This window comes from Myxocyprinus asiaticus, chromosome 3, assembly GCF_019703515.2.
Source record: "Myxocyprinus asiaticus isolate MX2 ecotype Aquarium Trade chromosome 3, UBuf_Myxa_2, whole genome shotgun sequence".
NCBI lineage: Eukaryota > Metazoa > Chordata > Actinopteri > Cypriniformes > Catostomidae > Myxocyprinus > Myxocyprinus asiaticus.
The window spans coordinates 22,386,937-22,459,025 of NC_059346.1; the positions used below are offsets into that span (position 1 = coordinate 22,386,937).

The 72,089-nt window shown below is 38.5% G+C and overlaps 1 protein-coding gene across 1 annotated transcript; it reads left to right on the plus strand.

Annotated features, from left to right (window-relative positions):
* The first annotated feature begins 1,733 nt into the window (after nt 1-1,733).
* On the plus strand, nt 1,734-50,091 carry tacr1a (tachykinin receptor 1a). Its single transcript, XM_051677908.1, has 5 exons — nt 1,734-2,376; nt 14,592-14,786; nt 36,162-36,312; nt 42,586-42,782; nt 42,980-50,091. Exons 1-5 carry the CDS (start codon nt 1,970-1,972, stop codon nt 43,308-43,310), a joined length of 1,281 nt encoding a protein of 426 aa, XP_051533868.1. The 5' UTR covers nt 1,734-1,969; the 3' UTR covers nt 43,311-50,091.
* Nucleotides 50,092-72,089: the final 21,998 nt, after the last annotated feature.

The window sequence follows — 72,089 nt, forward strand, 5'->3', positions numbered from 1 at the left end:
GGTCTGAGAGTCCTTCAGGTGCCTTTTGGCAAACTCCAGGCGGGCTGTCATGTGCCTTTTACTGAGGAATGGCTTCCGTCTGGCCACTCTACCATACAGGCCTGATTGGTGGAGTGCTGCAGAGATGGTTGTTCTTCTGGAAGGTTCTCCTCTCTCCACAGAGAAATACTGGAGCTCTGTCAGAGTGACCATTGGGTTCTTGGTCACATCCCTGAATAAGGCCCTTCTCCCCCGATCACTCAGTGTGGCCGGGCGGCCAGCTCTAGGAAGAGTCCTGGTGATTCCAAACTTCTTCCATTTATGGATGATGGAGGCCACTGTGCTCATTGGGACCTTCAATGCTGCAGAAACTTTTCTGTACCCTTCCCCAGATCTGTGCCTTGATACAATCCTGTCTCAGAGGTCTACAGACAATTCCTTGGACTTCATGGCTTGGTTTGTGCTCTGACATGCACTGTTAACTGTGGGACCTTATATAGACAGTTGTGTGCCTTTCCAAATCATGTCCAATCAACTGAATTTACCACAGGTGTACTCCAATCAAGTTGTAGAAACATCTCAAGGATGATCAGTGGAAACAGGATGTACCTGAGCTCAATTTTGAGTGTCATGGCAAAGGCTGTGAATACTTATGTACATGTGATTTTTTTTCGTTTTTTATTTGTAATAAATTTGCAAAGATTTCAAACAAACTACTTTCACGTTGTCATTATGGGGTATTGTTTGTAGAATTTTGAGGAAAATAATGAATTTAATCCATTTTGGAATAAGGCTGTAACATAACAAAATGTGGAAGAAGTGAAGCGCTGTGAATATTTTCCGGATGCACTGTAATTATGAGCCAAGTGACGAGCCTTACCGCTCTCCCTCTCCGACACATGACCACGCCCCCCATGCCACAACTATACTAAGACCAATCATTTCTAAAACAGGAAGAAACAAGGCAATTAACAACACAATATGCCACAGAGACAATCACAAATCTCAAGCAACCATCTGTTTTTATTTATTTATTTATTTTTTTTGAAATCCGAAAAACATACCCATAGCCATTGGTTGGGGGAATGATTCACCAAAATGCTGAAAATTTGCTCTGAAAAGGGCAGTTCCCTTTGCTCGCTCTGAGTCAGTGAGTATCAAAACATTTCTTGTTATGTGGACTCATACATGAATAATGTATGCTGATAGAACAATGACAGGGAACATCAAATGCTGTGCTTTTACATTCAGGTTTTCGCAGAATTACTTTTTCAGTTTTTTTTTTAATTTTATTTTTTATATATAACTCAACATCTACATTAATAATCTGGCCCCTTTATTTGGATTTTTTTTTTTTTTTTTAGAGCACTTTAAAGCATATTTTCATCATGCATCCTGTATTGACAATTACAATAAAACTGACGTGACTAAAGATTGGGTTGATCTGTATTCATGTGGAACCACCGGGTGGAGACCGAGAGCTTTTATTTAACGACTCCTGTCTGACTCCAAGTTTAGCGCATATGCTGCCCTCTTAATCATATATGGAGATTAACCAAATGCCGCATTTAAAAGAGAGAAATGTATTCCCGATAATCTATTCCTTCATTTTCTTTCAGAACCCCATGTTCACAGCCCCTGCGCGTGTGCGCGCGCGACTTCTCTTAAGGCACGCGCTGCGCTCTTGGCAGGGACGCTCAGAGGAGTGAGGTGTGTGTAACCAAGAGCTAAAATTGGTTTCGTGATGAGAAAAGTGAAGGAGCAAGCTGTTGCGGTCTGTTCTCCTGCTTTCTTTAAAGGAACACAGGACACTGCCCTCCTTATCACAGAATACAACTTCGGAATACAAATCGGAACTCTTTTTTTGTGCTAAAACCCATTTTTTTTTTTCCATAAGAAAATATCGTAGATAGAACATTAATGCCACATCCTACCAAATAGCCTTAAACATTTAAATATATATATATATATTTATTTAATTATCAGTAGAATGGATCCGCTCATCACTTCCACTGAGTTTCCAAGTAATTGGACAAACGACTCCACCGCACAGAATAAAACCGAGATATACTGGAACCAGTTTGTGCAACCAGTTTGGAGGATAGTGCTCTGGGCAGTAGCTTACAGCACAATTGTCATCGTGTCCGTGGTGGGCAACATCACAGTGATATGGATCATTTTGGCGCACAAACGCATGCGAACAGTGACGAACTATTTCCTCGTGAACTTGGCTTTCGCTGAAGCGTCGATGTCCGCATTTAACACGGTTATAAATTTTGTGTACGCCGTGCATAATGAGTGGTATTTTGGGCTCTATTACTGCCGATTTCACAACTTCTTTCCCATAGCAGCTGTCTTCGCGAGTATATGTTCCATGACTGCGATTGCACTAGACAGGTAAGTTCCTTCGTCACCTCTCACCTGCAACATGCACGCGGTATGCGCGAGAATTTCACTAGTGCGCGCGAGAACTGTCTCAGCTGATTGTTTGGGCTTGTACCTTTATGAGTGTCAAAATGTTAAGCGCAGAACTGGTACTGACTGGTACCAACAATTTCTGGTAGAATTTAATTTCAGAAGAGAAAGTAGCCTAAACGTTATTTTACACGATATTTTCCTTGACGTTCATCAATAAAAAAAACTAAACATAATTGTCGCCTTTAGATTAACTTTATATTTGCCAAGTCTGAGAGCAAGTGGTAGCCTGCAATGGCCTTCCCTTTAACGTTCTAGGCTACTACATAATTTCCACACAGTTTAAATTAGTTATTCTAGCAAAACATTTGTTATACACAAAAATGTACTGTAGGCTACTGTGGTAACCAGTTCGCGCCAAAATACCATAGGCTACTGCAGGGACTGTTAATACAATAAAACTGTTCATTTGGTATAGCCACCACTACCATAAAAAAGAAAGAAAAAAATAAATTACACTCTGTTTACCATAGGACGTTTTGTTTAGTGTTAGGCCTACATGTTTAGTCATAGTAGCCTAATGTTAATTGTTGCTAATAAAGATAGTATTAATAATAGTAAAGTTTAGTAATGTTTAGTACCAGCAGTGTTATTACAAATCATCTCCACAATGCAAACACAATGACATAGCTCTTGTTATTGCCATATTAGGAATTATTGAAGTATAGATGGCAGAGGTTATACTGTATCTGACCATATATAATGGATGGTTGTTATTTTTCATCCCACACACAGCCTAGCAAATTCATTGCTCAGAAATCTTAATTTCTTGAGGGGGTGGGGGGGTGATGAGGTAATTGTGAGAGAGCTGGGTCTGCTTTGGTCTGGATCTGTTTCTTCATTCATCAAGTATATCTAGAGTAATGGATTATTCATAAGAGGGCTCAGATGTTCTAATTCTAAGATTTCCTGCCTTTTTGACACAGCAGCTAATATTTAAAAACTACTTGTCTGCCATCCATTTATCTACTCTTTGCTTTTTAAAATTCTGTTACCTGAGAGAGTTGTTGGAGAAAGTGCAAGGGTTCTGGCAAAAGCTTCACTGTGTGCTCGGGCCATTATAGAGGAAATACCTGTCAGAACACTAATGGGTCCTTTATTTATCTTTAGTAAAACACTTTTGAGCAAAGCTAGCCAAGATTACATTATCTCAATCATTGGTTTACAAACAAATAACCAAGAGCAAATGCCTTGGTGTATCTGATAAAGAAGAGTTTAACGGAGCCGAGCGTTTTCCACCAAGTGCTACATTAACAGTAGTTCTGATGGTGCAATTAGTTAAATTTGAGCATGTTTTATCAGACTTCCCTCAAGCAATTTCCATTAAGCACTGATTTGATTACTATCAAGTGAAGGGCAATGTGAGGTTGGAAAACTAAATTAAACCCATAGATGTAACATAAAATGTACATTTAATTAACAGAATGCTCTATTTCTAAACCTCAAATTGATTTGTATTAGGTTGTATTAACTGTGAAGCGCGAATGTCTAAACAGGGGCAAAAGACAGCATAGAAAATCAGGTCACATAAATAAAGTTTCTAGGGATTGTTCACCCAAAAATGATATAACAAACAGGAGAAAGACTGTCACCTCTGTAGACAGATCACTTGCGTTGAGCTTCAGTGTTCACTCTGCGAAATGATTTTTTAAGCTCAGTCGATAGCATTTGTGGCATAATGTTATTTACCACAAAAATCTATTTTTTCTTTAAGCAAAAATAATGTGTTACAGTGAGGCATTTACAATGGGGGCCAATCCATAAACGTTAAAAATACTGTTTCACTGTTTCAAAATTATATTCACAAGACATAAACAATATGCATGTTAACATGATTTTAGTGTGATAAAATCGCTTCCTAACCTTTTCTGTGTAAAGTTATAGCCAATTACACAACTTTGTTGTAATGTCAACAAACCGTAAAATGACTGTAAAAATTACAATTTAAACATTTTACAGCTCAAATAATATGTGTTTTAACAGAAGAATTAATGTAAGTGCTTTTATAAAATTATAAGCTTCAAATTTCTGCCTTTAAACCCTCCAGAAATTGGCCCCATTCACTTCCATTGTAAGTGCCTCAGTGTAACCACGGTTTTTGCTTTTTTTTAAAGAAAAGGAAGGACGAGTCAACATTATGCCACAAATGCTGTCGACTGAACTTAACTTGTATTGAATCCGGAATATTCCTTTAAATATCGTCAAATTTGTGAAATGGAGCTGAGAATACTGCATTTTTATTGGTAGCTTACTGTATAATCATTGTCAGATTAGCATTGCTAGGGGCAGAGTATGTGTAAAACTTTGTTAATGATGGATGTTTTAATTCAAACTGTTATGGAAGACAGGAACTGAGATAGCCACTGAATCCTGAAAACAATCTATCAATCAACATTTATTTAGCCTTGTCCTGTCACCATCAGGGCCTTCCGCATCCCTTTAGCTAAACTGTATTTCATGTCATCCCTGTAAAAACAAATAGCATGGCTTGAAGACACAGACCCTCTCCAACCAAAAAATAAGATTCCTAATCAAATAACAGTGCACAAGCTCAATTTGAAAGAAGAGCACTGCAAGCATCAAACTGTACAACCACACTGTCCGTCTCCGCTCCCTCTGGCTTGTTGTCCTTATTGGTTTAGCCCTGATGCAGCTCAGACCGGTGAATGAAAATGATATGTTGCCTATAGCTCCCCTCATGTCAGATCTGTTGCCTTGAGCTCCACTCATGTCAGACAGATGTGCTTGAATGTACCTCTGTGCTGTGCCTGACCTCTTCAGCTGCAGGAGAGTGTGCCATGAGCCCATTGTCATTTCCTCATTACTCACCAGTCTTCTGGCACTGTATGTAATCATGTTGTCCTTCAGTAAATCACTTTAACTGAGCATGATTGGAGAGGCTGAAAACACATTCATGCAAAAGACAATGTGATTGTCTATCATATGTAAGTGTACATGTGTGCGCCTGTTGGTGGTTTAGCCAGTAATGGAATTGGACCTTTAAAGTTGCACTATGTAAAAGTTTTTGGTTAAAAATTAACAAATTGTCATTATTGATTGAGTACATAAACAATCAGTGTTCAAAACAATGTCCTTACCTTACCCCCATTCACTACAGTAAACATATAAAAAAATTTGTATTTTGAGCTGTCGGGTAGGATTTGGCGCGAAATCGCTTGCTTATGACGTACATCCTTGCATCAATACGTCATGTCCTTTAACACAAGAAAGAAGTGCCGGCTGTCTGGTGTTCTGACTGAACACCGTTCAGTTCAGTCACATTCATGCAGTTCAGGACAGCATCGCTGCAATCTGGATGGATGTTTATCTGTTATCCATTTCGCGAAGTTGTTTATCTGCTATAATGCTTGGATTTGTTGTCTGGTAGGGTTGTTGAAGCTTATATTGCTTGTCATTTGTATGAATCGAACATTACTCGTGTTAACCGATCATGATGTATCTACGTTGTCAGGGGAAGTTACAGTGACATGTTTACTAATATTTATAACTTCTGAAATTGACTTCTTGTAATTGTTATATTGCGTATTAGCATATTATTTTAATGTTTAATAAAGTATATTTTATCCCCATTATTATTGAATCCTCTTTTTATGTTTTTAGTTTATGGTGTTATTGTGTGAATTGCATAGACATAATATTGTAGTATTATGGATTACTTGCATTATTAACTGAGGCTGTACAATATAATATAAAAATAATAAAGTATTGAATTGAACTTATATCAGCCATATCACGAGTATCACCTCTAAAATTGACATTTGTAGAACAATACAAACATAATAGAAGATAAAACACTTGAATAATCATATTAAAATATAGTGGTATTGGTATACCCTGTTCTCTATGTAAAAGTGCCTTGATTGTCGTGTCAGAAAGCGCTATAAGTGTTAAATTCATTCATTCAAAATATGTAAATAGGAGTGTTTTTTTTTAATCTTCATCAAAGCAAGTAATATTTCAGTTTTAAATGTTTAATTGTATAACATAATATCAACATGAAAATAGCACATTATGACTCCGGCTCTGAATATCTCCCAGTCATGATCACACACAGGCAATGTCCAGGTAAGCTGAAATCATGAGATTCATCTGCCAGAAGAGCAGTGCCAAAACACCATTCACATAATGTGTTCTTCCGCAAATTGCTTTCAGTTTTAACTTTCAAACACAGATGTCGCTAGAGAGCACAAAGTTACGTATTGCAGCTTTAAAAAAAAATTATCTCATTTTACTGTATTACACAAATCATACATTGATATTTTGTTCTCTTTAATATTTTACTTTGATACTTTGAGGCATTGAATTCCATGTTTACTATTTTAATGTTACATTGGTTAATAGTTTGAGAATATTCTAAACAAAAATGAAAAACTTCAATATTCTGTGTGCATAAATATTCAATTCCTGCAGTCTCTAAATGTACACAGTTGAAAATGTATTGTTCTAACAAGGACACAGTTGCCTTACAATTGGCCTCAACCTATGAATTATTAAAACAACATTTTCTGCATAACCCCCCCCCCCCCCACACACACACACATTTAATTGATCATTATTCTGGATGTGAATCTGAAGGATAGATGTGACTATTAAGAGCAGAGTATTCCAGGAAATTAGAGACAAATTAAAACAAACATAAAAAAAGAAAAGGAAATACAAGTGCAAAACAATATCCAAATGTTTGGATGTCCCTGTGGGTACAATTATCAGGTCAAAAAAGTGTATTCCTCAAAACTCTGCACAAACTATAAAGAAGACTTATTAATGAAGTCACAGAGAGGCAAATGGTGACTTTTGAAGGAGCTACAAGGACTCAATTTTCTTAAAAAGGAATAAAGTCATGTCAAAAACTCAATTTTGAACAAGTGAACCATACCAAGGGCTTTACAGATCACTGACCTGTATGGGAGGGTATCATAAAAAAAGACACCATTAGCCAACAAGAACAATGTGAAGCCATGCCTGGAGTTTGTCAAAAAGAATAACAGTGTAGGATTTTCTGATCAGATGAGACCACACATTTGAATGTAGGACTTTTATTAAATGAGGTCTGAATATTTACAAGGTGCTGTACAGAAAGCGGGCCTCTGTATGCCAACAAAAAACACAGATACAGCATAAGTTTCTAAGGCCTTGTTTATACCTAGTATCAACATCCGTCTTGGGTAATCCGATCACAAGTGGTTAGAGGAGACAGATTACTGTTTACACCTGGTATTAACATCCATCTCAAATGCGTCTCCTGTGACCACTTGTGATCAAATTTTGTCAAGGGGAGGGTCTCTGAATTCATGACTTCATACATCACGCACTAAATCAGTGTATCGCTGCATGTTTGTAAAGCAAAGAAAGGTTCTGTTGCTCCCAAATATACTTGAATTGTAATCTTGCCACAAACAACATTTCGAGTGGAATGCTCTTGCTATATTAGTTGAGTTAGTACCTGTATACACTGAGCAAATTGTAAACAAAGTGAATTATTTGTGTCTGCATATGAAAGACGTTCTATAAAGTCTGTGTGGGGGAATTCACTTATACTGAATAAAAGTGTTGGTTATTTACACACACCCATTTAGCGCCTGATTCACTAAAGTAATTATGCATATCAAGCAACGGTGCAAAAGCACCCACAAAATCTGTGCTGAACGCAATCTGTACAGCGCAATTCAGATCTTGTGGGTCGGTTCTAAGCACTTTATAGGATGCAACAGACCACTGCGATCTGACACACTGCCAGGACTGTACAGCCAGTGTTGGGAAGGAACGGAATACATGTAACGGGATTATGTATTTAAAATACAAAATATAAGTAACTGTATTCCACTACAGTTACAATTTAAATCATTGGTAATTAGAATACAGTTACATTCAAAAAGTATTTTGATTACTGAAGAGATTACTTTGCATTTTATTGTCATTTGTTTCATTTAATATTTAGTTCTTTCAGATGGAAAACATTTATACATATAAATGATGCGATCCAAAGTGCATTTGAACAACGGTGAAACACTTTCTTATGATGTGTTACACTCATACGAGCAGACAGAGAAGTTTGAAGTAAGTTTGGAGCAGAAGAAATAGAAATAAACCTTGTGTAAATTGTCAGCTTTATGCTAAGTTAAAATGCTATTTCTAGCCATTTTACATGCACATGTTACCAGTCACGATCATATTTTATTATTTTTAAAGAAAATTCATGTTGGATCATAATTTATTTTTTTCTAGTAAAACCTTTGATATTAGGGCAAAAATCATATTCTTGCTAATAATTTGTGTATTGTTTTCCTGTAAAAATATCTAAAAATCCTTAAATCAAGATCAATTTGATTTGTCTTGTTTTAGAAACAACACTGCATAAGATATTTAGGTTTTTCAGAGAATGTATTTTTAACGTGTATTTTGTCTTACTGTACTGGCAGAGTTTTTACAGTCAAAACAAGTGAAAAAATCTACCAGTGCTTAAGAAGTAATCTAAAGTATTTAGAATACGTTACTGGCCTTAAGTAATCTAACAGAATACGTTACAAATGACATTTTACAACATGTATTCTGTAATCTGTAGTGGAATACATTTCAAAAGTAACCCTCCCAACACTGTGTACAGCATCACTCCACTACTATGATCCAGACACCTGAATTATCTTTTTCAAATGCCAAAAGTGTACTTGACTACATAAATAATTTTTGCCTTTTTGGAGCAAAAAAATAAAATAATGGAAAGATGACAGGAAAAAAGCCCCCGTCATATTTTCCTCCCCCTTAATAGTGACATTAAAACAGCTTGCTTTTCTACTGTTTTGCATTTACATCTCTATACTGTTTGTAAACTTTCACTTAATGGGCCTCATTCATGACACACCAGCAGAACAAATTTTTGTGTAAATTGTTCGTAAAGCCATTCTGACGTAAATTTTGGGATTCATGAAAATGTTGGTATTTTCAAAATGTTAGTTGCTACAAACAATATTTTACACCTGCTCTGGACCACGCGTAAATCGTGTTTAAAACATCCGAAGGCTTTGTGTTTCTTTCAGACAAACTGCCATGACTAAATTTTGACAGAAGTGAAATCATTAAAAGTCATTATATACTACTATATATACATTTTATATATTTTTTATTTTATTGAATAATGTGTATCTATATTGTGCGTATTGTATACTGTACAGTGTATATTGTTGTGTGTAATTATGTGTATATCAGATGTTTAAATTGTGCTGTGTTAATTTGATGTTATTGTAAATTGGTACTGTCTCATCACTGTCACGACTACTATGTTGATCGGAACTGCACCCAAGAATTTCACACACCATTGCACTTGTGTATATGGCTGTGTGACAATAAAGTGATTTGATTTGATTTGATAAAAGTAAAAGAAAAAGTAAACTAAGAATTAAATAAGTAAAACTAATCTTTAAAATAACATAAATAAAAAAAAAAGCAGTTTGTCGTTTTCTTTTTTAAACCATATACTTAATTAAAAACATTTATTTGATGCTTGTATTTATTTCTTGAAAGTTTATTCCCAACTCTGCTTGCCATGGGGTGAAAAGTTCTTGGAAAGTCAAAGTTTTTGTTTGATTATCTCTAAAAAATGAATGCCCTTGTCATGTTTATGTGTTTTGTTCTTGTTTTCATGTCTTTTTTTTTTCAAGTTTAGTTCCTGTTCCTGTCATGTGATTCCCTGTTCCCTCATGTGATCTTGTCATATGTTTCCCCTGTTCATGTGTCTTGTTTTCATTGGTTCATTGTTTGATTACTTTGTTATTAGTCTTGTCTTTTCATTGGTTTAAGTTCAATTAGTCTTGTTATCTTGTTTATAGTTTAGTCTTGTGATTGGTTGTCTTGTTTACCTGTTACCCATGTCCATGTATTTAAGCCCTCATGTTTGCCATTGTCTAGTGTCCGGTATTGTGAATGTAACTCTACATCGAGTCAAATCAAGTTCATGTTTAGTTCATGTTTAGTTCATGTTTAGTTCATGTTTAGTTCATGTTTAGTTCATGTTTAGTTCATGTTTAGTTCATGTTTAGTTCATGTTTAGTTCATGTTTAGTTCATGTTTAGTTCATGTTTAGTTCATGTTTAGTTCATGTTTAGTTCATGTTTGTAGTCAGGGTTTTGGGATTCCACATTTGAAAAATAAACTGCACTTGGTTCGTCACTTCTTCATCATTGCCAGCACCAGCCACTCGTTACAGCTCTCTAATGCAACTGGTTAATTGGATAGTTTGTTCTTTTGACATGAGCTCTACACTGTACAAAATAAAACCAGCTGAAAAGCATTTGAGTTTACTCAACTTTAGGCAAATTAGTTTTACCAATTTAACAATTCAAGTTGGATTGTATGGTCCAAGAACTTAATACTGTAAGTTCAGCAAACTCAAAAATATAAATGATTAAGTTCAATAAACTTGCATTTTTAACCAGCTGACCATAATTCTTGATAACTGTGTAAAAACATTCTTTTTTTTTTTTTAAGCAAATCTATATTTCAACATAAGATCATGTATCAACCCCACCAAAAGACCAAATTATTGGTCTAATTTAAAAGCTGGTGTAGATTACAGGTACTTCAAACTTTTAGAAATTAAGTCAACTCCATAAAGAAACTTCATCAAGGCAAACACTAATCACCCTGATGGTGACTTTAAACAAAACAACTTTTAACAGCAAAACATAATTAAAAACACATAGTGCTAAAACATCTATTAATTAAAAACAGATTATTCACAAATGATTTACATGTCCTCATAAGTCGGCACACTTAAATTCAAGTGCAGGGGATTGTGGGTAGTGTCTTCTGCCATAATGCTTCTCTGGTGGGCATGCTCAGTAGCAGACGCAACAATGTTAAGTTCATAGTGCTCAGCCTTACAAGGTTCCCACAGATTTTGACCCATGAATTTTCAAGACCTTTTCATGACTTTAACAAATGGATAACCTCCTTAAAGATATGAGTCGAAATCAAAGATTTAAATTCCCTCATATTTCATGATTTTCCGTGGTAGAGCCTGTCTTTATAGACTTACAACAGTAAAATGTAGACTTCCATTTCACAGAGGTGCACTAAATGGACCATCATATGCAGTCATTTTGCAAAAAACATTTTGTCAACTATGGTAAGGGCAATATAAAATAATATAAAATCCAACATCTGATAAAAATATTACTTATATAATGCATTTATGATATGTAAATATTGACATTTAATAAGAAATTATTCCTTGTCAAAGAAACGGTGGAGGGCGGGTTTTGGAGGGTCAGCGATCAAACTGAGCATGCTCAAAAGCCTGAATGTTCTACCTTCACCACCAGACTTGTTATTGCATGGGCTCACTGCTTAAAAATGTAAGTTGCTCTGACTTAAATGGCATAAAAGTTGACGTAATTGATTGTTTTGAGTAAACTCACTTTTTCGACATATATTTGAGATAGTGCAATCAACTTTTGAAATTGAGCTTATCTGACAAAATTGAAGTTGGATATTTTACAGTGTATAATTTAGGTTTCATAATTCAGTATAGGCATCGATAAATCGCATTCAGTTGATAATGTATTGTCAATGCCAATGCTGTTAAATAAACACATGTTGCGGGCAGGTGCGTACACAATACAACAGAAAAAAAAAGCCCTGCACACTGTCAGTTTGCAAATCATTATTAGCATGCAGCATTTCAATCAAAGACCTTATTCAGTCATTCTGTTAATTTCTCTGAAGATTCTTCCTGTTGCAAGTATATCACTGTTACAATCAGAATTTTCCCAACAAGTTTCACCAATGATGCTGGCAATGTGCTCGACTGAACCAGATAGGCAAATGTTAATGGTGGTGGACATCCTCCTGCCGGCATGAACTGAACATTTTTGACACTAAAGCTTCATGTCAAACCATTTTTATTGACCTCTTGGACTGTTTGATTCACAAAAGAACCTCCGGCAGCCAAAACATGCTATGTCAGTAAGTTCCTCACTTTCTTTATGAACACACCAGTGTGTTTGCTAAATCAAAACTGTGTGAATTGAATGCACTTCATTTTTAAACACTTTCATTACTGTTCCACATATCCCTGTTCTCATTTACTAGCGAGTCTGGTGCCTTCCATATATGGCATTTCCATGGGTGTGGATTATGATAATTGTGAATGAAAGTGCACACACATCCTGTTTACAAAATGTTTGGAATTCACTAACATACACATGTCTAACTAACAAATCGGGGGGTACAACATTCGGGAATCCAGAAGAAACTTTTCATGAAGGTCCATTTTATGCACAAATGAATCCAAATTTACTCATATATTTACAAAAGTTTAATGAATGAGGCCCAGTATTAACATTTACATTCGAAACATTTTGATAAAAACAGAATTTCTATCATTTTCGGGACACATTGTATGTCTCACGCTGGTGTTAGCATTTCATGTTGTTGTAGCACTTGTAATTGATACTTCTCTTGTAGACCTTCGCCGATTATTAAATTCCACCATTTAAATAATGAAAATGACATGTTAAACGTCCTGTGAGCGAGAGAGAGAGAGAGACAGAGAGAGAGAGAGGGAAGGTGCAGCGATGCTCTGAACAGAATTAAACATTTTGATGTCAAATTGTATATATGCATTACTAGAGTATTAAAAATAACTAGGTTAAACATCGTATTGGATTAATTGCATGATTTTAAATGAGACCCCTTTGAGAATGCACAAATTAGCTTTCCAGGGGGTCTCCTGTAGCATTCAGGGGTCTGAACCCCCCCCCCAGACCCCTGTAATTTGCACCATCTTTGAGTGATTGGATCACAAAGCATTTTGGACACTGTTTACACCTGTATATAGAGCTTTCCACTTGTGATCGGTTCACCCAAGATGGATGTTAATACCATTAAATGGAGTCTAAGGAAAACCAAAAAAGCAATGTCTCACTCTTCAGATGCCAAAATGGAAAATGGAGTGGTACATGGTTTCTTCAAGCTATAATTTCAACCACACATGTATATTCTTTCTTTTGTCTATTGTCTGTTCATTGTCCACATAACTGATTACTGGAACAGATGTGTCCGCTCTATTTTTTGTGGAGCTCATATTGTCTGAGAAAAGCCAAAAATACACTTGTCAGTTATTATTTAGTATATTACAGCGCAAACCCAAGACTAATAATCACACAAATCCACTATTAAGGCACTCAGTGGATTTGTAAGCTTTGTATGGGATTTACTGGCTAGGCTTACTCATTTTTATAAGGATACAGCTCCATATTGGGGCAAATGATTTAAGAGGATTTAACTTAGATTACACTGAGATCTTTGTGCGCTGAAACGAGACGTGTGTGTGTGTGTGTGTGTGTGTGTGTGTATGCCTGATGAAGTCAATGATGTGTTGACAGTTTAAATTGTCAAGTCTGCAGGATGAAATTTTATGCTTTCCAGCACAGCATGGGCTGCAAAGTATGAAATAAGATCACATTGGAGAAAATAAAAGTGTTTGTAAATGGACTGAAATGTGTGCTGATAGCTAAATCCACACGCAGACAGTTTATCTTAATTTCTACCAGCAAGGTTTTCAAAGGAAACAAAAGAAACTCTTCTCTCTTTGAAAAGATGGAATTGTTGAGATTAGGCTTTTCTTTGTAGTAAGAAATAAAACAACCCTTAAAAAGAAGCATACTTTCTTTTATAAGTCCCATTTAATAAAACTCGTAATCATTTAATAGGACTTTAAAGAGCTAAATTAACATTTTTAGTTAATGCATTCATTGCTCTTAACAAATGTTTGCTAATTTGATTACAGAAAACCTGTTTGTGTGGCACAACTGATAAAGCATGGTGATATTAATGCCAAAATCATGCGTTTGATTACCAGCAAACACACATACTGATCAAATGTAAACTTTGAATGCACTGTTAGCCAAATGCACAAATGAAATATAAAAAACATTTTTCCTTAAAGAAAGCAACCAAAAACACAAATATTTGCTTATGTATATGCAATGAATTTATTTTTTATAATCATTCAACAGTAAGTAATACTTTATAAATTGCGTTCAACATGAGTCAACTGAAAATATAAGCTAAAATTAATGTAAAAATGCTTTCAACAGAATTGTCCTGCTCTCCCACAGATATATGGCCATTATCCATCCTCTGCAGCAGAGGATGTCTGCGACTCAGACGAAAGTGGTCATCGGGGTGATCTGGGTGCTGGCTCTTCTGCTGGCTTTTCCCCAGTACTACTACTCCAACACAGACCAACTGCCTGGAAGGGTTATTTGCTACATCGACTGGCCTGAGTACACTCTCCTGAACTTCAGTAAGATGTAAATATCTCCCTTTTAACTACTGAACAGGCATGATTATAGCCCATGGTACCATGAACAGATATTTGAGAATATTCAAGTTCACCATTTTAACAGCCAGGTAGATTTATGGTTGTAGGTTCCTTTGCAGCTGCTCGAAGAATTTCGCCAGTGGCATCAGATATTGTTGGAAATATTAGCTTTTTAACTCATTTGGAGTAATCACAAATCATAGCAGCTTTCCCCCAAAGTGTTTACTTGCTGTATATAACAAAAGAGATAAGCTTCATTACAATGAAAATATTAAACACAGGACAGTCATGGCCCCAAGAGAGAGAAAAGAAAAGAGTGAAAGACTATTAAAGCAAACATAATTTAAAATGTTGCCCATGGGTAAATAAAATGACTAATGATTATTACTCTTTAGTGTAGGGATATACTCTCAAAAAGTTGGCTTGTACGCAGATTAAAAGGTAATTATTTTATAATGATTTTTACTCATGTTAAAAAACTCCTGCTAATAGGTTGTGTGTGAACAAAAAAATCTGAGGTTTCTCAGATTTGGAATAAACCCAAAAACTCGAAACAGCAGTGTGCACTGTAAAAAACTGTAACCTGCAAATGTAACCATAAAGGGATAGTTAACCCAAAAATAAAAAGTATCTCATCATTTTCTCACCCTCAAGCCATCTAAGATGTGTATGACTTTCTTTCTTCTGCTGAACAAAAATAAAGATTTTTAGAAGAAAATCTCATCTTTGTAGATCCATATAATGCAAGTGAATGGTGACCAGAGCTCCACAAAGGAGATAAAGACAGCATAAAAGTAATCCATACAACTCCAGTGGTTTAATCAATCTCTGCTGAAGCTATCTAGTTGGTTTTGGGTGAGAACAGACCTAAATATAACTCCTTGTTCACTGAACATCCTGCCATTGCAGTCTCTTGTAATCATGCTTGAAATCATGATTGTGCCTAGAGACTGCAATGGCAGGATGTAGAGTGAAAAAGTTTTCATCCTTTATTTTGGTCACCCAAAACCAACTTGACTGCTTCTCTAGACATTGATTAAACCACTGGAGTCATATGGACTATGTTTATGCTGACTTTATCTGCTTCTTGGAGCTTCAAATGCCTGATCACCATTCACTTGCATTGTATGGATCTAGAGAGCTGAGATGTTCTTCTAAAAATCTTCGTTTGTGTTCTGCAGAACAAAGAAATTTGCAGAACACAAATTTAACCCATAAAAAGTACTAAATTGTCAGGTAAATTTAGTCAGATTAAAAACATTTTTGAATTGAACCAAACCAGTTCATTTGGATATCACATGAAGCATATTTTTAGGTTACCTCAAATTTTGTTTTACAGTGTATCTTTGTACAGAAATACAAGAGAGGCTTGAGAAGGACAAGATGGAGAAAACCAGAAAGAAGTGGTGTTACTGTCGTTTACCACCCCCTGTCTAAAACACTTTTCTCTCTCAAAGCACATTTCTCTTTTTCTTCCTCTTCCCCTCTGTCTCTTTCCTTTTCTCACTTCATTTAATCCCTTCATTGGGTCTTCTCCATACATTTCAATCACCTGTTTCTTAACAGTACCTGAACCTCGCCCACATTCTGTTTCGCGCAACATTCATAAATTTATAGTGTGCTTGTTATATTCCTCCTTCTGTCTTCCTTTTCCACTGTGAGTGAGAACTGCTAGTCCTTTTCTATTAGTTAGTAAAGAAGAAGACAGCTTTTTTAGGGACCCGAGATGTTCCCCTTAAGCACCCCACCTTCTCTCTATCTCTCTCTCTGACTCACTAAAAACTCATTTCACATTTTCCCAAAACTTCCCTCTTCCATTCCTGTGTCTTTCACACCACAGCTGAGCTGTGATATCAGACCTTTTTGCTAATATTTCTAACAGGGGGTATGGAAGATAACACATGCATTTTTGTGATTTATATATATTTTTATAATTTACTATAATTCACACTGTACCTGTAAGTTCCAACAACATCACAATTCTCACAACCACGCAGCAAGTACAAACCGGGCATATGCAGCCACAGAACCACATGAGGCTGAATGGACTCAGTAGGAGATCATTTAAGCACAATGAGTTGTTTGTGCTGTAATCCAGATACCATCCAAACCCTCTTAAGCACCGTAAGCAGTGTCATTCCACAACACCAGCTTAAAAATTGGACTCATTATTCTGCAGTCATCTGTTTACCCTACAGTATATGAATAAAAAACAGTTTAGTGTAGCTCATCTGCTTATCTTCTTAACCCTTAAATGCAAGGGTTTTTCACCAAACATTTTTACACACTCACGTCTTTAGAGACCCGGAACGTATATCTATCACAAACAGATCTACAAAATGCCCAGATAGTGTCAAATGTTCAAAACATTTTCAAAAGAATAATAGAATAGAATAGATTCTGATATATTTTGATGTTTTATTTTTCACATATCAAAGAGATGATGCAACAGTGTTCATTAATTCCACACTGAAATTTTCATGATATGCAACTTTCAAACACATATTGGGCTACACATAACACATAATCTACACATAATCTACACATAAACTACACATATGCATTTTCTCAGGAACATTTTGAGTCCGAATAGATGAACGATTTTCATAATTTCAATAGTACACAGAAATAACAATAGCCAAATCATACTGTTCATGTGTTACACTTGCTATAGTTTGCTATTTGACGAAGAAGCAACGTGGAAGTAATGTCAAGTGTAAATCAAGTCAATCACTGACATATTAGCACCACCTTGAGTAAGAAATAGCATGTATATTATGTACAGAATGTGAACACGCATATTGAATACTGATAATTCACCATTGCCACACAGAAAATCAATGTGATATTGTAGTCATTTGTATGAATATAGTACTAATTTTTCTTGTAATAATAAAGAAATATAAATATACAGGTGCATCTCAATAAATTAGAATGTCGTGGAAAAGTTCATTTATTTCAGTAATTCAACTCAAATTGTGAAACTTGTGTATTAAATAAATTCAGTGCACACAGACTGAAGTAGTTTAAGTCTTTGGTTATTTTAATTGTGATGATTTTGGCTCACATTTAACAAAAACCCACCAATTCACTATCTCAAAAAATTAGAATACATCATAAGACCAATAAAAAAAACATTTTTAGTGAATTGTTGGCCTTCTGGAAAGTATGTTCATTTACTGTATATGAACTCAATACTTGGTAGGGGCTCCTTTTGCTTTAATTACTGCCTCAATTCGGCGTGGCATGAAGGTGATCAGTTTGTGGCACTGCTGAGGTGGTATGGAAGCCCAGGTTTCTTTGACAGTGGCCTTCAGCTCATCTGCATTTTTTGGTCTCTTGTTTCTCATTTTCCTCTTGACAATACCCCATAGATTCTCTATGGGGTTCAGGTCTGGTGAGTTTGCTGGCCAGTCAAGCACACCAACACCATGGTCATTTAACCAACTTTTGGTGCTTTTGGCAGTGTGGGCAGGTGCCAAATCCTGCTGGAAAATGAAATCAGCATCTTTAAAAAGCTGGTCAGCAGAAGGAAGCATGAAGTGCTCCAAAATGTCTTGGTAAACGGGTGCAGTGACTTTGGTTTTCAAAAAACACAATGGACCAACACCAGCAGATGACATTGCACCCCAAATCATCACAGACTGTGGAAACTTAACACTGGACTTCAAGCAACTTGGGCTATGAGCTTCTCCACCCTTCCTCCAGACTCTAGGACCTTGGTTTCCAAATGAAATACAAAACTTGCTCTCATCTGAAAAGAGGACTTTGGACCACTGGGCAACAGTCCAGTTCTTCTTCTCCTTAGCCCAGGTAAGACGCCTCTGACGTTGTCTGTGGTTCAGGAGTGGCTTAACAAGAGGAATACGACAACTGTAGCCAAATTCCTTGACATGTCTGTGTGTGGTGGCTCTTGATGCCTTGACCCCAGCCTCAGTCCATTCCTTGTGAAGTTCACCCAAATTCTTGAATCGATTTTGCTTGACAATCATAAGGCTGCGGTTCTCTCGGTTGGTTGTGCATCTTTTTCTTCCACACTTTTTCCTTCCACTCAACTTTCTGTTAACATGCTTGGATACAGCACTCTGTGAACAGCCAGCTTCTTTGGCAATGAATGTTTGTGGCTTACCCTCCTTGTGAAGGGTGTCAATGATTGTCTTCTGGACAACTGTCAGATCAGCAGTCTTCCCCATGATTGTGTAGCCTAGTGAACCAAACTGAGAGACCATTTTGAAGGCTCAGGAAACCTTTGCAGGTGTTTTGAGTTGATTAGCTGATTGGCATGTCACCGTATTCTAATTTTTTGAGATAGTGAATTGGTGGGTTTTTGTTAAATGTGAGCCAAAATCATCACAATTAAAAGAACCAAAGACTTAAACTACTTCAGTCTGTGTGCATTGAATTTATTTAATACACGAGTTTCACAATTTGAGTTGAATTACTGAAATAAATGAACTTTTCCACGACATTCTAATTTATTGAGATGCACCTGTATATCCTGTGATTGTAAACTTATGTAGATATGAAAAAAAGTGAAAAAAAAAAAAAAAAAATACATGACACTATTACATATCTAGGGTCATCATTGACCGTATACACTTTTGGTAATTAAGCAGTTATAAAAATATGTTTTGCCATTTTTGTTGTTACACTATTCAGAAGTGAAAGGTTGAGGAATAGTAAAGAGGTGTGGGCATAACTGCAAAAAATGGATGAGGTGCAGGGGGTGGAATGAGGTCCCGGGTCACTAAAGACCTGAGATATGCATTAAATGGTTAAATATATATTCAATCACCCTCATGTTGTTCCAAAACTGAATAGCCTTTTTTCTTACATGGAACACAAAAGGAAATGTCAGGCAGAATGCTAGCATCACTCACCATTCACTTACATTGCATATTTTTTTCATACAATAAAAATAAATGGTGACTGAGGCTAACATCTTTTGTGTTTCACAGAGGAAACAAGGTCATATTGGTATGGAACCACATGAGGGTGAATAAATGATGACAGAATTTATGGATGAACTATCCCTTTAATAGTTACAAGCAGATTTCACACAGAGATAATAGGGAAGCCAAACCATCCAGTGTTGATTGCTTTAAGACTACATTGGAAGCACGGGTTCCACTAAATGTTTTTCTACATGAATATGTCCATAGAAGTCAGTGGGTGCACAGCTCATAGAGCCCCATTGAATTTAGTCTGGGGCAGATACTTGTACAATTCAAATCAATTGTGCAAAAGATCGATGTTGATTGAATGAGAGACTCTAAACACATCATTTTTAGTCCCGCCCGTACGTCGTGCTTCTCTGGGTGTCTACAGGAGCTTTTTGAGCTCTGTCTGCATTAAATCTGCATCTTACTGCCTATTGGACATTGGGCTTTCAGTCAATGTGCAGTATATTTGTCCTGTTATTTTTGCGACTCAGAGATACCCTTTCTGTAATGTAACTTTTCTGTAATGTAACTTTAATGTAACCTTTCTGTAATTTGTAATTTTAGCTTTCGTAGTCTGATATTTTATTAAATTTGTTGCAAATAAATAAATAAATAAATAAACAGTGTATAATTTTTGTAAAGAAATTTTACTGTTCAAGTATTAGTCTGAGCAGCTTTTGGGGGCAACAAAAATAACAAAAAATAATGCTTTCCCACTTTTGATAAACACTATTCACCACAGAAACCATACTACACAAGTGAAAATGTGCAGTTGTTAGTTTTAGGAGCTATTTCTGACCCTTAATATTACTTTCGTTGGTGGAACCTAATTGAGTCAGGTTGAGTCAGTCATTTTATATATTTTGTCCTTGAATAAAACCACTGAGATGCTACAACACGAAGCACATATTTTCAAATTAGCAGATAAAACATTTTGTACATACACAGTATGTGTGATACTCCTAGCTGCTCAGAGTATTCATAATACTGTATATAATTACTTCACTCATTGAGAATTGACTATTCAAACACTCCTCACATTCAAACATCAAACATACACTTGTTGAGTGTATTTGTCTGTCAGTCAGCAATGAATAGCATGATTAACAATTGCACTGTCCATGTCTGAATGGATGTAGCACATATTATTTTTTATAATTAAGTTATAATGACTGGGACAGATGGGTTAAGTGGGGCAAGCCGAGATGAGACTTATCTTGTGTTAAAATTATAGATGAGTTTGATTACAACTGAAAACAGGTCTGTTGTACAGCCCACAAACTGTAGGGTTTGAAGCATTGTGCAGCAGACAGTCTAGCTCTTTTTCAAGGCTTTGCCTGGGTAGGTGTTATAATAGGCTGCAGACACATGCCAGAGTATTAATAGACCACTGTGTCATGAAAGCTCACATGAGACATACCTGACAAGTGCGTGCACACTTGTGTTTAAGTGCCAACACATTATTTGTATGTTGCTCACATAACATTCATACACTTACATACTGACATTTAGGCATATATTTGCTCTGTCACTCTCTCTCTCAAACACATATAAACCACCCTGACACTCATGTGGACTCTAAAATCACTTGAACAGGAGGCTTTGAGGAGTGCTAGCATTGTGCTGCGTGTCACCTTACCCCTGTTGACCCATTCATCCTCTGGGTAAACAGTCAAGCTGCATACTGCATGAGCACACAAAGGCATTTTACACACTCAGACTTACAGATATACCTTCTTACACACTACTGTACATCAGACAGCACCCAGCTAGGGCAGCAATTGCATTGTTTTAGCAAGGAATAATGCAAACACACCCAAAAATCTGTGCTGAACTTAGTTTGTATGATGCGGTTTCTCAGCTTGCAGGCTGGTTCTGAGTGTTAGGTTGTGGGGGATGCAGCAGACCTGACAGCTTTGCTTCACAACTTAGGGTGTGTTCACACTTGGCAGATTTGGTTAGATTAAAATGAACTCTGGTGCAAATAGTGGGTCTCGGTCTGCTTCCAAACGAACTCTGGTGCAGTTCGATTTATATATGAATGCAACATGGACCAAAGATGTCTAAACGGACCAAAAACAGGAAGTAATTTGCCTAATACTGACCTCAAGCATACCTGGTTCTTCTCATCATAGGAGCTATGTTGCCCATTACAGTTCGGTACAGGTGTCGGAACCGCCGTTAGCCATCTTTGCAGCATATCTTCATCTGTGTGTGCAACGGAGGAATTCCTGGCGCTGTTTTGACTCCTTTACACATTTTATTAGCTCTTTGTTTGTTCTCAGCTAGTAAAAATACCACCATATATACATATATAAATATAACGAGCACATTTAGCCCAGCAGCCAGCATTGTTTTGGATGTTCGGAAAGTTCCGTCGCAAAATATACGTCATAAAAGCTGTCCAATCAGGTTGTGACTTTTTCCTGATGCCTTTTGTTTTGAATCTTTAGGTTCGGTGTTAAAAATGCCAGTGTGAACGCTAAGCGAACCAGGTCTAAATGTATCATTTTCTTTTTTGGTCCAGACCAAGAGGACCAAGAGAACTGATCTACAAGTGTGAACACACCCTTAGACACCTGAATTGGCTGTTTAAAATGTTGCAAGTGCGCTTATCTACACAGCGCATCTGGATGTATGCTTTGTTAAAATGCTCTTCTCTATCATTTGGTTATCATTTGATGAATTACTGCTGCCATGAAAATGTACACAAACATCCCATTAAAATGAAAATCTCCAGCTTTCCCCAGGAGGTGATTGTGTAAAACATTTACAAATACTTTATATTATAAATACACTCACTGAGATCTTTATTAGGAAGACACATCAGAATGGGGAAAAAATTTGATCTCAGTGATTGACTGTGGCATGACTGTTAGTGCCAGATGGGCTGGTTTGAGTATTTCTGTAACTGCTGATCTCCTGAGATTTTCATGCACATCAGTCTCTAGAGTTTACTCAGAATGGTGCCAAAAACCAAAAACATTCAGTGAGCGGCAGTTCTGCGGACGGAAAAACCTTGTTGATACAAGAGGTCAACAGAAAATGGCCAGACTGGTTTGAGCTGACAGAAAGGCTATGGTAACTCAGATAACCACTCTGTACAATTGTATTAAGCAGAATAGCATCTCAGAATGCACAACACATCAAACCTTGAGGCGGATGAGCAACAACAGCAGAAGACCACGTCTGGCACTGTATTAGGACCATAGTGTTCATAATAAAGTGCTCAGTGAGTGTATATTTGTATAGTTACATCTTTACTATTTTATAGATATTTTAGATCCCTTGATCTAAGCATGACAGATTTTTAACAATAAAAAAAGTTACAGTCAGAGAAATAAATGTACAGTGACATTAATTTTAGTTATAATATACTATTATAACAAATATATAAATATGTATAATATTTTTGAAATCCCACTACCCCTAACCATATCTTAACCTTACAAAAAAGGCATATAAATTTAATAACAATAATTTATTGCAAAAAATGGCATAAAGCAGTACAAAGGTAGTCCAAATGACAATGTGCTGATGGCATATGTGATGAGGAGGAGGGCATGGCTGGGCCGTGAGGATGCACACCTGGCGCTGAATTGTCCTAATCAGCCTGGAGGGGGATAAAGAAGAGCCAGAGGTGCCAGTTCACGAGAGACACACACAGCCGCTATACGAATTATTAGGTATTAAATCGATTTGCACCAGTGTTTACCACCCATAAAACAATGGGTTGGTGGAACGATGTAATAAAACCCTGAAAAACATGATCCGTAAGTTCGTACATGAGGATGCTAGAAATTGGGATAAGTGGCTCGAGCCCCTGTTATTGTGTGAGAGGTCCGGCAAGCCTCCACAGGGTTTTCCCCATTTGAGCTACTGTATGGCCGTTGGCCGCGCGCCGTGCTCGACGTCATACGGGAAGCTTAGGAGGAGGCACCTTCAATCAGTAAAAATGAAATTCAGTACATTCTTGATCTTAAAGCAAAACTCCACACTTTGGGTCAGTTAACACAGAGGAATTTGCTCCAAGCTCAGGAATGTCAAAGCCGGCTGTATGACTGGGGCACTCGACTATGGGAATTCGCACCAGGAGATAAAGTGCTTGTATTACTACCCACCTCAAGCTCTAAATTACTCGCCAAGTGGCAAGGGCCCTTTGAGGTCACATGGCGAGATGGAGATAGGGAACGGTTAGGGGCGGAGCACGTTTACCATCTCAACTTCCTAAAATCATTAAGGGAGGCGGTCCCTATGGCCTTGGCGACGGTAGTTCCCGAGAGGGCGGAGCTCGGGCCAGAGGTGACCCTCAAACCTAATCAGTTCACCCCGGTCCCATGTGGAGACCACTTCTCACTGTCACAGCTCACAGAGGTAGCCAAGTTGCAAGCTGAATTCGTGGAAGTGTTCTCGCCTCTCCCCAGTCGCACGAACCTCATAGAGCACCACATCGAAACCAACCCGGGGGTTTTGGTTCGTAGCCGCCCCATCGTCTTCCTGAACACAAAAAAAGGTAGTTAGATGCAATGCTCGAGATGGCCGTAATAGAAGAGTCACACAGTGATTGGGCCAGCCCCATGGTTTTGGTACCTATAAGAACAACGGGATGGTCCGAAAAGTGAACGCGGTGTCTAAATTTGACGCGTACACAATGCCCCGGATTGACGAATTGCTCGATCTGTTGGGCGCAGTTCAATTTTATTTGACACTGGATTTAACAAAGGGTTATTGGAAAATTCCCTTAACTCCAATCTCCCAAGAAAAAACTGCTTTTTGTACACCGTTTGGTTTACACCAATTCATGACCCTTCCGTTCGGTTTGTTCGGGGCCCCCTCCATGTTCCAGCGTCTCATGGACAAAATTCTCAGGCCACATACAGCATATGCCGCTGCTTATTTAGATGATGTCATAATTTACAATTGGCAGTGGCACATGCAACATATGAGAGCCATCCTGAGATTGCTGCGGTGGGCGGGGCTCACTGCCAACCCAAAGAAGTGCGCAATTGGGTGGGTGGAAGTTCGGTATCTGGGGTTCCACTTGGGCCATGAGCAGGTGCGTCCCCAAATTAACAAAACCGCAGTGATCACGGCCTGCCCAGCGCCCAAGACCAAAAAGGAGGTGAGACAGTTTCTGGGGCTGGCTGGTTACTACCGAAGGTTTGTGCCTAGTTTCTCTGACGTCACCAGCCCACTGACTGATCTCACTCGAAAGGGGGCTCCCGATCCGGTCCAGTGGACGGAGACATGCCAACAGGCTTTTCTAAAAGTAAAATCTGCACTCTGTGGGGGACCGCTCTTACATGCTCCAAACTTCTCTCTCCCCTTTATTTTGCAGATGGATGCATTTGACAGAGGGCTGGGGGCAGTGCTCTCTCAGGAGGTGGAGGGGGAGGAGTGACCGGTGCTGTACATTAGTCGTAAACTCTCGCTGAGGGAAACTAAGTACAGCACCATTGCAAAGGAGTGTTTGGCGATCATTTGGGCGGTCCTCACCCTCCACTTCTACCTGCTGGGGCAGGCCTTCACCCTCTGTTCAGATCACGCCCAACTCCAGTGGATCCACTACATGAAGGATACCAGTGCACAGATCACCCGTTGGTACCTGGCACTTCAGCCTTTCAAATTTGAGGTGATCCACAGACCAGGGGCGCAGATGGCTGTGGCTGATTTTCTCTCTAGAAATGGGGGGGAGTTGGCAGGCCAGATGTTGCCCCGGCCTGAGTCGGGTGGTGGGGGTATGTGGTGATGGGGACGTGGTCGTGTGTCTGTCTGCAGGAGAGAGGGAGTGGTGTGGCTCGTCAAGCTGGTAGAGCTGGTTTCTAACAGCTGTTTCTCATTACAGTGATAGCGGAGAAACGCCTTAAAACCACTGAACACACCAGAAGAGAGAGAGAGAGAGAACAAGTGTGTAGCGTTGCCAACTGCTGACATTGCGTGCCGAAGCAACTGAGTGTTTGTGAAGAAGTTTGTTTATTTTTGAGAGTGAATTATTAAACTGAGTGAAAGAACCTGAAAAGACTACATCTGCTGCACAGAAAGAGAAGAGAAATAAAAGCGTTACCTAAAGCGTGTCACTGCTTCCCATCTCCTCCTTCCCATACCCAAACCTCGAGTTATGTTACAAATGGATTACTTTTATGATTGTTTTATGGTGCTTTTGTGGTGCATTTTATGCTTTTGTGTGTTTTTTTGAGCTGCAGTATATTCTTAAAACTCCTTTTTTTGTCCCACAGCAAACAAAATAAAAATGTAATAATTAATGATTAAACGATTACAAATTTTTAATTTAACATTTAAAAGTATAGTCTTGGTGGAAATTATGAAATCCTTCTAAACAAATTTAATATGGCATTGAACATTTAATTAATCTCATTGATTATAAATACAATAAAATAAACTTAAATTCAATATTCATGGATTCAATAAGGATTCGTAAATGATCTCTAAAGTTATAAGTAAAATTATTACATTACATTATTTCATTTTAGATGCGTACATCAGTTATTTACAGTACGTTTCAGTGTCTATGCAGACGTAAGCAAATGTTTGTATGCTAGAACCATACTTTACATAAGAATACATATGAATACTCATGAGATCACATTGAAATACTCAAGGTACAGTGCTGATGCAGCGCATTTAGCACCTGGTTAAACAGGGTTTGTGTGGTTGGTTAATTAGGTTTTTGCTCTAAAATACTACATAAAGCGGTTTCACTGTTTAATGAATTCACCCCAGAGGGGTTCTGTAGCAGTAATTTGAAATATTAGATCTAATGAGGGGTCTCACAATGGAACAATGCTTATAGCCGTCTAATACACATAATTTGTATTACAAAGTAACATGAGCAATGTGGTGGAGTTTGCATGTTCTCCCCGTGTTTGCGTGAGTTTTCTCCGGGTGCTCCGGTTTCCCCCACAGTGCAAAAACATGCAGGTTAAGTGACTTGGAAATTCTAAAATTGTCCATAGGTGAGAGTGAGAGTGAGAGTGTGAATGTGTATGTCTGTCTGTGTTTGCCGTGTGATGGACTGGCCACCTGTCCAGGTTGTTTCCCGCCTTTGGCCCGAGACAGCTGGGATAGGCTTCAGCACTACCCGCGACCCTACATAGGACAAGTGGATTTAGAAGATGGATGGATGGACGGATGAGCAATGTGCTGTAATACGTAAAACATTTGCCAGCAGTGGCAAGTTCTGATCTGAAGTATCGCTAAATATGGTATAATCACCCTGTTCAACACATGTGAGCTGTATCAGATGTAATAATTCCAGTCTCTCTCTCTCTCTTCTTATTTTTCCAGACATTTGACTTCAAGTCTAAATCCACAAAAAGTCAAAACAAACCATAGTGCTCAAATTCTGAAATAATAAATACAAAGATGGCTTTTGCAAATGTTCCCTTCGAAGTTTAGAGATCCAGGAGAGTTTTAGTGGACAAGCTGGAGGACATGGGGAGGTGAGAATGAGAAAACACAGCCTTTCTTTGTTTTGTAATTAGGTTTCCACCTGGTAGTCTGCATACAGTACTTTTATAGATTCATGGGCTTCATTTAAATAAAATAATTGCAAATTTCTCTCTATTACAAATGTCTTCTATCAGATGTGATGGTGTCTTCGATGGCTGAGATAGCAAGAGTCACAAAAATTTGTATTTGTGCCTAAAAGTGCATTTTTAATCAGTTCTCCAAGCTATTCAGAAAGCAAACATTCTGCTAGCATGTGCATCAGTTACTCTCATTATCCTTTTTTTTAATTACCACTGAAGCGTTACAATGTACTTTCTCTCATTTTCCCTAAACATGGTGCTGGGACTATAACTCTTATTTTAAATATCATCATCTACTGCTGTGTGACATTCCCTCCCACTGTTTGCTCATGGTAACAAGCAAACAATGACATATTTTGACCCCAAATCTGAAAGATGGTAACCAAATGGGAAGTGTGAAGTTGAGACATACCTCCTAATTGGCAGCCTTTTGCTTCAGCACCATTCTGTCAGTCACTTTGTTATAAGCAGACAGACTTGGTTTTGGTCCTGAAAGGAATCAGTCTAGCTGGCATAGTGCTGCATCTCATCATTACCTGTGATGATGAATTGACCCATTGTTCTGACATATGGCACTCTGCCACTTAAGTGCTATGATATTACATAAAGGAAGTGCTCAATTAATGTTGATTAAGTTTCCACATCCACAGATGTAAAATCACTTGGCTTTCTCCCTTAGCTAGTCTGAGCTCTGAGCACTTAATACATCTCTTCAACCACATGCCCTCTCTCCTCATATTTATACGTTGCTTGCTAAAAAATATTATTTTTCTAAAATACAGTTTTTCACACTCAAATTTAAAAGCTCACACATACTGTGGACTAATTGCAAAAAATTGGTCTCATTTTTCTTCATATAATCTTATGATAAACAGAAAGGTTTAAAAAAAAAAAAAAGATATATATTTTTTGGTTTTGTTGTCCTAGATTTGAAAACATGTAATTCTGTTTCTGTTCACTCTACCTCACTTTGAAAAGTCTAATTTCATTATATATTTACAATAACATTTCAATATACAGATCTGAAATGTAGGTGTGGCGCTCTAATGCATTTTAGCCCTCAAAGATAGTTTAAGCACCACCCTCATGGAATATCTTAGCCTCTGAGTTGACAAGAAGCTCAATCTAGGTGTCATTAAGAAGCTGAGATCCTCCCTTTTGCGCTGATATATAACGTTTTATCATCAGTATACAGTATATCAAACATATTTTTCTGATGATTTGTTTAACATGCTTTTCCTGCTGGATGGCATATTTTGTTCTAGACATCTAAAATATAACATTGGATTATTCAGCCAAGCAAGCTGACACACAAGTAAAAAATGGCATTTTTATTTTGAAAACTGCCTGAGATAAAAGCAGATCTAAAGTTTTTGGCTTCTTGGGGCTTACAGCAATAGTGATCGGCACATAAAATAAACGTTTGTATTTAATGACTTACACAAATCATATTTCACTTTGGGATTCTTTTAAACATCTTTTGAACTGTGGTATTAGGGCAATACAATATACTGTACATTTGCATTCCTGAGAATGGGAGCTTTCATTTGATATATGACTTGTTCATTTAGGTGCTATGTGAAGGACTTTTATTTTCATATAAATGTTTCTACACTATCACCTCTAGGGGGCGCTAATTTGCCTTATTTTGTTATTTTAGGTAACATAAATGCAGAAGTGGTTATCTCTGAAAAGTTCAGATTCTAAGCATTCAAATGATACCTCATGACTTACTGTATGTATAATGACTTGTATACTAGGACTTTTTTCATGACAATATTATATATATATATATATATATATATATATATATATATATATATATATATATATATATATATATAATGTACATATAACTCAAAATACCATTGTATGTAGTATACACTTGACATACCGTATTAATACACTGAATGGACCATTGTGATAATAATTGCATTGATATTAATAAAATAAGTAATATATAATTAGAATCAAGTACATATAATATCACATTTAACATTATATAGCAAATATAAATCAATTGTATCTCCTCTGTGAAGATATACACGCATGTATTAAGGCACAAACTCTATATTCACATTGTATATTGCACTGGAATGGACTACATTCCTTTTATACATTTTTCTGTACTTGTAAACTCATAAAACAGAACATACCTGCAAAAACATGGGACACTTCATCAACAGGAATGATCGGTGCATGTCTGCTTCTCCCCATCCACTGTGCACAGAGCACAAAATGCTAATTAGTTAGTGCCACGTGTCTCTAGTGAAAAATCATGCAACTGTGAAAATTCAGAGCAATCAGAACATACAAGTACTCTGAACATATTTCTCTAGCTCATTATTGAACTTTAAACCAATTAACATTGTTAAACATACCAATACCTACAGGGGAGAAAAAGAGAGAAAAACATGCATCTTGCCTCATCAGCATTCACCAGTGAACTGAGGCTGATGTAACTCCCGCACCAATAGGAATCTAGAGTGCACCACTGATTAGTGCCCCACCTTAACCCTTTCATATATACTGAGCCCCACCGAGTAGTGTCACACATACAGTATGTGTTTCTGCAACAGCCAGTTAGTTGTCAGATTCAAATCGGCTTTCGCGGTGACATAGCATGGTCTGGTCAAGCATCTGTGATTTATATTCGCTCAAACAGTTACTCATACAGTCTTTTAAACCACAGAATAAGTTTATTTTATATACATACATCCAACTCATCACCAAAGTACCACAATAAAAAGTTTACAGTTCTTATATGCACAGTCAATACATCAAATGTGATCTTCCTCCGATGCGTGCTGCCATTTGTTTACATTAGTAACGGTTGTCATTCGTCAAACAAACAGCTACTCAAAGAGTCTTTTCAAGCACAAAATATGTTTATTTTATGTTACAAACAGCCAAATTGTCACCAAAGTACCACGATAACAGTTCACAGCTTGTATATGCATGTGAACAGCCATTATATCTAAACGTGATCTTCCCATGCAAGCAGCCACATCTGCTGATTAGGTGCAGATACGGTTTTCATTCACACAAACAGCAACTCAAACAGTCTTTTCAGGCATATAATACGTTTGTTTTCTGAAACAGAGAGCCAAACTATCTTAAAAGCACCACGATAACAGTTTAAAACTTGTATAATCATGGTGAAAACATGATCGAGCGCGATTATCCGATGCACGCAGCCAAGTCTGTTTACATTAGCGCTTGTCACACACACACACACACACACACACACGTTGGTGCAGCTATCCTTATGAGGACTCTTCACAGGCATAATTATTTTTATACTGTACGAACTATAGATTCTTCCTTCGCCAGTTGAGGAAGTTCAACCTGCCACAGGCACTGCTGATACAGTTCTACTCAGCAGTCATTGAGTCTGTCCTCTGCACTTCAGTAACTGTCTGGTTTGGAGCAGCAACGAAATCGGATATCAGAAGACTACAGAGGACAGTTCGGACAGCTGAGAGGATTATTGGTTGCCCCCTGCCCTCCCTTCAAGAACTGTACACTTCCAGAGTGAGGAAAAAGGCTGGAAAAATCACTCTGGACCCCAATCACCCAGCCCACTACCTTTTTGAACTGTTGCCTTCTGGCCGACGCTACAGAGCTCTGAGCACCAGAACCGTCAGGCACAGGAACAGTTTTTTCCCCTCAGGCTATCCATCTCATGAACAGTTAAAACTGCCCCATTGAGCAATAATTATATGCATTATGTGTATAATTATGTGCAATTCACAGTTTAGTCTTTTTATATTTATCCAACACATCCTACCTCTTCTGCCATTACATTCCCTTGCACTGTATATAACAGATTTGTGTATTTGCACTACGTGTATATATATATATATATATGGGGGGACTTTTGGTCCTGTACATACACACACACACACACACACACACTCACACACACACACACAATGTCTGAGATGTCAAACTGATATTATTTGTTCATTTGTTTTTTACAGCTATAAAAACAAAATAAATAAAACAAAAACAGTACAGCAGACATAACCCATTTGTTCACATTTACTATATTATATACAGTATTTTTTTTATGACAAGAAATCAAAAATTATTTTTATTTTATTTTTTAAATACTCGTCTACACTCTGCTCCCATCTACCAGCTGTGCAGTGTCACGTGCAAAAATAACTCACTCCAGGGGGCACTGCAGAGGAATTTAGACCCTACTCATGAAAAGGTTAATTGAACACCCATCGTTTTGTCCCCAACATAAATAAAATGAATTGACCAAATGTTTCTTTTGAGTGAAATAAATAAAAAAGTATTTTACAGAAGAGGTTTTGGGAAATTCCCCCAAAAAAAAAAAAAAAAAAAAAGACCTTACGGTATTTTATCTCAACGAACACCAACAGAAATATATATTTAATATTTAACCCAGTTACACGTGCTGTGCTGCAGCACTGAAGCCGCAGTGAGAGGAGAGAAAAGGGCACCCAGCATATTTTAATCATGCAGCACACACATAATATGTGAAACAGGCGATACTTTTTGGATAATTTGTTGGTATTATGTTATTTCTTTTAACGGAATTGGAAACTTAGCGCAATCCTCTGAGTAGCAAGCTAGCAGCTACAAGTTTGTTTACTCTTGGCAGCTGCCAACTCGCAGTTCGCCTAAAAATGAATTTTCTATTATCATAAACTCACCATCATTTAGTTTCAAACCCATATGACTTTCTTTCTTCCGTGGTACGCAAAAGGAAATGTTAGGCATAATGTAAGTCGCAGTCACTATTCACTTTCATTGCATCTTTTTTCACCATACAATGAAAGTGAATAGTGACTGAAGCTGTCATTCTGCCTAACATCTCGTTTTGTGTTCCAAAGAAAAAAGTCATACTGGATTGAAACACCTTGAGGGTGATCAAACTATGATAGAATTTTCATTTTTGGGTGAACTATATCCTCTATCTACTTCAACAACTACGAAATATGAAAGGAAGTATAATTAATCATGGCCTCCTTTTTTAATTCTCTCATGGAGAGAATCACTGGAAGCAACAATGTTACGAGACCTCTTGTGCTATCTTCAAATTTGCAGATAGTATTCCTGATATAAGTATCTGTGAGTCTACCCCTTAGGGCATTTCATGCAGTGTTTTCTCTCTCTAGTCTATAATCTGCATGACTGCTCTTGGAAAACATCAGCAACTTGTTCCTTTTAGCAAATGGATTTAGAACAGTGCAGCAACAATTGTGGTTAAAAATTATTTGGTCAGTTCCTTTCTTGTCTCAGTTCATTTCTTATTTCTCTTTCCTTCTGTTGAATAATGGGTTGTTTACTCTTCCTTGCATACACAAAATTATTTTACCATGTTTTTGCAAGTCAGCATTGTAATTGCATTTGAAAAGAGGACTGCAAAACCAAAGGGAATTGGTGTTCTGTGATGCAGTGTGATGGCTTTATTTCCTTGTAACAGCTTCATTTAATAATACACACATTATGCAGTCTAATTCACTATGTAAGTGGTTGTGAGAGATAAAAGTGGAGAGATATATTAATCTTTCATATGTGCTTGGTTTTAGATGCGTGGGTGGTCCCTTGTTTGATTCATGATCTGAACGTTTTGCCAAACCTTATGTATTAGGGGTAAAGAATGAACTGTGCCTAAATTCATCCAACAGCCAAAATTACTTGTGACAGAGATTTGGCAAAGAAAAAATGGGTAACACATTTTAATAATGGTCCGTCATTAATAGGTAATTATGCAGGAATTAATGCAGGACAAATAAGCAGTACTACATTAACACTTTAGTTACTACTATTAACTAATATGGAAACATGATTAACCAATCAGTAAGTAATAGCGAACTGATGACTGAGGTAGTTCACTGTTAGGTAATCAATAATTACTGAATTGATCTGCCTCACTGAGAACTATTAACTAACTATGGCTCATTTAAAATATTTACTAATATATTACTAATCAAAACATTAACATGTGTCTAAAATGTGAATGATTATGTTTTTATTGTGAACAAGAGCACACATGGGTTCTTTGTGGGAATTAATTTATGAATGTAACAGGCCGTTAAATCAAGGCTACAGTGTCTGCTAGAGTATCATATTCAAGGATGTAACCACATATTCAGGAATGATGGGGACCAAATTTAATAATGTCATAATTAACCATGGAAAAAACCCATATCGGTAGACCAATATTGTAGTGGTTACGGCCATGATCATAGTCAGCTTACCTTATAGAAATATAGGGATGTATGTGCCCAACCTGTGTATTCCTTGGGATATCTCTTATGTTCATTACAAATTATTAACTTCGGCATGTTTTATATTGCTGAAGGTCTTTTAAAAATAATTCTGGTAACTCATAAGTAATGAGTCAAGTGTTATCACATAAGTATGAAGGAATTACTAATGATCTGGACCATTATTTTAGGTGAGGGCCATGGTAACGCATTATTAATTAATGAGATCTTACTGTTTCCTTCTTTGGGAGTTAAAGGTTATCTGGACCATTATTCTAATGTGAAAACACATTATAAACCATTAATAGTAACTGAGGTGTTACTTGTCAGTTAGTAATGAATACTCAAGTGTTTGTTGCTATATTTTATCCATTTAATCAAACAGATAGTTAACAAACATTCACAGATATTCAAAACATTTTTTTCTGGCATTGAATTATGAATCATTGAAATAATTGAACATAATTGCGTAGGCTACAAACCTTTAGCAGGATAATGCTTTTAATTGCTGGTGCTCACGGTTACTACATGTTTTAAAATCTTATCTCTTAACATAAAGTAAAATAATACAATTATGTGTCTAAAGGACAAGTGTGTTGATCTCCACAAGACTTCAGCAGAAAATGGAGAGAAAACCATCGTGCAGCTATGAGGCCGATTCCACCTGTGTACTTCCGCCCTAGACAGCCCACTCTGTAAATATGTACAGTTTTTATAAAATTAATTTTACATGTTATCTCCTTTGCCTATGTTCGGTCTGACAGAACAGAATGTATGCTGAAGTTTACCGCGTGCAGGCGGAGCGTCGCACTCACTCTTCTTTCAGTTTCAGCGTGAGCATTGAATATGGTGAACCCTGATTGGATTAGAAGCTTGATGGACTAGACACTCATTCTTTTTTTTCATTGGATCCATTAAGATACTCAGAAAAAAAAATGCACTTCACATAAAATTAAACACTTCTTGTAAGTTTAACCTACAGTATCTATGAATAAAAAAATCATTTAAAAATATTTTGTAAAAAAGAATTAATGTTGTGTGTATTCAAGTGTGTATTCATTAATTAATAATGCGTTACCATGACCCTCACTTTAAAATAATTAGTAATTCCTCCATGTTTATGTGGTAACACTTGACTCATTACTTATGGGTTACCAAAATTATTTAAAAAAAGACCTCCAGCAATATCAAACCCGCCAAAGTTAATAATTCGTAATGAACAGAAGACATATCCCAAGGAATATACAGGTTGGGCACATACAACCCTATATTTCTGTAAAGTAAGTTGACTAGGATACTCTAGCACACACTGTAGCCATGATTTAGAGAGCTGTTATGTTCGTAAATTAATAACTTAATTATTTATTAAATTAATAAATTAATAAATTAAGAACACACGTAATGTGCATGTTTCTCTGAATGTGCATTTCATGATCATGTTCACAATAAAAACATAATCATTCACATTTTAGACACATGTTAATGTTTTGATTAGTAATTCATTAGTAGTTATTTTAAAATTAGCCATAGTTAGTTGATAGTTCTTAATGAGGAAATTCAAATTCAGCAATTATTAATTACCTAACAGTGAACTACCTCAGTCATCAGTTCGCTATTACTTACTGATTGGTTAATCATGTTTCCATATTAGTTAATAGTAGTAACTAAAGTGTTAATGTAGTACTACTCATTAATCCTGCATTAATTCCTGCATAGTTACCTATTAATGACGGACCATTATTATAAATTGTTACCCAAAAATATTTTAGAATGGTAAATTTTTTAGAATGCTTTAAAATTGGCAGTGCAATTCTACATTAGTGTCTGAATAATTTATATTATTACATATGCACCAGTTACCGGTCCTCTAATCTGATATGAGTTCCAGGAAGCTCAAACAGAGCAAAGGTGAGGTGACATTTCCACTGTGTAGGGCTAAAAGAGAGCTAAATGGTCTCCCAGACATATGAGGTTTTAAAGGTTTTTGCTCTATCGAATTTTTGATCAACAAAGTTGATCTCCCTACCCTAAACCTTCAACCTAAACCTAACCGAGAGTGTCATAAAAGGAGATGTGAGAAGAAAAACGCAATTGCTGAATCAACCACACCATTTTGTGGTGCTTCTCTAAAACTTTTGGCTCAGTTGTCGACTTGTGTGCTCATTAGGACTCATATCCCGGTCCTTTGCATTGCAAGTGAAACGCTCTGTCAGTCGAGCTGCTGTGCAATTTGAACGTACTTGAAGAAGTGTGTAAATGTAGTTGGTTATGTAATGCAAACGTAAAAAAATATATCGCCTAACAAGTCATGTGCTTTAGTAAAAGTGTTTAGATGTTATAAGATGGCATTGTGTGAGGAACAGCAAAATGAAAGTGTTTATGAACTGATAAATACTGATGTCTCTAGTGTTTTTTTCCACCACGAAACTGGAAATGCATGTAAAAATTATTCAGCAAAAATGTAGGTTTAGTAATGTGATTCTGAGACCAGGATACAAATTAATACATCTAGAGTTTTTTTTATATTAATCTTTATGCCTTTCTCTTCCTCCCTCTCTCCCTCTATCTATCTATCTATCTATCTATCTATCTATCTATCTATCTATCAATCCTTTTCATGAAGGTACTATGTGTGTGTAGCAGTGCTGATTTACTTCCTCCCTCTCTTGGTGATGGGCTGTGCTTATCTGGTGGTGGGTTTGACTCTTTGGGCCAGTGAGATCCCAGGAGATTCATCTGACCGTTACCAAGAGCAGCTGGCTGCCAAACGCAAGGTCTTTATAATTTCGTCCTCTTGCTCCTCTCTTCATCATCATTTAAGCTCATGACACTGTGACATACACGGTCATATACTGAACTCTGAGTTAACACAGCAGGCAAAGTTCACACAAGAGCAGCAGGAGAGGAGGGTCAGACAGGGCCACATGAAATAATCACTGTGAAACTCACCTGCAGTGAAAAGGTCGGTCTGCTAATGTCATCTGTATTCCATGTGTGTATGTGTGAGAGTGTGTTTGTCTGCCCCGTTCACCACACTTATAAGAAGGTATATTCTACTGTCTCTTGTCCACTTTTTCCTTAACCCTCATATTCTGTTGAGATTTATCTTTACTATCTTTATGTTTTGGCTCCCAGAGACCAATGATTTATTTGCAAAAAATTGTTTTAAATAATAATAGCAAATTAACCTTTTATTTTCCAGGCAACATGCAGAAAATATTTGCATGTAAACAGTGCTGGGTAGTTATGGATTACATGTAATCTGGATGACATAATCAGATTACACAAACCAAGTACTTGTAACCAGATTACATTACATTTTATAATGTGCGTAGTCAGATTATTGTTAAATTTTTATGGATTACATGATTACATTGTTGATTACATCAGCCAAAGGCAATAACTATTGCGTAATTTACTGATTATGCTCCTATATTTTAAAACAGCTGTCTGAGCGGTCTGTATTTTAAATATTTTATGTAACATCTAGTCTAGCCACCAAAATGTATACACTTTGAAAGTGCTTAATATAAAAATGCAGGGTATTTGGTTTCTTTTTAAATTTAGTTTCTAAATTAATGCACAAATAAATGCCAAACGGTTTGTATTTGTACCTATGTAACGACGGCTGGCACTGGCAATGACAAAGACGATGATGATGGAGTGAAGAACCCAAGTGCAATTTTATTAACAAAAGTGATATCTAGAAACCCTAACTACAAATGTGAATAAAACATAAACATGAACTTGACTTGACATAAACTTTACTTGACATAAACTTGATTTGACCTAAACTTGAACTATCCAGCACTAGGGGTGGCTCCCGATGCCCCAAAACATGAACAAACACATTAAACATGACATAATTCCAAAGTTCAATAGGGAGCTGGGGGGGGGGGGGGTCTTGAGGCATGGCTTGGCAAGACAGGGTGTGGAGCATGGGATCAGGGCAGAGCCAATGGAAGGTGGAGCCATGAGAGGCTCGAGGGGCAGAGCCTTGAGAGACTTGAGGGGCAGAGCCATGGAAGGCGGAGCTGTGAGAGATTTGAAGGGTGACACCAGGGAACTTGGTACCCAGAGAGTAGCTGAAGACTCGAAGGGCCAGGGTGGAGCCGGAGGCAGGGTGGACCAAGGTGCTGCTGGAGGCTCGGAGGAGCAAGGCGGAGCTAGGGGATTGGAAGACTGAGGCGGAGCCGGTGGGGCTGAGGACCAAGGCGGAGCCGTAGGGATGGAGGTCCCCGTTGGAGCTGAGGGATCGGATAGACGAGGCATAGCCAGAGGATCGGAGAGCCAAGGCGAAGCCAGGTGACCGACAGACCAAGGAGGAGCTGGAGGGACGAGGGACCCCGGTAAAGCCAACAGGCTGAAGGACCGCAGTGGAGCTGAGGGAACGTAGAGCCGAGTTGATGTCGAGGGATCGACAGGCCAAGGCAGAGTCCAGGGCTCGGAGGGTCTAGGCGGGGTCAGAGGGTTGAAAGTTCCCCTTGCCTGATCAGGAGAACTAAGGGTGGGCACAAGGGCGGGAACCAATTCCAGCTCAAATAGCCCAGTGAAAGATGGCTCTGGAATGAACGAGGCCTGCAACGCTGGTGCGTTGGCCAGAGATGAGCCTGAGACCATGCATGGAGCAGACTGAAGCTTGGCTGTGACATGGCATGGAGCAGGCTCAGGCGTGGCTGTGTAGTGGCATGGAGCAGGCTCAGGTGTGGCTGTGACGTGGCATGGAGCAGGCTCAGGTGTGGCTGTGACGTGGCATGGAGCAGGCTCATGCGTGGCTGTGACGTGGCATGGAGCAGGCTCAGGTGTTGCAGTGACGTGGCATGAAGCAGGCTGAGGTGTTGCTGTGACATGGCATGGAACTCTGTCTCGGCGGCCCTGACGTGGAACTCTGGCTCAGCGACCATGACGTGGAACTCTAGCTTGGCATCTGCCTCCCCCACAGTGAACGTAGAACAAATAATTTTCAGGGCAAGGTCGATATACTGAGCCAGGCTGCGGGTACTCTGACCGCCTGGCATCAGAGAAGAGATTGGCTCATTCAGTCCAAAATGGAAAATGTCTTTGAGGGCTACCTCATTAAAGTCCACCCGGCAGGCCAGAGCGCAGAAGTCCTCCACATAATCCTCCAGGAGATGATTCCCCTGACGTAGGTGTAGGAATTGGATTGCTGGGTACTCGTGAGTTTTTAGATCTGGCTCACCTAACCCACTACCCAGACGACTGCCTATGCACTTTTTACTATGTCAGACTCAGCATCCTGACTAAGGCCAAGTTGTCTGGGGAGGGTCCTCGAGGGAACTTGTGGAGTGGGTGCTGGTAAGCTGTGACTCACCATTCACCATTTGCCCAGCTAATGAGGACAACGCCAGCCCCACTCCAGAGCCCAGCCAGCCACCAGCCTTGCCCGCAACAGACCAACAGCCAGAGCCCACTGCAGACTCAGAGCCCGAGCCTATAACGGAGTCTGACCAGGTGCGAGAGCCGGCACCAACGTCCGTCCCAGAGGGCATTTTAGTGGAGTTCGAGGGCATTGAGTGGCTCCCACCCATACTCCCACCACTGAGGGTGAGCTGAGCCCAGTCCCTGTTAAAATACTTTATGTTTTTGAAATTATCTGATCCCATCCAGTCTCCTCGTCTCTGCTGTTCCTGCCCATCCTCCCACTCCCTCCTCCTCTGCCAAGGCCATCCAATCCCTCGGCCCCGCCCCTGCAGGCTCCCTTCAGCCCCTCAACGCCTTCCACGGCTCCTCCCTCGACACCTTCCTTGGCTCCTCCTCTGATCAGCCAGTTCACCTCAAGTCACCGGCTCGACCATCAACCCCGGTGACTCCACAGACAAGGGGATCTGCCTACCCTTCGCCCTCCGAACCCCGGACTCTGCCTTGGCCCTCCGATCCCTCTTCATCACCTTGCCCTACGTCCCCTCGTCTTCACTGTCGGTGTCACCGGGGTCCTTCGTCCCTCCAGCTCCGCCTTGGTCAGTCGGTCACCTGGCTCCACCTTCGGCTCTACCAGGGACCTCCTTCCCTCCGGCTCCGCCTCTGTCCTCCGATCCCCCAGCTTCACCTCGGTCCTCCGAGCCTTCGGCGCTGCCTCGGTCCTCCGAGCCTCTGGCTCCACCCTGGTCCTTCACATCTTCGGCTACGCTCTGGGCACTGGGATCCCCAGTTCTTCCCTTCGAGCCTCTCACGGCTCCGCCTTCCATGGCTCCGCCTTCCCTGGCTCCACCTTCCACGGCTCTGCCTCCCTTGACTCCACCTCCCTTAGCTCCATCCCTCGAGCTTTCCATGGCTCCACCTTCCTTGGCTCTGCCTCTCATGACTCAGATCCTGTCCCTGCCCTGTGGCCTCCTCCCAGGCCTCCTGATCCTGTCCCTGCTCTGTGTCCTCCTCCCAGGCCTCCTGATCCTGTCCCTGCTCTGTGGCCTCCTGATCCTGTCCCTGCCCTGTGGCCTCCTCCCAGGCCTCCTGACTCTGTCCCAGCCCTGAGGCCACCCCCCAAACCTCCTGACTCCACCCCTGTCCTTTGGTCACCTGTTTCCTCCTGCCCCTCTCCATCTTTAGGCGCCAGGAGCCTCCTTGTAAGGGGGGGGGGGGTCGTAGTAATGTTACGTTCTGTCTCCCTCCTGTTTCTATGGACTCTTATATTGAAGTTTCCCCCTGGACTCCATTTTTCATAGTGCACTGCCCTTATCACCTCCATCTGTTCCTGATTACCCTCACCTGTCTTCAATTCCCTCATTTAGCCCCTTTGTGTATAAATACCTTTCAGTTTTGTTCTTTGTTTGTCAGTTCTTGTTTATGTAAGGCTTGTGATAGTTTATTTAGTTTATGGCACTCCACGTTGTTCTATATCTCCATCTTCATTAAAGTCTGCAAATAGATCCATCGCCTCTTCATCTTCACTACCACAACACGTGTCACTAATGTTTACTAAAAGAAGTGATAATTGATAATTAATACACTTAAAATTAATGATTATATTTTCATCAACATACGAAATGGGTAATCCAAAAGTAATCAGATTATATTACCTGAAAGTATAATCTAAAATATTGTGTAATGGATTACAATTTAAATTGTGTCATTTGTAATCAGTACCTGGTTATATTTCAGAAGTAATCTACATAGCACTGCATGTAAAATTATATTGCATTTAGTTGTGTTTGTTTTGTATTTGTAGTCTTGAAAGTAATTTTCATGGAGAATGTGTGATGAATGTTCTCAAGTTTCAATTTTATGTCACTTAGTTTTCACAAGATTAGGAAAATGCATCTATTACCAACCTGATAGTTCAATGTTAAGTATGTTTGAGATGATGAAAGGGTCTCTCAGACCCCAAACAAAACATGCCATTGTAGTTGATATGCTCTTTCCATCTTCTCTCCCTCATATCCTTCCTTACCTCAAAATTCTTTGTTCTCCACATAAAAAACAATCTGATTCTATTTTCGCAGCACACATCTCTGGTACTTATGATGACACAATGTGACATACAGTACTATGTCTGACCACATGTGTCCCTTTCATAAAACATCAAAGTCTCAGTTTTCTGGCAAATCAGTGATTTGCTGCTACACACACTCTGTCTTCTGTTAGTGTATGCCAAGCTGATTTCCGTCCCAATTTAAGCTGTACTCTCCAGTGTTGCAGAACAAGAGCAGGTTAGGGCATTTTAGAGACCCACTTTATATAAGGTGTATTTAACTACTGTGTGCTTAAGCATTTGATACAGTCTACTTATGTACATACATGTTGTTGCGTTGTGCATTACTAAATCTAACTAATTCTAATCCTACCAGCATTTGATACAATGTACTTATTATGTACATACGTGTTGTTGCATTGTGCATTACTAATTCTAACTAATTCTAATCCTACCCCAACTCTCCTCCTAAACCCTAACTGCTATCCCTAACCATAAACCTTCCCATATCTCAACCTCATTTGCAGCAAATGTGAAATTGTTTTGAGAAATTTGCAGCACAACATGTAGTTACACAATAAATACATTGTATTGTTAGTATTTTAATATTAGTACAGTGTAGTTAAAGACACCTCATATAAAGTGGGACCCAGTTTAGGAACTAGAGTATAGTCATGGCAGTTTACATATAGTGTACCAAGGACAGTTTTCTGCTATATAGTAGACTGATAGCACAGCAAGTGAAGCCTACTGAGAGCTGTCCAAGGGCAGCTTTTTGTGGTAGCAGTGACAAAACCAATATGGCAAGGTGAAGTCAGCTAAGCTCTTGTTCTACAACACGAAATACTCCTGGTCCAAGCCAGCATTATGCTTCCAAAATTAACTTATATTATATCAAAATTTCTAAATAACAATACATTCATCAGTTAGCTGGAAAGTATGTTGTCATTTAAAGTTGCCAAGTGTAATTTCTGTGCCACTAGCGGGGCCAGACGGAATAGCAAAAGTAACTAGATAGTTACAGTTTGTCAAGACAAACTTTGATGTTGGCTTGACAAATCCTTGTCAGACAGACAGACAGAGAGACAGACAGACAGACAGACAGACAGACAGACAGATAGACAGATAGATAGATAGATAGATAGATAGATAGATAGATAGATAGATAGATAGATAGATGAAATTATGCATAGCCTATAGCGAAGCCATAAAACATAATGTCCATGCATGTGGTCTCAGGAGGTTAAGATATAATTGATGTTAAATTTAGCTTGTTTTGGGATTTTAAAAATGGCTATAGCACAATGCACATTTTTTAGCCAGTCTCTCTCTATATAATATATTTTGCCTTATTTAGACATGTTCGTGAAGCTGCTTGCTGGGGGTGGTTTGCGGACAATGGAGCACCTGAAAGCTATCAAGAAAATTACTGTGGGACATTATGTCTGCCAACATTCTGCCAATTTTTGTAGAATGTGGGCAGCATACAAACCACAGTAAATCAGCTAGAAAGACAGAAATATATGTATTGTATTTACACAATACATATATTTTTGTTTACACATATTACACACATAACAAAAATTGAAAATCTCTCTTTTTTCCATTGTCCTACTCTCAGGTGGTGAAGATGATGATTGTTGTGGTGTGTACCTTCGCTGTTTGCTGGCTTCCCTATCATGTGTTTTTCCTGATTCACCAGTTCTACCCAAACCTGTCTGAGCATCCCTTCATGCAGCAGGTCTATCTGACTATCATGTGGCTGGCAATGAGCTCCACTATGTACAATCCCATTATCTACTGCTGCCTTAATGACAGGTAATTTCACCTGGAGTGAAAACACAGTAATTGACGCACACACACACCCTCACACAAGCACATTTAGCTCTTTCCGGAGTTGCTGAAAAATTGGCTATAATTCCATCATTGTTTAAAATTTTGTGCCACAGAACACAATCCATTGCTGTGATGTATTATTCTCTGATGTATCCCATGTATTTTTTTCACATTTACAGGTTCCGGGCCGGGTTCAAGCAAGCATTCCACTGTTGTCCATGCGTTCCAGAGGGATCCTGTGAGGGTCTAGAGCTCAAGTCCACCCGGTACCATCAAACCCAATCTAGTTTGTACAGGGCCAGTCGAATGGAGACCACGGTGTCCTGTGTGATGCAGCCATGTGGAGATGGGCAGAAGGTCACGTTCGGGAGCATCAGAGGGGCGCCTGGGAGGCCGGCAGTTCACAGCCCTTTAAGAGAGCTCACCTCTAATGGCTCGACCACTCGTAGCATGTCTAAGACATTGTCGGAGACGTCCAGCTTTTACTCCACTAACAATCAACTAGAATAGGAGCCCAGAAACACAAGATACCTGTTTGAGGAGAAAAGCCACCATCTTATTCCGAGATGCAATCTTTTGATAAATCCACAAAAATTCTCCCCCAGTGTAAATCTCTGGATTACCTTGAGCAGTGTGTGAATGCGTGTGTTTGTGCATTTTTAGCTGGTATTATAGCTGTTAAAGGAGTAGTTCACACAAAAATGAACTGTTTGATCCAGTCAAGAAAACAGGTCTGAAGGATTCGTTGACGAATCGGACTGATCTGGTTCTCGAATTCCACTCACTGACTCACTTGGTAAACAGCTTCCTGGAGCGGAAGATTATCTGTAAATAATGACTTAAATTTCAACTTTTATTACTTCACAAAACATGGAATATGCAGTAGTTCAAGTCATACTTTATGGACAACTTTAATGTTGCTTTTATGATACTTTTGAATAATTTTTGAAGATTAGAAGCCTTAGTTCTCATTCATTGTAGTCGCATAAAAAAGTTTAAAATACTCTTCTTGTGTTCCACGGAAGAAAGTCATACAGACTGGGAACGACATGAGAGTGAGTATTGATGACAGGATTCACTTTTTGGGTGAACTAATCCTTTAAGTTTTTTAGCTAGTTATGGGCATAAAGTGTTTCTCATTTCAAAATGCTCTGAAAGGTTCAGCTTTCATTCTTGTCGCACTCTATTCATTATGAGGATGCTAATTCTGATTGGGGGAGCATTTACATAGATTTTCTTGGCAAAGGCTTTCTTACCAAATTGATGTAAATGATGTAAACATATTGTACTGTGATGACTTAGTCTATTATTAGGCCTGATTTATTGATCCTGCAATCACTGAAGATATTTCAAAAGTTTACATAAATGGACATGTGACACAGTGGAACAATGAGTCACTATATGGAGATTGAATTTGACCATGTATATTGGTCTCTCATCTTGCTATCAACAAAACAACTGTGTGTATTCCAAAATGTTGGGAGTGTAGTGGAATAAGGTGACAAATATCTCAACTGTTAATACCACTTTTGATCACCATTGCAGCTTTTTTGTGTAACAATGCCCTCAAAGATGACCCACCTGACTCAAATGATATCTCAGCATATGTTCTTGGTTGTTGTTTCTTCAGTAGCTAATGTAGGTGTGGAGATTTTTTGCACACTTCATAGCAATTTTCTTGGAAAAACACATTCAGCCTTCAAAAGCTCTTAACTAAGACTCAATAACAACATGGAGGGCAGAGTTTATGTTATTGAAAATGTCTTTAGTAGCTTCATGGCCAGATAGAGCAGTGATCCAGCATGTGAAATGAGCATGAACAATTTAATTTGCCAATATCATCACCTTGCAGCTCCACTGGCAGATATACAGGACAATTTAAAATTTTCACTTTTCAAGGTGTGCCTGGAAACATTAATGCATGCTGGTCAAAGTTCTGAATGCCTTTTGCCCTGATTCTGTGCTGCTCTGAAGAATAGATTTGTGTCTGAAAAAAAAAAAAAAGTGATGTGCAGGGAATTTTGGTACTAGGGATATTTTCTGTCTCTTCTGTCTGTCTCTTTTTCGTTCTCTCTCTCTCACTGACATAAAAGGGTTAGTTCAACCAAAAATGAAAATTCTCTCATTACCTCATTTTGTTCCATGCCTGGATGACTTTTTTTATTCACAATCATAAAATATGCATTGTTGGGTGTGATCTGATCACAAAGTAATTAGCTACTATAAAATAATTACTTTTAGCCAAAAGTAGTGTAACACATTACATTTTAAATTCTTGTTATCAGATTACAGTTACTGACTTTCAGTTAACTTAATTAATTTTAAGTACATTACTTGGGTTACACATTTCATAAATAATAGTTTTGTAAAATAAATTTCAGACATGAATTATGTTCATATGTACATCTGTTTGTTTTTCTGTTACAGCTGAAGTGGCAACGACAATGAACAAGGAGGAAATATAGACATTATTTTTAATTTGTTGAGTAGAAAAATACAATACCATTATGTAATCAGGAAAAAAAATCTGATTACAATGAAAGAGAATTAAAGTAACTGGTAATTTGTAGTAAACTACTATTTATAAGTAACTTACCCAACACTGAAAATATGTAATGAAAGCAAATGGTGACAGAAGGTGCCATTCTCATTTTGCCTTTTGGGTTCTGCTGAAGAAAGAATGAATTTTCATTTTTGGGTTAATAATCCCTTTAATTCTCTTAACAGTGAAGTGTGTAATTTATCATCAGTATTTTCAAACAGCTATCCCCAATCCTGCCTCAAACTCACGTGGTTGGTGGATTGAACCCAGTATGTACACTTTTTATAGTTGACTGCATATTAAGCCGTGATAGGAAAAAGTAATTTAACATCGAAAAAAGTACACACTTCAGCTTTAATTCAGTTGTTATTCATATAGTATAGGCATTCACACACACGCAAATACATATCCCCCTCACACTGGACAAGGCCAGAGTAAAATTAGCTCTTCAGGTGCCTCCCACATACCAATGAGTTTGTTTGGACATTTACAAACCTGGATACAGTCAAAGCAATATGATACTAAGGTACACAGGATTGTGGGACAAAAGAGGTGATGAGGGGTGAGGGATATATAAAAGTTAAGGGAAGCTATTTGGATTTGGGGGGAGAGGGTGAACACGTGCTGCTGATTTTGACAGGGATGAGTGAACGTGGTGTCCATTTTCCAAGGAGCATTCCGTTCTGTCTCGCTGTTGCATGTTTAAAACAGACCAACTCTCCAGAGAGTTTTTGTGTGCCTGCGCTTTGTGCTTTCATTGTTGTGCTGTGAGTGGATATGAAGGTGACAGCATGCTTGTTATGGTGCAATATGTTCAGAATATTTTGGACGGTAAATGACTGTGATCTGCGTGTGCCTGATTGTTTGGCAGGTGCTGACAGCTCATTCCCACTGTAAATGAATCACACTCTGCTCCAGATCTTTTCAGAGATTCAAAAACATTTTTAACACATCAGCCATACTTTTGCACAATTGCAACTGCCTTCACACACTCTATATATGGGTAGTTGACATTAAATATTTTTGGAAAGTTGATGCCTCATGGGGCAACATGCTAAACTCATTTTGAAATTTATTTAAATCTCCCATGTAGATTTTCTAAGGATGAGTCTATGTACACATGCATCAGACGGATGCTTCTGGAGCATCTCACTTTGGATGCCTTGCATCCTAAACACAGCGTTTTTAGGACACTGTGTCAAGTTAAAAGTAGTTTGACACTTAGAAAAACACATCTCAAGACCCCTGAATTTGGAGTTGTGCTTTGTCCAGCTGTGTTTGAATGCAAGAACAGCATCATCATCTTGTGCTGTCAGTAAGTGTGGTTAGTTGTCTGTACAGTTGGGTGTTTCCTGTACTGATGGAGTTGTATTTACTATCCCCTGCTGACTGCAACTCGTAAAAAAAATAAAGGTGAACTATCCTGATAACGTCGGGGGCATGGTTTATTGCGTATATTTTTTAACGCGTTATTTGTATATAATTAATCACACTGAATTAACTTAAATCGTCAGTACTAATTTAAATACATTTTTATCTAAAAGTTCTTGGACACGTTATACTGTATGTCACCTACCCATACATCTCCCTTTCTCTCCTTTCACTGGCATCAAGTCTGTCTGATCATCACACTCCATACCTATTTGCTCTTCTTATCCCTTTAAGATGAAGGTGAAAGTAAAGAAAGGTGATCACATACACATTTTTTTTTAGAACTGAGTAATGAAGGTTTTGATTGTCTGCCAGCTCGGGTTTGCAGAACCTCTGTGGACTGTGTTTGTGTATGTGTGTGAGAGCACAGGAGGATTTGCTCTTCTCAGCTCTATCTCCCTATAATCAGAGTAATTACCCAAGAGAGGAAAGCACAGAGGGGAGGACAACAGCTGTGTATGCAAGCATTTAGTCACATACTTATCCACCCTCCAGCATTCTTCACAAGTCTCCCCAGGCCATTTTGCATTGCTTCTTAATTTTACTAAAATTTATTTTTAATGTCTTCACGCACACATCTACAGTCAGAGTAATTGTGTGTGTGTTTAGACATACTTCTACATGAGTCCAGCTGGTAGAGTTCATCAGTTATTCAGACAGTAAGACATGCTTTGATTTCTGGCCAGCACAGGAGGCCTCACAGTGGTGTACTGCTGGTTTCGCTGACTTGAAATCTCCTATAACACTCAGATCATTTCATATTCTAATGAAAAAAACAAACAAACAAACAAAAAAAACTGGAAATACTTTCATTAGCATTAATGGGTTATAATGTGGTCAGTCAAGGTTTCTTGCACTAAAAATATCATAATTCAGTTTTTTATGACCATTTTCCACTCTCTCACTCTCTCTCTGATTCTCTCTGCAGAATTTAATGGCCGTTTTATGCTGTTGTCTGCTAAGGTTAAGGTCAGATTTAAATGATCAGGGACCTTGGTACACTGTTAAAGATTTTCTCGTCAAAAAACAGTGAAGAACTGGCAGCAGGTTGCCAGCAAGTTACTGTAAAATTAATGGTGTCTTGCTGTTGCTGAAATTAACAGCTAGATGCTGTTTTTTACAGCTACAGAATACAACTGTAATTTAGCAGCAAATCTACGGTTGTTGAAATTAACAGCTATATTCCCAGCATGCACTGCGACATAAAGAAATTACTTCGATTTTGTACTATTTACTGGTTTATTTTGACGTTGTTTTTGTTGTAGTCTAAGTTACTTGTATTTTAATGTTCAGCTTTTACTTTTTTACGTAAAAGTATGTTTGTTAATTGTCACCACTGTTGCGTTTTGTATGCCGAGAGCTGATTTCTGTGTGTGATAACAACTCCACTTATGCTGTAAATTCATCAAAAACATCAAACACTCAATTTGCTGATATCATTTTGCTGAAATATCCTTTACTGTTTTTGCTCGTATGTTTTTATGTGTAATGCATCACTATTGCCACATAAAGTGCATTTGCAAGGTAGGATCAGATATTCAGTCTGACTTTAGGTTTTGTCTTCCAAGTAGCACAGTGCAACAACTTGTGTTTTACTTCGACACAAATTGACTGTTTGGAAGAACATAGTATAATAATAAACTAGGTCCAAGGTGCCAGCTCAAGAGAACACTAATCACCGTAATGGTGACTTCAAACAAAACACAACTATTGATAACAAAACAACAACACTAATTAAACTAAGATTTTTATTAAGTCTGAATAAAAACTTTTGTACGTGTTTATTTTTTTATTTTCTTTTTCTTTTTTTTTCTTTTTTTTTTTTTTTGTAGCCCCAATGCATTGCCAAAGCATACATACTTATTCAAGTGCAAAGGCTTATGGGTATTTCACCATTATAACCCACAATGCAGTGCTATACTGTTATTTTACTGTGTGCAGGTTGTTGTTGTTGTTGTTTTGTTCTTCACAGTGAGCCTGCTCTTGATCTTCCAGAATGCAACATTTTTAACAGCAAACTACTATATTGAAGAATCACAGTAGATTGCTGTAGGAATTTGGTCATAAATTTACAACAATTTTTTACAGTGTAGAATAAAATCTTCAGCTCCTTTAGAAGGCTATGCAGTTCCACAGCTGCTACCCCACAGCTCGTATTATTAGTTATATGCAGTGTCTGAAATTAACTTTTCCATAAAGAGGCCTGGATTTGATTTTCAGGGGCAGTTGTTTTTGCATTTATGAAGGCACTGTTTCCTAAACATATAAAAACTATACTGTCATTCTTTTTTTTAGATACAGTTTAATCAATTCATCAACATAAGTTATCAATCTGAATGTATTTCCTACTTTCCATAAAATTAAACCACATAAATAAATACATATTGAATTTTGAATTGCAGGGGCATTTTCGCTCTGAGCCCCTCTTCATTTCTGACCCTGATTATCTTTTTTTTTTTTTTTTTTTTTTTTTGAAGAATAGTTGCATCTATTCTACTTCCTCCTTATTCATTCACTGCAACTGGGAGGGCTATGTTGCTGAACTCCAAATCAACATTGTTGATGAGTAAATCTGGACAGTCTCATGTTAATATATTCATCTGACTGACATCAGAAATCCAGCTAGTTTGCACAGCTATTTTTGCAGTTTCAATGGATGGTCATTTTGGTCATTAAGTTCTGAAACTTACAATATGTTTACAAAGCACATGAAACTCTTTTTTTTTTCATTCAAAAGATTGAGGAAAAAAAATTTTTTTAATAAAATTAATTCTGTTAACAAACATTATTACATCACGTACAAAATGCATAACAAGATAATTAGTTTATGTACAGAGAGTTAGAAATGTCATTAAAATTGATTTACTGTATATATATATATATATATATATATATATATATATATATATATATATATATATATATATATTCACAATTATATATTCATTGACTATAATGGCTGTTCATGTTATTGAATGTTGAATTCACAGATTAATCTTAAGTTACCTGTTGATGTGTAAGTTTACCAAGTAAAACAGTGTGTTAAAATACTTTGTAATATACTATAAAGGAATATTATGCTCTTTCTTTTTTACATTTGGTTCAGTTTGACATGTTACCTTTCAAAAGCACCATCATCACCTTTATGGCTCAACAGAACTTTACCAGTGGGCCAAGTTTTGTTGTAATTAAAATAATGGCCAAGAATTTGCTTTCATTGTTGTGCTATATTGTTCCTACTTATTTATGCTTTTGTAAAGGATTTTTTTATGTATATGCTTCTGTATACTCTGTGTAATATATCTGTATTCAGGCCTGTGTGTGACCCCATTTGTAATCTCCATATGTTATTACACATATTTAAGCAAGTCAGTCACGTTCAGCTCGAAAGTATAAATCATATTAATCATTTGTGACACACAAAATTTGCCTTTGAAGTTAATGAGCAGACAGCAAGACCCAAGTCTCTGGCTCTCATAAAGGGTAGAGCTATCAAATGTCTCGTTGAAATTCTACTCAGTTTGTCTGGTCAGATGTTGCGTTGTGCCCTTGTCTGCAGATCAGGATTGGTCTTTGTGGTTCCTACAAGAGCTATCTAAAACAGTTAATCTAAGTCATACCCTGATATTCAACCTCTTTCCTTAAGAAAGTTAAGAGCTTCTTGGAAATGGTGATAAGGACAGAAGCAGTTTAACTGGGATTGACTAAAATGAAGTAGGGAGACAGAGAAAAAAAATACCAAACTTGATAACTCAGACTTGATAAACAAATTGGATAAGGCTAAATACAACAATCAATGGACTGAATCACCGAGTGAATGAGGGAGAAAGAAAAAATAGAAGCACAGATCACTTGGGATTTTACAAAGATGAGGCAAAGTCTGGTCTTCTCTGCTCATGAAAGCCACAGCTCTGACTGAGTTATCCTTTTCCTCTTCGAATCAAGAGCCACATTTCTCTGAGGAAAAGGCAAAGAGTACAGAGGATATGATTTTCAGCCACAGTACACGATGATAAAATGGGATGTCCTGGTAATAAAAATGGACTCTCACGGTGACTCACCTCAACCACCACCAGTGTGCAGCATCCACCTGGATGATGCGACTGCAGCCATAGTGCGCCAGTACACTCACCACACACCAGCTATTGGTGGAGAGGAGAGAGTAGAGTGTTACAGCCAATTAATGGATGGGGATTATTAGGAGGCCATGATTGAGAAGGGCCTATGGGGGAAATTTGGCCAGGACACTGGGGTTACACCCCTACTCTTTACGAGAAGTGCCCTGGGATTTTTAATGACCACAGAGAGTCAGGACCTCGGTTTAACATCTCATCCGAAAGACGGATTTCTTTACTCATTTCACTTGCATAAAAACACAGATTATATACTCCTCAGAATGCATCAACATAATTTAAAGAACATAATGAAACAGTTATGCCAAATTAGGTAAATGAATGCTTTAACAGCATTCAATATATTAATCTCTAGCAGCTGAAGGTGAGGGCATGAGACTGGCATACATGTTTGTAGAACAGCAACAGCACCGCCTACTCTACAGGGGTGAAATAGTTTTTCATTTTTATTTTTTACGCTCTCTGTGTAGGGGTCAGCAACCTATTTGACATGGAGTGCCATTTTTTATTTTCCTGGTCATTGGCTGTGCCGACGGGCGTTTACTCGTGCGATTAACCGAAAGTGAAGCGTTGCAGGCTCGTGATGCACGAATGGTATACTGCAGTCTCGTCACATTTTAACTTTTTGTTTAGCCTCCCATTCAGCTCATGAAAACATGCTGTGTGATCATGAGGAAGGATAACATCAAGATGTAGATTAGAATGCAGGTGCAGAATTTCATATGAATAAAATAGTTTACTCCTCTCTCACCGTTGCTAGTGTGTCAGTGATTACTGTTCTGCATGCCAATGCTGGAAAACGTGCCATAGGTTGTCGACCCCTGGTGTCTCACATAATCATCACGGATTTGGTGTGAACAGGCCTTTAGCACGGGCTAAACATTTGTCTCTCATGGGCCGGATGTGGCCCTGCGGGCTGCCTATAAGGAACCCTGCCGTAAAATGACTGAAAATACGATCATTTAAACAACTTTAAATCTCAAATTATACAGAGTTTAAACAAAAGAATTCATGCAAAATAATAAGCTTCACATTTCTGACTTTAAACCCTCCAAAAAGTGGCCTCATTCACTTCCATTCACTTTCAAGTGCCTCACTGTAACCTCGATTTGTGCTTTTGTTTTGTTTTTTTATAAAAGGAAAGTCGAAATTATTTTTTGTGGTAATCAACATTATGCCACAAATGCTGTCAATTGAGCTTAACTTGTATTGAACCCGGAATATTCCTTTAACTTTTTAAAGAAATAGTTTACTGAAAAAAAAAATGAAATTGTCATTATTTAGTCAACTTCATGTCATTCCAAACCTGTATGACTTTCTTCTGTGGAACACCAGTCATCATTCATTTTCATTGTATGAAAAAAAAAAAATGTGGAACAACATAAGGGTGAGTAATTGATGTCAGTATTTTATTTTTGTGTAAACTATCCAAGTAATGCATAAAATGAGTTCAGTCTACAAACTTTTAAGACCCCTTTATTTTTATTTCTCTTTTACCTGTAATTTCATAAACATGTAACCACCCTGTAGAATTTAGCTGTAAGTGCACAGCACCCAGACAACTAGTATACAGAGCATTTCTTACAGTTCAGTGAGGTTGTCACTTCAAGGACCGTTCTGAATCACAACAATGTATACATTTCTTCTAACATAATCTAGTTGTGTACTTGCCTAAAAGAAAACAGTAGTTTTGGAGTATTTGGTAGCTAGTGATTGACACAGTCTCAAGACCCAAATGCAGAGTTAAAATAAGGAAATTTATTTTTACAAAAACAAACACAAACTCCCACAATGGGGAAAAGCAATAAACAAAAACTACCCCGAAGGGGAAAAAGTAATCCAGGCTGGGGTAGGGGAAACAGGACAACAGCACCGATCGGACAGGGAAGGGATCGTGAACAAGACTGAACATACAAAAAACAGGACCAACCAACTAGACCGACTGGAAAACAAGACAAACTGGCACTGGACATCAAACATGAGGAGACTAAAATAGGGAGAGAAATCAACAGGTTAACAAGACAGGGCAGGTGTGACTAATAAACTAATAGTGGGCAAACAAGGAGGCGGGGTATGACGCAAGACAGAGAGACACACGGTGAAACAGAAACAAAACAAAGCCACGTGTGCACATCGCCAAGACAATAAGGCAATATACGCCCATGCCAACCGACAAACAAGAGGAGAGAATGCGTAGCAACGCCAAACAAGGCGATGCCACGCATTCTCACACTAAAGGAAACCTGAGTGTACATTGCGAGGCAAACACCACGCGATGCATGCAGCAGGTGACAAAAATAAGACAGGACACTTGTGCAAGAGTTCGCATACTGTCTCATCTCGGCAACCATTCATGACAAAGACATAAAAGGGAAATAGAAGAGACTTCAGTCTGATATCATTACTAAATAAATGAATTTACAGCATTGATATTTTATTTTCTAATATGCAATCAAGCAATATATTTATGCTTTGACTCACAATAGCGTTTATATCTGAGACTTAACTAAACACCTTAAACGGACATAAGCGACTGGTTTTCCATTACAAACATTTTACAGTGGCACATTTAGGGAAATCATAACATCATTGTTCAATGATGGACTGTATCATATTTGAAATTGAATAACAAAACATCAATGTATTAGCTATGCCACGCATAGACAGGCTTTAGAATGACGACAAGAATATATATTCTGGCACTGATTTGAATGTGTGAATTCAGCACCCCAAAGTTTTCCTATTTTAAGAATCAACTTTCTCCATTAGCATAATCCATCTATAAAAAAGGTTCACTCAAATTGAGACTGGCATGTTATTTTTCTTCTTACCTTTGAAGAAGTGGACATGCCTAGACATATCCTGCCTGTTTAAAATCAATATTTTGCCTATTTAGCACCTACAAGCCCGTAAGAGGTTAGATGGAGACACTAGCTGTCACGGTCCTGTCACTCTGTCAGTCGGGGTTTTTGTCTGACAGGACCGTGGCATTCTCTTCCCATGTCTGTCTTGTGTTTCGTTGTCTGTCTTTGTGTGAGCGCATGGTTTTGGTTGTATCCCCTGCTGTGCGCTCTTTGGTCCGTCTTGTTTCATGTCGGGAGCATGGTGTCTGGATCCTGACTTCCTCTCTGGTTCTGTTTCAGTCTGTGTCAGGATCCAGACACTCATGCTACATGTCTGTCTGTTATTGACGTGAGTGCATCATGCTTATTTATTCTTGGCAGCATGCACTCACATCAGTAGTTTATGTCTGTCTCTCGTGAACATGGGTGCGCCACGCTCGCGTTGCACTGCACGCCCGGGTTGCGAGCTGTCTTCATGTTGTGCTGAGATGTCAAGAAAGAGAAACTAGAGAGACACTCAGGCAAGTTAGTTTTGTATTTATTTGATATTTTCTCTTCCTCACTTCCTTCTCTAGTTTAAATTCTGACAAGCCTGTTGTCCTAAGGCAAAGTTTCAACCAGCTCTTAAAAGGTTATTCTCACTCTCCTTTCTATTCTCTATCTCTTTGAATAACCATCTCTTCACCTTTCTCTCCCATTTTCCTCTTTACAGTGGGAGAATGTGAAGTGTTTGAAATGATCTGATGTCAGATATACACTATGTAGCATATGGCTTTGCAATGTAACATATGGCTACAGCATTGATGCGAACAGATGCAGAAGCATCATGCACATTCAAACAGATTTAGGAGCCAAGTTTATTTTAAAAAACTGTGATAATTTACATGATTAATGTAGCTAAAAATGCTGTGGCAGAAATCAGCCATTTACCTGTTTCAATTTAGTAAGTCCGATCATGTTGACCTAGAGCAGATCCTTTCCTTTTAATTGAAAATTGCATCATCATCCACCCAGCCTCATGCTGCTCGAAACTCATAAGGGTTTTTTTTAACCATGGACCTCAAAATGAGCCATTATCAAAATGTTAAAGCTTTGCTTTCCAATGAAAATCCATAGCCATCACTGGCTGCTAATTTATTTTATGTTTTTTGCTTGTTTAAAAATAAAAATTAGAAAAAAAAAAATAGTATTAAATATAAAAATTACAATTTAGTTCAAGATTTTAACCCAGATCACCTTTCACATAATAAATAAATAAATAAATAAACATCTTACTATTTATAGAATAACTGTTAAGTTTTACTATTAAGTGGTAATGTCTTATCTCACCTATAGAGTACCAAGTAAGCCAGGACTGCCATTGGTGCCCCCTAAAAGTGTTTATGTATTTGCACGTGACACTTGTCTAGTCCTAAGATTGTCATGTTTACTTCTAGAATCAGCCATGATTTTCTTTGTGAAAACCAGAAGAGTGAAAGTGTCACAGTCTGTCTCCCTCGTGTTTCCAAGGACTATTATTTTGAAGTGTTCCCCCCGGACTACGTTAAATTGCCTCTTGTTGACAGCGCATGTGGAATAATGAAGAGTGCTTTGACCATACAACAGTATGAATAGCTCTTTGTCTTTTTTGCCACTTTATCCTTTCTCCTTCTCAGCATAAAGCACAGCAGTCAGAAGTTTACATACACCTTAGCCAAATACATTTAAACTCAGTTTTTCACAATTCCTGACATTTAATCGTAGAAAACATTCCCTGTCTTAGGTCAGTTAGGACCACTACTTTATTTTAAGAATGTGAAATGTCAGAATAATAGTAGAGAGAATGATTTATTTCAGCTTTTATTTCTTTTGTCACATTCCCAGTGGGTCAGATGTTTACATACACTTTGTTAGTATTTGGAAGCATTGCCTCTAAATTGTTTAACTTGGGTCAAATGTTTTTGGGTAGCCTTCCACAAGCTTCTCACAATAAGTTGCTGAAATTTTGGCCCATTCCTCCAGACAGAACTGGTGTAACTGAGACAGGTTTGTAGGCCTCCTTGCTCGCACACACTTTTTCAGTTCTGCCCACAAATTTTCTATCGGATTGAGGTAAGGGCTTTGTGATGGCCACTCCAATACCTTGACTTTGTTGTCCTTAAGCCATTTTGCCACAAATTTGGAGGAAGCTTGGGGTCATTGTCCATTTGGAAGACCCATTTGTGACCGAGCTTTAATTTCCTGGCTGATGTCTTGAGATGTTGCTTCAATTTATCCACATAATTTTCCTTCCTCATGATGCCATCTATTTTGTGAAGTGCACCAATCCCTCCTGCAGCAAAGCACCCCAACAACATAATGCTGCCACCCCCATGCTTCACGGTTGAGATGGTGTTTGTAATGGGGTTCATTAGTAGAGACAAGGAGGAAACGGGAAACGTGACTTCAACTCAAACAGGCAATCTTTTATTTCCTTAACTCAAAACATTAATTTAAACAGAACACAGTCAGGGCATGTGTGTGCTAGCTCTATTTTTCCTAGTCTCTGATGTGGTTCCTCCTTATATCGCTCTCCTCATTGCTCACTGCAATTAGAAACAGGTGTTAGACATATTGTGCTCAGGTGTGTGCACCCTTACTGCTTTCTCTCTCTCCGAACAAACGCTTCACCACGCCCCCACATCCACATACCCCCACCGCCCAACTCAGGCCAGGGAGCCATCTGAGCTCCCCATCACACAGTTGGCTTTGTCATTCTTGAGCTTGGAGCAAATTCTCCTGTGTTAGTTGACCCAAAGTGTGGAGTTTTGCTCTAAGATCAAGAAAGTACTAAATTTCCTTTTTGCTGTTTGAAGGTCCCTCCTCCCAATTTTCCCAAATGACGTTGAACACACCATGCGGTCACCGCCCATACAGCAGCTTGAATGGGGAAATCCCTGTGGAGGCTTGTGGGACCTCTTACATTGCAAATAATAGGGGTTCGAGCCACTTATCCCAATTTCTAGCATCCTTGTGTATGAACTTACTAATCATATTCTTCAGGGTTTTATTAAACTGTTCCACCAACCCATCTGTTTGCGGGTGGTAAACACTGGTGCGAATTGATTTAATACCCAATAATTCGTACCGTTCGCGTAGAGTCCATGACATAAATGTAGTGCCCTGATCAGTGAGGATTTCTTTCAGAACCCCCACTTGGGAGATAATTCTGAAGAGTGCCCCCACACTGCTTCCGGATATCGCGTTGCATAGTCCACCAGAAAAAAAACAAAGAGATGTCTGCATGCCGTCCACTCTAATGGCCCGATGAGGTCCATACCAATTCTGGGGACCTCAATCAGAGGAAGCAGGCTCAAAGGCGCTCTTGGGGTGGCCGGCGAATTCACCAGCAGACATTCATGGCATGCCGCACACCACCTGCGCGCATCCCCGTGAATGCCTGGCCAATAGAAATGGGCCATTAGACGGTTTAGTGTTTTTTCTCAACCTAAGTGACCTGCCATCGGACTCGATGGCTCTCCGGTATCAACAACTGTGTTATATCTTCTTTTGTCTGAGCGTCCTGTGTCACTCGATACAACCGATCATTTATAATAGAAAAATACGGGTCTGGCTGAAGGCGTTGACCATCAATTATTTTCACTTGGTCAAAGGCGTGTCTCAGGGTTTTATCTCGTGTCTGCTCCAGAGGGAAATCCCTGCATGGAATCCTGTAAGGGCTGGGGAAGTAGGGACTTCCACCTCCCTTGCATCAACCTGACGTGGAGCTGACGTAGATGGCCCTGGCTCCGCCTCCCCAGCCAGTGCATCGTACATCTCACATGTAACAACTTTCTCGCAGTACCCATTCACACATATTCCTTTTAATAGAGTTTCAAATTTTGGCCTCAGGATTAGTGGATGGGTGAGGTGGGAACTAACCACAGCCTCCACTCTATGCTTTTGCCCCCGAAATTTAATAATGAATGTCACTACAGGGTAAATGTGAATATCCCCATGCAGACACCGCACCTTCACACTTTTATTTGTGCCCAAAGCCTTGTCTTGAACCAAACATTGTTGGAGAGTGGTCTGATTACAGCCAGTATCCAACAAGGCTTGATATGTACTTCCCCTGATACTCACAGGTATTCTGTATGCTCCAGCTCGATCGGGGGCAGCCCGCGGATTGTCGGGGACCTGGACAAATGTTCCCACATTCATCACAGTGCAATGGTCCTGGAAATGCCCGGGTTCCCCGCGACACCAACCGGCCAACCCAGGCATCACACCTGCACTTGTGACAGTGGGTTCAACCACCTGAGGGGGAAAGCGAAGAGACATCGGGGTCACTCTTCAGCAAGGAAACCCCCCAGGAACGGGGAGCCAGCTTTGGCGGTACCTTTCCTCGCCTCCGAGGTACCGGAACAGGCTACATGATAGGGACAGAGTGAGAGAGAAGAGAACAGGAAAAACAAGAGGGAGGGGAGAGAGAGTGGGAGGGCTCCGCCCTCGGATACATCGACACATGGTCCTCAGCCAGTTGTACGGCTTCCCTCAGTGACGCTGGGCGGTGGCACTGGACCTACTCCGCCATTCCTTCCAGTAGACGACGGATCAGCTATTCCAGCACCACGAGATCGATGACTCCCTCGGCGTTGCAGTCCTCAGCCAGCAGCCACTGGCAAATGGGCGGCCTTGCATATCCATTTTCATCGAACGGAAGTGTTGTTGGTGCTGCTCATGGCTGCGACAGACCCGCTGCAAGATGGAATTCTTCAGGTCATTGTATACCAGTATACTCGCCGCTGATAGTTGTTGTGCCACAAGCTGGGCTTCCCAGGACAACAGTGGGATGAGATGGAGTGCCCATTGAGCACGCGGCTAGCTCAAGATCTCGGCTGTCCTCTTGAAGAGGTCTAGAAATGCCTCTGGATCATCTTCTCAAATCAAATCAAATCAAATCACTTTATTGTCACACAGCCATATACGCAAGTGCAATGGTGTGTGAAATTCTTGGGTGCAGTTCCGATCAACATAGCAGTCGTGACAGTGATGAGACATATACCAATTTACAATAACATCAAATTAACACAACACAATTTAAACATCTGTTATACACATAATTACACTCAATAATATACAAATAATAACATACACTGTACAGTATACAATACACTGTTTTTTTTTTTATTATATAGATACACATTATTCAATAAAAATTAAAAATAAAAATATATAAAGTATATATATATACAGGTGCATCTCAATAAATTAGAATGTCGTGGAAAAGTTCATTTATTTCAGTAATTCAGCTCAAATTGTGAAACTCGTGTATTAAATAAATTCAATGCACACAGACTGAAGTAGTTTAAGTCTTTGGTTCTTTTAATTGTGACGATTTTGGCTCACATTTAACAAAAACCCACCAATTCACTATCTCAAAAAATTAGAATACATCATAAGACCAATAAAAAAAACATTTTTAGTGAATTGTTGGCCTTCTGGAAAGTATGTTCATTTACTGTATATGTACTCAATACTTGGTAGGGGCTCCTTTTGCTTTAATTACTGCCTCAATTTGGCATGGCATGGAGGTGATCAGTTTGTGGCACTGCTGAAGTGGTATGGAAGCCCAGGTTTCTTTGACAGTGGCCTTCAGCTCATCTGCATTTTTTGGTCTCTTGTTTCTCATTTTCCTCTTGACAATACCCCATAGATTCTCTATGGGTTTCAGGTCTGGTGAGTTTGTTGGCCAGTCAAGCACACCAACACCATGGTCATTTAACCAACTTTTGGTGCTTTTGGCAGTGTGGGCAGGTGCCAAATCCTGCTGGAAAATGAAATCAGCATCTTTAAAAAGCTGGTCAGCAGAAGGAAGCATGAAGTGCTCCAAAATTTCTTGGTAAACGGGTGCAGTGACTTTGGTTTTCAAAAAACACAATGGACCAACACCAGCAGATGACATTGCACCCCAAATCATCACAGACTGTGGAAACTTAACTCTGGACTTCAAGCAACTTGGGCTATGAGCTTCTCCACCCTTCCTCCAGACTCTAGGACCTTGGTTTCCAAATGAAATACAAAACTTGCTCTCATCTGAAAAGAGGACTTTGGACCACTGGGCAACAGTCCAGTTCTTCTTCTCCTTAGCCCAGGTAAGACGCCTCTGACGTTGTCTGTGGTTCAGGAGTGGCTTAACAAGAGGAATACGACAACTGTAGCCAAATTCCTTGACACGTCTGTGTGTGGTGGCTCTTGATGCCTTGACCCCAGCCTTAGTCCATTCCTTGTGAAGTTCACCCAAATTCTTAAATCGATTTTGCTTGACAATCATAAGGCTGCGGTTCTCTCGGTTGGTTGTGCATCTTTTTCTTCCACACTTTTTCCTTCCACTCAACTTTCTGTTAACATGCTTGGATACAGCACTCTGTGAACAGCCAGCTTCTTTGGCAATGAATGTTTGTGGCTTACCCTCCTTGTGAAGGGTGTCAATGATTGTCTTCTGGACAACTGTCAGATCAGCAGTCTTCCCCATGATTGTGTAGCCTAGTGAACCAAACTGAGAGACCATTTTGAAGGCTCAGGAAACCTTTGCAGGTGTTTTGAGTTGATTAGCTGATTGGCATGTCACCATATTCTAATTTTTTGAGATAGTGAATTGGTGGGTTTTTGTTAAATGTGAGCCAAAATCATCACAATTAAAAGAACCAAAGACTTAAACTACTTCAATCTGTGTGCATTGAATTTATTTAATACACGAGTTTCACAATTTGAGTTGAATTACTGAAATAAATGAACTTTTCCACGACATTCTAATTTATTGAGATGCACCTGTATATATATATATATATATATATATATATATATAATTGTACAGTATTGTACTGTATTGACATTCAGGCTGTCGGTTGATAGTCAGTTGTTAAGAGAGAACATAATATAATAATAATAATATAATTTTTTATCTAATATAATTTATTTATAATATAATTTATTTTTTCTGCTCCCATTTTCATGAGGCATGGGGGCTGCTGTGTCCAGGGTCGCGGCCAGGGCTTTCTCCTGGTGCGGTAAGCTCTGGATCACCTGCCGGTCCTCTGCTTGAGACCAGAGAGCCTCCTGGAATTGCCAATCCTGGTCTTGGCGCAGCTCAAGCAGAGCCTGATGTTGAGCATGGTGCATACTGGCGAGGGTCTTGATGACTTCTGCCAACGGTGAGGACTCCATATCGATGTATGTTTCCTCCAAAATCCTGGGTTTAGGCACCAGTGTAACTGGGTTCATTGGTGTAGACAAGGAGGAAATGGGAAACATGACTTCAACTCGAACAAGTAATCTTTTAGTTCCTTAACTCAAAACGTTCATTTAAACTGAACACAGTCAGGGCATGTGTGTGCTAGCTCTCTCTCTCCCAGTCTCTGGCATGGTTCCTCCTTATATCACTCTCCCCATTGGTCACTGCAATCAGAAACAGGTGTTAGACATATTATGTTCAGGTGTGTGCACCCTTACTGCTTTCTCTCTCTCCGAACGAACGCTCCACCATGCCCCCACCTCCACAGTGTTCTGCAGCTTGCAAGCCTCACCCTTTTGCCTCCAAACGTAATGATGGTCATTATGGCCATACAGTTCAATATTTGTTTCATCAGACCAGAGGACATTTCTCCAAAAAGTAAGATCTTTGTCCCCATGTGCACCTGCAAAATGTAGTCTGGCTTTTTTATGGTGGTTTTGGAGCAGTGGCTTTTTCTTTGCTGAGAAGCCATTCAGGTTATGTCGATATAGGACTCATTTTCCTATGGATATAGATACTTGTCTACCTGTTTCCTCCAGCATCTTCACAAGGTCCTTTGCTGTTGTTCTGGGATTGATTTGCACTTTTCGCACCCAACTATATTCATCTCTAGGAGACAGAATGTGTCTCCTTCCTGAGCGGTATGATGGCTACGTGGTCCCATGGTATTTATACTTGTGTACTATTGTTTGTACAGATGAACGTGGTACTTTCAGGCGTTTGGAAATTACTCCCAAGGAGTAATTTTTTCTGAGGTCTTGGCTGATTTCTTTTGATTTTCCCATGATGTCAAGCAAAGAGGCACTGAGTTTGAAGGAAGGCCTTAAAATACATCCACAGATACAACTACAATGGACTCCAATTAGCCAATTAGCCTATCAGAAGCTAATTGCCTAATTGCCTAAAGGCTTGACATCATTTTCTGGAATTTTCCAAGCTGAAAAGGCACAGTTAACTTAGTGTATGTAAACTTCTGATCCACTGGAATTGTAATATAGTCAATTAAAAGTGAAACAATCTGTCTGTTAACAATTGTTGGAAAAATTACTCATGTCATGCACAAAGTAGATATCCTAAATGACTTGCCAAAACTATAGTTTGCTAATATGAAATCTGTGGACTGGTTAATAAATGAGTTTTAATGACTTCAACATAAGTGTATGTAAACTTCTGACTTCAACTGTATATAATACATCCATTTCTCTTTCACATGCACAACTCCTTCATACAATGCTGTCTTCTCTGCCTTTTGCGTCTTTAATCTTTCACTCATCTGGATTCAGATAGCATGTCTGTCCTTAATCTAATGCTAACTTCCTGTTGTGGAGAAACTCACAGGTCATGCAAATCAAACAGCTGCATATTGTGCAGAGATGGTGGTAATCAATTTAATCATTATAAAAGAAATGAAACGTCATTATTTTTCACCATTTTTTATTTCACCCCAGTTAATTTAATGGATTGATTTACAGGCAAGCTACTCAAAAAATGTAGCAAGCTAAGTTACTAACTATTCAACAGAAAAATTTGTTAAGCTATGCTAAAAGCTACTCTTCAGAGAAAGTAGCAACTTACACTACAAGCTACACACCAAAAGTTGCTTGCTACATTTAAGCTACTTCATATTTTTTTCAACCAGTTGCACAGAGCATACTGTCATAGACAAAGCATCTAAAAGACTTATTCACATAATGTTTATCAAAGCCATGGTACAGCATCCCTTGCAAAAATCAAGAGTTCATGGCAAATTTGGCAAAAAACTTTTGGCAAATTGTCCAATGTTGCCAAAGGTTTGCCAGAGGTTCACCTCTACCGGCGAAGAGCTGCAAACTTCTGGCAAACATTTGCGGTGAATCAAAAGTTCATTTGCATGTGAAAATAACAAGTGGCAAATTTGCTGCAAATTTGCGGCAAGTTTGCGGCTAGTTTAGATTTTTTTGTAAGGGATATTACAGTATAGTGCAATACAGTATACAAGTATACAGTATACATCTACTCAGAAATGTAGTTAAGCTAATAGCTTCACCATTTGTAGCAAAGCTACTGCTTATCACTGTTGATTTAGTGATAAATACTTCTTTGATATCCTTCAAAGTTCTTTGTTTGTGTTCCACAGAAGAAAGAATGGCATAATGATGAGTAAATGATGAGAGAATTGTTATTTATGGGTGAACTATTCCATAAAATAAAAAAAAGCCTTTGCATTGGAGTGCGCCAGAACCCTTCTACATAGGTGAGCCTACAAACTAGCATAAAATAGCATAACATGGTAGTCCCATAAACATTCTTTGGGTGCTACACTGGTGAGGAGACAATATGTTGTTGTTGTTTTTTTTTTTTTTTCTATGGAGTTCTATGGAGGAGATGCTTTAGTGTGTTGAATAAACTGCTTTTGTGAGGAAACAGCTCATCATTTAATAAATTAACTGCCTGTCCGTCAACATCTTTTACACTAAACAAACCTTTTGCTGTGAACTATGTGTGGAGTTTACTACGATCAAATTGCTAGAGAAGTCACTGACAATTTTGTGAAAGGTAGGTGTCAGTTAACGGTTCTCCCCATTCATTTGTATGGTATCCGCAAACATCGACTTACTGTCGTAACATGCTAGTTGACCATTACACTCTCTCCTATGGGAAAAACGCAGAGGTTGTTATCATAATAAATAAAAAAAAAATCACTGAGTGCGCTGCCTCTGTAGGCAGCTCATTAGGTTTGAAACAGAGCTACTGTGTTTCATCTCAGCTGAGTGAATGTATCTTCCTCAACCAGCGTAGACAGAGAATGCACCTGCTCATGATAAAGACTGTAATGAGGCTCAAGTTCTCTCTTACAACTCTATTCAGTCTAATGTAAAGAATAAAAGGGCAGACACTTTCTCCCCTCATCCATCTTCTCTTTGCTTCTGTGTCCCTCTGTAACTCTCTTTCTGTGTCCTTCTATCTCTCTCTTGCTTTCACTTTCTCTGCAGGAGGGGTTGTTGACATTCCTGCCTGGAGGTGGGTGGGACAACCCCCACCAAGACTCTGACCCTTAAGAGAGGAGCACAGGATGAGACATGCCTCTTCCAGCTTCCCCTGCCAATTATAATTCTTCAACTCAGTGAAATTGCCTTGGTCAAAATATGCAATATATGGAATCTCTCAATGAAGGGACAGGAAACCTAAATAGTGGGGAAACCACCATTTGGCCTCATATGGAGATGCTAGGGAAAGAAATGCCTAGCTTCAGTGTCTCAATACATAACGTGGAATATGGTGAAACCCTGGAATATGGCGAGGCGTGAACCACTACACTGTAGCTCCTGATGAGAGCAGGTGCATTATGTCCTATTCCAAAGCTGTATAAATACCATCAAATGAATTTTATGTATTTAAATGACTTGTTATGGATGGAAACTAAAACCTGAAAATACTGCATAAACCCTATCATTAGCATGTACCATTTTTTGTACAAAAAGTCAGCCTAGTAATGCACTACTAATGTACTGTATTTGCATCTCTGCTATGATCAGTATGTGCAGAAGTGATCCAAGAGTGAGTGTGAAGCTGAGGACTAACTGTTGTCTTGAGGGAGCCATTTCTTTAGTGAGAGAGGAAACTAATGGGATTCTGTGACTAAATTAATTGCCTAAAAGACAGCTGGAAGCCTATTGGAACTGTGCGTATCATGGGGAATGCCAGTGGTTGGTAATATAACAGAAATGACACATTGATGGAGGTCCTGTTTCTCTGTGTGCAATTGTCCTTCCTTCACTAATGGAATTAAAAGACTATTGCTAGATCCCAGCCTGGACACAGCATGCAAAAACAATTCAAACATGAGCAAATACACAAAATAATGCATACAGATTTCAAGGCCTTTTTGCCCTAGGTACGAACGTGCTCACCATTTTCCATTATTGGTTCTCAGTTTGCTGGTTTTGACATCTCTTTTTCAGCTCTGGGTGAGAAATGACCTGACAGATATATAAAAGGTAACAATACATATCAAACTGATTGCTTTTTTTATTTTTTATTTATGGAAATCTGCAGTGCCCTTTACAATTTTTGCCATCCTTTGTATAAAGTAAAAAAGGCAATGGAATATGTCTTTGTTGTTTAGTAAGAAATCTAACTTTAAGTTTGGTAAATGTGCCCTTCAAGTGGACTCGGAAAAATCTTAATTACGAGTTCTGAGCACATGAATGACCCAGCGAAGTCGATAGTTTAATTGGGAAACTCGGAATTCTAGATAATACACGAGTTGTTGAGATGGGAGGAGTCCTAAACTTTCAACATGGCAGAGGAGAGTACAGTTTCTGTAGTGAATGACAGGTTTTATTCATTTTTCTAAATACAGCTAATTGATAGTACTTTCCGTTTTGGTAATATTCATTTATGTACAGTATATCAGCAACCATTCTATGCATGTTGTACATTTTTACACTGTGAAAATAGCTTGTATTTGACCAAAATTCCATTAGCATCAGCAAGATAACTGAGTGATATGTATTATGGTGTCAAAATAAAAGTTCCTCAAGAAATATGAATGAATGAACCTGCCGTCTTCCATGTTTCCTGTTCTTTCCGACAACAAAGCACGTGAACACGACATACTCATAATTACCACTTCAGAAGTGGTAAGTAGGAAAATTCTGATAGCACATGAAGGCAGCAAAAATTACAACAGGAAACTCTTATATAGTAAATATTTCTCTTAAAGGTGCACTCAGTAATATTTTTAAGTATGTCAAAGTGGCTTACATTGGCGTACACTGACACCTAGTGGCCTGGATGCTGTATCATTCAAACACGGTAGTTTCAGTTACCAATGCCATTGTAGAAATTCGCTATGAATGGTAAAACAGGATTCGTTTAATCCATGAATGAAAGTGTCTGATAACAGGGCAGTTACTGAGATTAAGCAAGCAGTGTTCAGCTGGTCATGTGATACTAACATGGCTGCCTCCATGAGGCACCTCTCTGACATTTCGGCCTGGATGAAGGAACTATACCTTCAGCTCAACCTTGCCAAGACAAAACTCCTTGTGATCCCAGCCAACCCATCTGTTGACCACAACCTCACTATTAATCTTGGTTCAACTACACTAACACCAACCAGAACCTTGGAGTGGTGGTAGATAACCATCTTAATTTTACTGCCCACATCTCATCTACCGCCCGGTCTTGTAGATTTGCACTTTATAACATCAGGAAAATTAGACCTTTTCTGTCTGAATATGCTACACAGCTCCTGGTCCAAGCTCTGGTCATTTCAAGACTAGACTACTTTAATGCTTTGTTGGCTGGCCTCCAAAATAACACAGTTAAACCACTGTAGATGGTTCGAATGCAGCAGCGTGTATGGTCTTCAATTAGCCAAAAATGGCTTATGTCACTCCACTCTTGATTTCACTCCACTGGCTACCTGTAGCTGCCTTCAAATTCAAGGCTTTGACTCTGGCATTCAGGCCAGCCAATGGAACCGCACCCACTTACTTCAGTTCACTTCTACAGGTCTATGCTCCAACTCGCTCTGTGGTCTATGAACGAGTGGCGCCTAGTGGTCCCATCACAAAGACGCTCAAAGTCTATTTCACGATCGTTCATTTTCTCTGTTCCTCTGCGGTGGAATGAGCTTCCAACATTTACTCAATCTGCTGATACCATCTCAACTCTCATGAACCAGCTGAAAACACATCTGTTCCACAAGCATTTAATCAATCCACACTAATTGCACTTACTACTGAACATGCACTTACTGTTAAAAAAAAAACAAAGAAAAAAAAACTCTTTCTCTGTCTCTTTCTTCTGCACTAGAACATATACTACTCCAGCCACCTTGAAAACTTGGCAGCACAACACTGCAGATGTTGTTGAAATTTTTATGACAATTGCTTGCTATGTTCCTCATTTGTAAGTCGCTTTGGATAAAAGCGTCTGCTAAATGACTAAATGTAAATGTAGATAACAAAACCATACCAAACCAAACAACCTGGAAGGCATGCCAGAGGCCCTGTAACCCAAAGCACCCAGTTCAATCAGACAGTTACAGTAAATCACAAAATCTGATTTTATTCCACAGGATCTGGGAATCTTGTAGTTAACATGGCGTAATGGAAATACTTTGAGATTTAAGATCAAGATCTTGTCTGCTACGAGGCAAGAACAGGTTGTGCTTGGATCTTCTAGCAGAACAGTAATACAAAGCATACCTCAAAAAATGGTCTGCTGACCACAGAATCAAGCTTTTCAATCAAGCTGAACAAAACCTGTGGGGAAGAGCAGCACACAAGTGCAGAGCAAAGATTATAGATCTGGATATATTTTGTATTGAGGAATGATCTCGATTCCCTTGATGTATGTTCTCTCACATTATTCAGCAGGCTGAAGACTCAAGGTTTTTGTCTCAATAATGGGAGAGTACAGTGCACAATATAAATGCATGTTCACTTGCAATTTGACTAACAACCAGACTAAAGTATTCATAGTAGATTCAAATTCAAACAAGAAATTCTAGGTGATATACAGTAAGTCGCCATTGAGTGACACACTATAATAAGTGCATATTGGTTGTTAAAGAACTTTTTGATCTGACCCAATTAATTAACTTTTTTGTCTTGTCATTGGCGTAACAAATTAGTTTGGCTGATTCAAATTGAAACAAATCCTTGTTGTTTTAATTTAAAGTACTTCCAATCAAAGCACAGTTTTGCATTCTGTTGAAGCCTGAAACTGGGCAGGGGATTTCAAAATCTGAATGTGGAGATTAATTGTCAAAATGATGTGCTATTTAGTGTGTTTTTGAGCAAGATGTGTAAAGATACAGTAGATACTTATTAGTATTTAATGCCCTGTGTTGTTGATATTTTGAAGAATTTCTATTGTTTTGAGGGTTACCACTGTGGTGAAGTCTGGAGCTTGGATGGGCATTGATAAAACCACATGAATACCATCTGCAAGAAATGAGTTTGATCCTTTGTTAATTGTATTGTATATTATCAAGTGTTCTTACTTCTCCAGTCATTTCACTCATTGATAATTAGTTGCTATTCAATGCATTCTTTAAGCTTTGAACTTAATTAGTTTTAAAGTAAATTAGAAAAATGTAGTTGTTTCAACTCAGCTGTGTTTGGGGGAGTGACCATAGGTTCTTGCACCCACACTTGTAATTAAATGGACCGGGGTAAGTATTGGGGCTTATGTAGAGCTTAAATAGTTGTTGTTGGGATTTAATAAGGGTTAAAGATGTGTTTACAGTTCTGTTTAGTGCTATCCATGCTCTTCTATGTTCAATTATGGCATTTTATTTTAAATCACCTGCATGGAGATTAGTTTTCCTTCTTCTAACTATGGCAAACCTTGTTCTCAACTACTAATGCTCTTACAGTAAACTGTGGCTCAATTTAAAAATGTGCAAACAGTGTAGAGGGTCAGACGTTATAGCTCTAATAATATCTGAAAGAAGGAAATTAAGACATCCTAATCACCCTTCATGCTCAGCTACTGCTGGATTATACATTGAAGTTAAAGAATATTGAGTTAACCTCAGGAATGCATGAAGCCACATGTATTTTAATTAAGTAGTAATTAATTTTTTTGGATTTACTTCATATATGAGCTGTATTTAAAATAGTATTTTCTATTTGCAAAATTTTATAAATATAAAATATTATATAATGTCGTGCAATCACTTCCCTCAAAAAAAAATAAAAAAAATAAAAAAAATAAAAATAAAAAAAACAGTACATTCAAAAAGCCATTTTTCAGTGTTATTTGAGCAGATATTGAGCAGTCAGTCTTGTCTCTTTTGCATGAAGATTACATAAGGTTGCAGTTGTTTTTTGTTTTTTTTTCTTTGTTTTAAATAAAAGTTCATACACAGAACACATTATGACAAATCCAGTTTATAATTGCATGTGTAAAAAGATATATATATATAAAACTTATTTGGATGGATATTTAGTCTAAATTTAATACAGATATTAAAGATTTTGTTCAAATTATTTATTTATTTTTAGTTGAGAAAAATTAAACCAATTACTTGAAACAAGTTGACACAATTTTTCTTAATTATGATCCAACAACACATTTTTCAGTGAACATTATAAGCGTAAATTATGAGATTTATAGTATTGTTGATGGATGTCTAATATGGTTAGATAGAACATTTTCTCAACTTCCTTCTCTTTCTCCTCTTTTTCTCACAAACATGCATATTAACAGTTTTTTTGAAAAGTTCGCAAAGGTTAAAGCTACTCTTTTTTTGTTGTTTGCTTTTTGAAGCATGTTTATTTGCAGCATTATACATCCTTAACAACCAGGTGTCCTATACTCTCTCAAGTTGAATAAAATCAACACCTTCACCCCTCTGCAACTTAAGTGAGAGTTTGTTTGAAACACTGCTGAAGCTTTCAGCTAAATTTAGACCAAAGGCATCTCTAACAAAAACACAATCAAATGTGCAAGGAACTGCTGGTACTTCAGATTGAGATATATATTTTGTTACATATATTTTGCACTTGAACATGTGCTCGTGGTGTCTCACTTGAATTTAGCCTCATTCAATTCAGATTTATTTGAATCACACTTTTGATTAGTAGCAATTATCTTAAGGCCATTTTAACCTCTAGTAGACTTGGAATTATGTAAAATGTCAGTAGCACAAACAGTAATCTTTCTACTTGTGGCCCCATCTTTGAATGTATACATTATGAGGAATGTTGGTAGACTAAAACACTGTTTGTCAGAGCGGTGGAGCACGGAATAGTGACAAATACAGTAAGAGTTTTTGGCTCACAAGGACCTGGGTTCAAATCAAGCCTGGGTCATGTCCTGATCCCATTCTCCCCTCAATATTCTTGTCTCTCTCTTGACTGTCCTATAAATAAGAACTTATATCATGAATTAATCAGTGTAGATTAAGCTTTGTTTTTAAGTGACTAGAACTGGGGTCAGCAAGAATCTGTCATGTGGAGTCTATGACGAGGAACGGCTCGGTGGGATCCGTGCAGATTAGCAGTGAAAGCAAGCATGCAGAGCAGTTGTCAAGCTAATGAGGATCTTGCCCTCAGGGGCCAATACGCCTGGGGTGGGAAAAAAAATGGACAAAAGGATATACAGTATATATATTAGTAATAACTAATAAGAACGCAAAACAGTTCATTTCTGTTTCAGGCAGTGCAGCAGTAACTACAGTGGGAAGCTGATTCCCTTTTTAAGCTTTAGAGTGAGGCACTACACAGCCATTGTGTTGAAACAACGGATCGTGATATTCATTGATAAATTTCCTCCTTAACACATCTACAGTTTCATTTTGTTGTGTTAATTCATTGAAATCTGACAACAGTAAAATTGTTGATGTCACGTTGGAGCTAAGCTCCCAGTCCTCTTTGAAGATAACATAAGCTGATGTCACATTTGAGCTCAGCTCCCAGTCCTCTTTGACAATGACATCAGCTGATGTCACATCAGAGCTCTCCTCCTGTCCCTTAGGACTGGTCAGCAACTGGCACCACATGATCTTCAAGGGCTTGCCCAAGAGGGGCTCATACATCAAAGAGTCCAATGCATGAGCAGCGTCAGCGTGGTGCATGAAGTTGACATACCCAATCCACCAACCATTGGTCCCACTGGTTCTACATGCCCGTACAGAAGTGATGAAACCAAAAGAGATGAAGATCTTGAGGAGCAGGTCTTCAGCCTGTTCTGGGTGCAGGTCATTCATGAACAAAGACCCTGGCTGGTCGCTGATCCTCTCTCCAGGACACTGTTTGTATGACATGGCCATTGTTCAAGTCAATACAAACAGTTGTTATTTAATAATAATTCTTACAAACAATACAACTATTTAACATAATCTGTTAACTTGCTACTCCACCAACACATAGTTTCCAACATTCGAAAGAAACAAGTCAAGTCAATTTTATTTGTATAGCGTCTTTCACAACACACATCGTTTCAAAGCAGCTTTACGGAAAATCATGCATTAACAAAAAATGAAACTGTAATATCTATAATGTCTTAGAGTCATCATTGTGTAGTTTGATAAAATACGATTGTGAATTGTGTTTAAAAATAAGTAATTAAATAATAATTGTATTTAGAACCCCAGTGAGCAAGCCAAAGGCGACTGTGGCAAGGAACACAAAACTCTATAAGATGTTGGTTAATGGAGAAAAATAACCTTGGGAGAAACCAGGCTCACTGTGGGGGACAGTTCCCCTCTGGCTAACATCATGAATATAATGCCAATATTACTTATGCATAGTGCAAGTCATGGTTTAAAATTATTAAACTAAGTAAGTGTTAAAGGTTAGTGTTTAAACAAAGATTTTGTATGAACTGTAAGATTAATGACTAATGTCTTTGAATTTCATCCTGGATTAACTGCAGAAGTTCACATAGATGCATTGACCTTGTTAGTTAGCTGATGAAGGGTTTTGTTGGCAATTAATTGATAGTCTTCATCACTCAGAGACACGTAGAAGTGGAGTCCAACACCAAGCAGGAATGGAGCTGGATCCAGCCGGTTCTGGTGACCTCAGGATAGGAGTCCCGAGGTTGAGACAGGGAAACAAATAGAATAATATTAGCATAGATGCCATTCAATTTATTGCAGAGTTATAGAACATGATCAATGTTTCTGGTTTCTGGTTCCAGCAGACCTAACTAAAGCGAGTTGAAGGATAAATTAGGTGTATGCCTGGCTAAATAGATGAGTCTTTAGTCTAGATCATAATTTTGTGATCGTAATGAACATGATGGAATATAGTGTGGTAGAAGGTCACTTAAGTACTGCGGAGCTAGACCATTCAAACTTTGTACGTAGTTAACAGAATTTTAAAATTAATATGAAATTTAACAGGTAGCCAATGTAACAATAAAATGGGGCTAATATGATCATATTTCTTGGTTCTAGTCAGCACTCTGGCTGCTGCATTTCGAACCAATTGAAGTTTATTTATTGATCTTGCTGGACATCCTCCCATTAATGCATTACAATAATCTAGTCTTGAGGTCATGAACGCATGAATTCGTTTTTCAGCATCAGCAACAGAGAGTATGTGTCGTAATTTAGCAATGACAAAAAACAAAAACAAT

What these genes read in the sequence shown, in the direction of transcription:
- tacr1a (XM_051677908.1), top strand. Translation starts at nt 1,970, where the DNA reads ATGGATCCGCTCATCACTTCCACTGAGTTTCCAAGTAATTGGACAAAC. An exon ending in CTCCTGAACTTCAGTAAGAT is followed by an intron (nt 14,787 to 36,161) that starts GTAAATATCTCC and finishes CTTTTCATGAAG; the next exon opens with GTACTATGTGTGTGTAGCAG. An exon ending in TACTGCTGCCTTAATGACAG is followed by an intron (nt 42,783 to 42,979) that starts GTAATTTCACCT and finishes TCACATTTACAG; the next exon opens with GTTCCGGGCCGGGTTCAAGC.